General features: G+C 40.3%; 1 protein-coding gene and 1 long non-coding RNA gene across 2 annotated transcripts; one reads left to right on the plus strand and one right to left on the minus strand.

Annotated features, from left to right (window-relative positions):
- Window positions 1-28,979: 28,979 nt before the first annotated feature.
- Window positions 28,980-36,057, minus strand: DYNLRB2 (dynein light chain roadblock-type 2). The gene is made up of 4 exons (XM_088135990.1): window positions 35,914-36,057; window positions 32,211-32,286; window positions 29,852-30,019; window positions 28,980-29,254 (listed from the first exon to the last, which is right to left on the minus strand). The coding sequence occupies exons 1-4, from the start codon at window positions 35,914-35,916 to the stop codon at window positions 29,211-29,213; spliced, it is 291 nt and encodes a 96-aa protein (XP_087992116.1). The 5' UTR covers window positions 35,917-36,057; the 3' UTR covers window positions 28,980-29,210.
- A 58-nt stretch (window positions 36,058-36,115) lies between these two features.
- LOC148216477 (uncharacterized) lies at window positions 36,116-52,611 on the plus strand. The gene is made up of 3 exons (XR_015795322.1): window positions 36,116-36,466; window positions 38,415-38,583; window positions 52,372-52,611. It is a non-coding gene; the product is annotated as an uncharacterized LOC148216477 (long non-coding RNA).
- The last annotated feature ends 19,478 nt before the right edge of the window (window positions 52,612-72,089 follow it).

A 72,089-nucleotide genomic window follows, 5' to 3' on the forward strand; every position in this document is an offset into this window, starting at 1 on the left:
ATCAGGCATGGTTTCCAGACTCCATGTCACCACCAACCCATTCACCTTTATGTAGACACGCTGCATTTTGTTAATATTATTCTTAAAATGTATCATCCAGAACTGGGCATGGCACTGTTGTTTTAACTTCTTTCTTCACACAGTTTGTCCTTCTGTCTTCAGCTTTGAGTTTTGTATTGCTTCTCGATGTTACTTTGCAGTCTACGTCCATATCTGGCCAGCTCCTTAATCCTGGTTTCTGTTTGTTTGTTTGTTCACTTTAATATGAGATTGGCCTCCCAGCTTTGTTTTGGCTTCAAACTTCTGGCTTCTAATTTTCTGTCTTATCTTTTAAAGCTATCTACTTATCCCTAATAAATGCTGGGGCTAAGTGGGACAATTATGTTCATTACAAATAAAGAAAGGTGACTCCTCATGATTTTCAAGCATAGCAACTGAAATTATAGATGCATATTAGAGAAGAATTTGTCTCATTCCTTAGTAATTGGGGTTCATACCAAATTGCTGAAAGATAAGTGGGCTTAATATAGTCAGGTAGGATACACATCGTACAGTACTACATCATCCCGAGGTCCTGAGGACAAAGCCAGGATATTAATAAGTAGAAGAATACTATGCATTTGGAATGGATACACTGAGTTAGATGCAAATATAAGTTTTCAATGGATGGGTGAATGTGTTTTTTTCTGGGGGACAGATCTGATTAGATTATTCTGTTTGGTAGCATTCCTCAGCCTGGTGATCTCCAGTTGAATTACTACACTCATATTCTCACTGATTATGACCATTGGGCATATTGTATGGAGATGACAGGTTCCCTAGTCCAAGTCATGTGGAGAACACCAGATTTGGAAGACTACTATATAGCAGGCTCAACCATTATATTGTCATGTAGATATCTGTCATGTTTAGCCCAAAGAACTCCAAGAGACAATGCAAATTCAGTTCTACTGTGTTTATTAGCTACAACCTCTAGATAGAAAATCTCCCCAGACTGAAACCTAGTTCCCAAGCCAGCCAGCCACAACAATGCGAATTCCTCAGGGAGGTGCCAGCCTCATCCTCTTGTACTTCCCATGCTCCTCCGGTGAACTAAGAACACGCTTGTCTCCCTGAGCCTGGCCTTCATAATTCCATTCCATCACAATATCTGTTGTTTCTTGAGAAAAGAAGACTCTTGAGGCTATTTGGCTTTTGACTTAGGATAAGCCTTGAAATACATGCATATACTGACATACACTGTAGCCCTAATGTGGCTTATTCAACAAACCATGTCTCAACAAACCAAGGTTAGTATGACATGAATCCAATATTGATGTGGGTTGTTGTGGGTTTTTCTGTGTTTTAATCCTTGTAAGCCACCTACAGTCACTTGTGTGAGATGGGTGGCTATACATATACATATTGTCAGAATCCGCACAAGATTTAATAGTAGATTGTTACGATGGCTGTTTTAGAAATTGCTTTTTACATGCTGCGGTTCTGCCATTGTAAAAGCGGGGGGGGGGGAGAAGGAATGAGAAACTGTTAAAAGCAGATGGCTCCTTATCACAGGCGCTGGAATGCTCAAGGCCATACCAGCAAGGGAATCAGAAGACCAGGAACTAAGGGGGGTGCAGGGGGGGTAAGGTAAGAAAAACAACTTTTGGCACGCTTAGGCTCAGTCTTAGCAATGCTTTGGAACTGTACACTTATTCTCAATAAATGAACTTTCTTTTGAATCAATATTGGTTGCAAGGAAAGTTACTGGATTTGGGATCAGCAGGTGGCAGCTCGTTACACATATATACACGAAAAAAAAATATTCTCCACCAATATAAATCACATACATCAGTAATAAATATTCTCCACCAAATCCATGTATCAAACAAGGAAATATCCTATATATTGCTTGGGGCTACTTGTCCACATCAGGGACATAGAGCTTTACAGCTTTGTCCCACCACATGTCTGAACTGGATCACTCTCATTTCTCCCCATTGGCAAGAGCCTAGAGATGTATCACTTCTTTTTGTTTTCATCTTAAATCTTGCATTTTTTAAAAAAAAGAATATGTTGTCTCTACATGAAAGAGATGAACATTTGAATCAGTTGACAGGAGACAAGACAACTCAGCAGCTCTCACTCTACAAAATAACAAATGTTTTCACTAATATGCAAAATGAAATGGTTCCCTCTTTGTCAATATGTTCCCTTAAAGTCTTGGGGTCGATTCATAATTTTGAAGAACAGTTTGTTGGAAAAAAGAAAGGGAAGAATGACAGGTACTAAGCCAACTTTAGATTAACCATGGTGTACTACAAACCACAATTGGCTAGGTCCATGCATCATCCATAAGCTAGCCTTCCCAAGCTAGACATTCTCCAGAGATGTAGACTTCAGCTTCAGAATTCTCAGCAATGTCCACATTAGTGGGGAATTCTTGGAGTTGCAACCCCCAATTCATCTGGAAGGCACCCAATATCAGAAAGGCCACCATAAACCATGACTTACAAAATACAATGGCTGGATTCATATAACCTGATCAGTGAAAATCAGGCAGATCACATTATGGTAGCGCATGGTGTGAGTTTTCAAATGTGTTGGCCTAACTCTGTGCAGGTTTTCCACTTTAAACTCAGGCACTTAAGGAGCCAGATTTAGGTACGAGTTCTGGGGCGTGGAGGCAAGCAAACAAAAAATCTGTGCACTCCATCCACTGATTTTATTAGATCCAAAATCATAATTCATAAAATCATAACGATAGCATGTGATAGCTTTCTCCTGTTCAAGCAAGAAGATTGCAGCCGGATACAACTTTACAGATAACAAGGTGTGGTGATCAGAAGGTGATCCATTCTCTTTTTTACAGGTAGCTATGTGCTATTTGAGACAGGCAGTTATAAAATCACAGCTCCCTTGTAATAACAAATCTCACATTATTCAAGGGAGATTTATATGCTGCATGATAGATTGCATTGATGAAGTTCACATAGCATATGACAAATTTGCATTGTAACTATTGTAATAATCTGTAATGCAGAGTAGTAGTTGGCTCATTACAACAATGACAACAACAAAAATGCCTGTTTATATTATTTTCTCTTTTATCATAGCTGAAGGTTGCAGCTTATAACCGGGAACTTTATTGCATTCCCAAAGCCCTCCCGAAAATATTCCATTTCCAAAATGAATACACTTATTTTTGAAATGTATATAATTTTTCTTCACAATGTAAGGCATTTATTTTATCCCATCTACATTTAAAACTGTTTTTTAAAAATTAAATACTTATAAGCTACTTTTTTGAACAATTAGATTTACAATACATGAGATGGATCAGCCTTGAAGGAACAGCTGATTTAGATCTTGATATTTCCAAGACTGCAGAATTTACCTGATGAAATGTCAGGGATTCAGGATGAACATGGAATAACATGGACACATTTGCCTCATTTGCTGAATTAGTTGGAAGTCTCAGGACATTGGCATCTTTTAAAAGTAGACCATTCTAATCCCATGAGGTTTTGTATTATTTGAGTTTATTTGTAAATATTAAGGTTGAACATGGATGGAAATGCACAGTTTAGTCAGGCCCCAGTCACTGCTGTCTACAGTATTAGATCTCCAGTGGCAAAATACTCTCACTCTCAAACATGCTTTCACAGTTTACAGAACCCCAAGTTAATCTCTCTCCTTTTGTTTTTGGAAGGTGGGGTTGGCAATCAGATGGATACTGTAGTTAACCTTACCATGGTTTACTCAATTTTCTGGGCTGCTATGACGTGCTGAATACTCAACGAACCCCATGAAGATGAGTTTTCATCACAACACTAGGCTAAAAATGTGATAGGTTAGCTTGGGGTTCAGTGAGTCATGCGAATGCCAGCAACAAATCCCAGAGGGTATAAGCTTGCTTGCTTGTTTGGCTTGCCAGCCCTATGCGTATTTTAGGTCTTTTTAAAAAAAAAAAAAGAAAGGAAGGAAGGAAGGAAGGAAGAAGTGAGATTGATGAGCGTGAATTTTGTTTGCTAGCGTCCCTGCCTTGTTCCAGCTGCTGCAAAAAGGATTGCTGGTCTCTCAGTGTAACCCCCACCCCCACAAAGTAGGACAGAAAGATATTAAATTGGCCTTCTGGAATGTCCCCAGGCCCGTCCTATTCCAATATATGTGTATAAATCATTACTCTGCAGTGGTTGTAGTGATAATGGATATATTGAAAAAAGGTTCATAGTCAGCAAACTGAAACTATGCCAAACTATGCAATATAATATGGGTGTTTTTGGGCAGAGTGCTGGTAAGGTGCCATCTCCAATTCCCTTTTATTATTTTTACTATATTTCAGTTTGGGTTATCAATGGTGGCCATGCTGCAGAGGAAGGAGTATGCTCAGAGGAACTTGAGTATCTCGGATTCTTCTGTATTGCTTTCTTTTGTCTCATTGGTGAAGGACCAAACTGGGCCCAGGGTTAATCACACGATCACAACAAATGCATTAAGCGTCCAATACAAACCACGATGATGAAAAGGTATATATGATCCAGGTTTTGTTATTTGCCCCCCTTTTCCCATCCCACCTTATGAATGAATATGTGCTTTTTGATCAGGTAAATAGCATACATGGGCCAACAGGAAGAAAAATATGAGTAAAAGCTACATTTCAGTATACATGGTGAAATGTAGCTTTTGCTCATATCTTGTGTATGGGTGTGTACACACACACACACACACACACACACACATTCAGATCCCTCTAGCAGTAACTGGGATTGGAAGCCAAGAAGTATGTCTCTCTGAGCACTAACATTTATTTGGAAGAAAGTATCAGCACAAGAATTCTGACCAGTTTTACTTTTAAATGTTAATCCTATTTATATATGTAATTCAATGCACTTTCTTTCTTCTGCGCTTATGATGGGGTGGGGAGGAAGCTTGTCTGTTTTAAGAGGAAGGCCTAGCTTGAACCTGCTGATACTGTTTATACAACAGCTATTAGCCTCTTTCGATTGTTCATTGGAAGGACTGATAATGAAGCTCAAGCTCAGATACTTTGGTCACCTAATGCGAAGAGAGGACTCTTTGGAAAAGACCCTGATGCTGGGAAAGATTGAAGGCAAAAGGAGAACAGGACGGCAGAGGATGAGATGGTTAGATAGCATCACTGAAGCAATGAGCATGAAACTGAGCAAACTCAGGGAGGCAGTAAAGGACAGGAAGGCCTGGCGCAATATGGTTCATGGGGTCACGAAGAGTCGGACACGACTTAACGACTGAACAACAACAACAACAACAACAAAATTAGCCTCTTTATCAGTGTGAGAATCCATACCTACCTGCCTACCCACCCACCCACCCACCCATCCTTCCTTCCTTATCATCCATCCATCCATCCATCCATCCATCCATCCATCCATCCATCCATCCATCATATGTGTAGGCATATTTATAAAGCTATATGGATTTAAAACACATAGTCAGATTGGCTGGGTTTCTACAGCATACCCTAGACTGAGGTTAAGAAGACACAAGGTGTTAACCTTCTACACCTAAGTGAACAAACCATATTATGGCTTCCTATTTTGTCTTGGCTCATGCCAAGACAATGGCTGCATTCCAGCAATATCTGCAGCAAACCACGGTCATGCCAAAATGACCACACGTATGGGGCGATCTTCCTTGCATTCTTTTGTCCTGACAGAAGTATATTAGATGTGTCATTTGTGTGATGATATCATAATGCATGTTTAATCACCTGCCCCTGCTTGCCCCCCAACCCCTCCTCATCCTGAGTTTCTACATGATAAACCCTAACATTAATATTTTGGATTACTAGCCCTGATTATTACACAGATTTTTCTGAAATGTATTGCCTCTGAAATTCATTGAGATTAGGCTTCTTCTTGATTGCTAATTTCATAATAAGCAACATGAATATTAATTCACACAATTAATGGCACTTCAAGTGAGAGGAGGAAGCGTGAAAGTCTGTGTATAGCCCCACTGCAGGTATCTTTGCTAGACTGAGTTATACAACAAAGCCTGGCAGATGCAATTAAATTTATTTATTAATGTTACTCCATCAGTTACCACAAACATAAAAGGAATACATGGTAGAGTCTGAAATAAATAAATAAATAAATAAATAAATACTTGACTTATATAGTTATAAATTCATCTGCGTGTATGGAAAAAATGCTGATATGAGTGCATATAAATATTGTTTCTGTTTCTCCAAATTTTGGCATAAGGTTTCTGTTCCATCATGAAACTGTTTTTCATTAAAGAACAAAACAGCAGCGAGAGCATTGGCAGATTGTTCACAATCTAGTAAGGCTTTTTACTCTGATTTTTGTCAGAGCTAGTTTGGGCATGTGCAAATGCTTCCCTAGGCTGTATCGCAAACAGGTTTTAAAATTGTGGGATGCCACGGAACTGGGCCCGGGGTCCTGCTCAAGAAGCACATGGCATTTTTTCCCTACCAGTTCTCATTCTGTTATACAAAAAAAGAATTTGCTTTCAACACTTCTGTCAAAGGAGAAGAGAATTTCAGTAAGATTGCCCTGTGTTGTTCTTGCATTGATTTAATGATGAGATGATCAAGGTGTGTGTATAAATGTGGTTTTTTGTAATGGAATCTTCTCTGCATGGTTCTGTAGCCTCCCTGGCTTTCCATGTTTCATTAATTCCCAAGGGAAGATGTCATGAGGAAACTCCTTGCATGGAGGTTCTTCAGAGGGGTCAGTGTGAACAACCAGAAGGCCTCCAGAGGGATGGACAGAGATGGAAGACAATCAGCACCAGTGGAAGCTCTTCTGCCAGTTCCAACATTGAAGCTCAGAAATACCACCAGGAGAAATAGGAGGTCATCCCAAGAACAACATACAAAACCAGGTAATTGGAATTGGGGGGGGGGGAGCAATTGGCAGGGAAATACAATTTTATGAGATATAGCACTGGAATGCACTGATTCCAGTGATGTGCTTCCTAAACTGACTCACAGGATGCCAATGCACATAAGCAGAGTTGTATCATCAGCCAGCTGGAGGAATCCTTCTCTGACAATAAAACAGATTTGGACTGCAAAAAGTTTTTTTGGTATTTCTTTGCTGCCATCTAATGACCTTCTGGATTTCTGCAGTCCACCTATGGTTAGTCTTGGGAGTCCACCTAGTCCTAGTCTTGGGAGCCCAATGGTCTAGATTCATCACTTGGATCACCAAGGAGAGTGACACCTAATTATGATACTGAAGATAGAAGATCAGGGTCCACTAAACTCAAGTAATGCAGATGCTTGAATGCAGTGCAAACTTAGCAAGCTGCTGTAGCTAGCTCCTTGAGAAGTACTAGGATCCAAGGATCAAGAACTCCTTGAGAGTAACTGGGTTACTTGCGAGGATGGCGGTGTTTGTGAGTAGCCTTTAGGCCTGTCAATCACCAAAGACTAGCAGCTGGATTTGGGTGGGGCTGTAGAGCCTGAAGCATAAGAACCTTCAGTCTAGTACAAGCCATTTTCAGAATACTGTGAATTTGATTCTGAATTATACCAATGCTTCTGATGAATTTGGTTCTCCATCCCTGATACTTGGTTCTTCTTCTAAGCTTTGCATTTATCTATGATTTGGTAGGTATATTTAGGTTATTTTGTTGGGGTTATTATGCTTGACTGTGGGCTGTTTCTTACCTTGCTATATTAGATGATCCTTTGGCTCCTATATCGTGCCACACTATTGGCTGTGCTTGTATGACAGGCTTACCCATAGTTTGTTTAATGAACCTAACTTTTTGGGTTTGGAAGTCATGTTGAACTATCAAACAACCACGTGAGGAAGAGCTACAGAACTCGTTAGGCTAATGTGTGATTATCTATCTGGTCATTCAGTGTGTTCAAAGAATTATTTTGTTTAGTTCAGCATTATGTGACCCTAGCTAGCAAAGGTTATAGGCTCTGGGTTAGGATAGTATATTCTACAAACCTAGCCAACAATTAAAATCATAATTAAACAAATCATGGTTTAGTATGAGGAACTAGCTTAGTCTAAAAGTTTCCCCCATGCTGGCTGGGGAATTCTGGGAGTTGAAGTCCACACATCTTAAAGTTGCCAAGGTTGAGAAACACTGCTCTAGAAGCAGAGTAGCTAGGAGTTTCCATTGTAACTTAACACTACTTTCTATTGAATCAATGGCATCTTTATCTTTTACAATTAGCCCTAGGCATTGTGGTTTATTTAAGCATAGATTGGCATGTGTGAATCCAGCTACAGTTTCATGGCTAGAGGCTTGAACCTGGTTCTCACAGGTCTTGATCTGATACTCATTCATATTGCAAGATGAGAACATTCTCTGTAGCTCTTTTAGTTCTGCAGCCACTCCTAAATGAAGCTTCAGGCCTCAGTTTACTAATTTATAGGATTTATGTCCTGACTTCCTGCTTTGTGCAGCCCTCAAGGCAGCTAACAAAACTTAAAACAGAATCTAAGAATTTAAAAATGCATAATAACGAATGAACACTACAATATTTTTTACAATTATAACTTCTAAAACAAGCTGTAATCCAGCACATTTTTGGAGCCCAGACCTCAATGTGCTGTGCAAAATCCTACTTGGCATCAAGCCAGTGAGAAGTGGTACCCCCTTATTTTATGAAGACTCAGCTTATCGAGGTAGCTAAGTCTTCCTGAGTGAGTGTTTGGGGTGGGGGTGCAAGTTGGTGGTACATCATTATTGTATATATAGTAGGTGATTAATCATCAATTACTATGTTGCAGCTGTGCTCACAATTCACCCGAGACAAATTGGCAGGCTTGCTGTTCCCAGGATATGATGGTAAACAAGTGCCAAGTGTATTCTTGGATGGCTGTTCTCTGACTTTATTTTGAAAACATGGTTTGATCCTGAAAAACCAATTCTTGGTATTCTGACATGCATAGGCTTGTGGAATTCCTTTTTTTCCTTGTGCACCACATAAGTGGTGCCCACCTAAGAACTGAGATACCCCAACTGCAATTCCAGAGGACTTTCTTAGATGTGTTTCTTAATTACTTTTTCTTGGCTGACCAATAATGAACTCAAAGGCTGTAGCTGATTAGTCCCCCTGGCCACAATGCAAGAACAGGGTTTAAAATCCAATAAGACGTTGAAGTGTGATATGCTAGCAGGAAATCACTGGTGCACTTTTGCAGCTTCAGGTTGTGTACTTTCTTTGACATTTTTGGGTGTGGCTACAAAATCATAATTTATATGTGATGGAAGAAAAGCATTACATAGGAAGGGAATAATTGAATTAACTGTAGCTTAATCTCAGTTCAATCAAATTTAGTTTGTTCTTGGTTTCACAAAGCTCGTCCTGGTGCTGCCTAGTTTTTAGGGATGAGAATGCTTTGAAAATGGTTTAGAAAAAGTACTTTGGACCTTGCCCAAAATTAGCACCATTCTGCTCTTTATCAAAGCAGTTTTGAGACTTTGGGATAACCCTGAAAAAAAGATGCCAGTGTTATAAGTGATTTGCTCACTAGGTAAAATGAAGCTTTAAAAAACTGACATCTTTTTTTCATGGTCAGAGAGAAGGCTGAAAACGTGTTCATGTTTTCATGAGTAGCAAAAAAGTGCTATGCTTATTCAAGGTCTGAAGCATTAATTCTGAACTACTTTAGTACTACACAGCCCTACACTTTTTTAATGTAACCTGGGAGAAGACCCCATAAATTTGACAGTTATACCTTTGAATATTGGTTACTTTTCTCCAGATTAGCAGGATCATGGTGGCCTGATCCATTCTGAGACCCAAGCATGGGAGTAGAGGGATTAAAACCTTTGTCTTGATATAATCCTGATGGAGGCTGCCTGTGAATGCATTTATTTATTTAACTGAAAGTTTGGACAGCTTCCTCCTTGTGGTTACCCAGGTACAATAAAGAGGGTTAGGTTAAAAAAGGGATGGGTTGGTCAAAGAATGGTCTGAAGGCTACGTCAAATTCACATATACAGTAGTCACTTTCTCAAACCGGAAAGAACATTTCACCTTGTTTAACTTTTATTTTCCTTCACCATTATCTTTAGTACTGAATGTAGACTTTCTGCTTGCTAAGTAAATATTCTATGTGCATGGTAAATCAGACTCTGGTTTATAGAAGCTCTGCTAAAATTTTTGTTTAGTCCTTAAGATACTAGAAGGTTCTTTGCATTAATACATTTGGCATATTTTTCTGGCCTAGATCCAGAGTTTTTCAAACTTGCTGGCTGAGGAATTCTGGGAATTGAAGTCCACACCTCTTAAAGTTGCCAAGTTTGAAAAACACTGCATAGATAAAGAAATCTCTAACTTTCAAGAAGTGGATATCCTGAAAAACTGAGGCCATAACTGGGAAGAATTGCCAAGATTTCTGAAAATGATCTTGTTTCTTGGTCTGGCTTGGTGTTTGTAAGGATGTTGTAACACGTAATTTACATGACATGCTAGGTGAAAATTCAGATGGCTAATTTGTGATTTGGGGTATTGTGTGAACACAGCCAATGAACTGGGTTAGGTGAAAATGTCAGCATTAAGTTAAAACAGATGTGTGAACCATGATATAAATATAAAATTATCACAAATTCCGTATCTCAAATAAAAAGCATGTGTAAGCTTTTTTTCTAATATGGTAAAAAGCATTTTACCTTACTGATCCAAACTTCTTCACCAAACTGTAATTCTTAATTCTTCCCTTCCATATTATCTGCTAGATGGGAAAGAACTGATAGAACAAGGGGCAATTGGAATTCTAACTTGTACTGGACCAGGAGCCAAGAACCCATTAGTGATAGATTTTCCACTGATGGTATAGCAGGACTTAAAGCAATACATTTCTTTCAGTCTCTCAGACTTAAATCTAGAAAGCAAATAAGAAATGTTAACATTTGTTGTGTACATTGTTCAATGGCATATCCAAAGGGCAATATTGCAAGCCAAGAAGAAGCCTTCTAAAATATATAAAAAGCCTGCTGAATTAGGGTCCTTTTAATTATTTTAATTGCTTATTATATTTAACTTCTGTTCCCCCCCCTTTTTTAAAAAAGTGTTCTCCTTTGTGGTTAATTATCCACAACTCACTTGGCTGCGAAAGAATTGAATAAGTAATCAAAACACAGAGGGTTTTTAAGTGGGGTACAGCCTGTGGACCTTATTATGTAAGTTGCATACTTGAAGAGCATTCTTAGGGCATTTAGCAATCAAAATGCATGAATATTGTCTTTGTCTCCTGCCAAAATCCAACAAAGTTCTGAAAACCTTGGTTGAAAACATGTGGTGACATCACCACCATCCCTGTCCCTGTGGTCCTTAAAAGATTTTAACAAGATAAGCCTGTGAATGTAGAAAAGATGCTCATCTTGGATTTAAAAAATTGAAATGAGTAAACTTAATGGATAAGATGTTTATAGGAATGAATAGTTCCTTAAATACCTGTCCCAGATCGTTTAAGGCTTTAAACCTGAAGTCCTAAATATAATTACTCTGAAGTAAAGTCCACTGAATGCAGTAGGGCTGACTTCTAAGTCAATGTAAGATCAGCCTTCTCCAACTCAATACCATCTGGGTGAATGGGGTTGTAATGCTCAGAACTGTAGCTATTATGTCTGAAAGGATACATCTGGGTGGCAAGAGGGTCCATAATATTAGGCTGTACAAGTAAAAACTTCAGACCTCAATTCCACTGAGGAAATTTTCATTAATAATTTGGCAAATGGATGACAAAGGATTTTAGCTTCTCCAGTTTAGCTTTTCATAGTGGGAGAGGTGACAAGTAAAAGGCTAAAAGCATTGATGTTCTACTTCATTTTAATATGATATACTGTTAGAAGATTTTCAGAAGCACAGGGTGGGTTTTAACCTTAGAGATTTCTTAGATGGGAATTCCACTGACCAAGGTTACAATTTGTTGCTCAAATAAATTTAAATTATGATTAACAGGGTTTGAATAGCAAAGCTCTGATTATAATATTGTGGTTGATTAACACTTGATTGAACTGGTCATGCTTGTCAAGCACAAGAAGTAAGAATGGATGATGGGAGAAGGTGGCTGAGGATTTTTTGAGGAAGCTTCATCCTCTGAAATATCTCTGGGAAACATGTTGGTTTTCCTCAAGGGGGACAAACTGCAGGAAAACTATCTCAGACACAAGCAAGGCATTCTGAAATTCTCAGGCAAAATTGTTTTTCATATTTCAAATTGAGAGATGTTATATTTTTATTTATCTGATTTTGGTACCACTGCAATCATCAGTGGTGTTGGAAGTGCAGTGCCCATATTTCTGATTGCAGAATCCTGGACATTCTCAGCACCTCCCTAGGCTGGAGACGGCTGCTTTATTATCCAATTATTATCCAATTATTATCCAATAATAATGATCCTAATATGCATTTTTAATTAATTGGGATGAGAAAGCTAGTTGATACAAGAAGTGGACTTCCTCACAATTTGAAGATCAGTGCAGGGAGTGATTGCTCAGCTTAGGAATAGTGAAGAAATGCATTTAATTTGCATTGCAACACAAACTTTTATATATTCAGTCCAGAACAAGACCTGAATGAACTTTCTTTGGAATTCAATTTTTTTGGTCATGCAGTTCTGCAGTTGAAATGTGCACCCACAAAAAAGTGTATATTGTAAACATAATGCCTAGAAATATACTGCATTGTGGAAGAAAAATGCATACGTTAGGAGAATGACCTGTTAATGCATAAACATTATGGCAAGATTAATAAAGTAATTGCAAGCTAAGGCAGAAAGAGGATATATTAAAGTAAAGCTGGAAAAATGGGGAAAAACTGAACCTGTTTTGTCTATTCCTGATCCCAGGGAGAAATGAGAACATTTCTCTTGTTCTTTTCTGTTATTGAAAGTTCACCCCTTCCAATCTTTTATATGGATTGTCTCTGCTTGGTGTGACTAAGAGGAAATTTTGCCCAAGGAAAGGATTGAAGGGGAACACAGAATGCAAGACTGGCTTACTGAACTCAGCAAGTAATATTTTTGCTGTGCATTTGCCCATGGATTTTTTCTTTCTTTGATAAAATCCCCATCCCATTTTTTCAACCCAGTTCCAAAACTTCATAATAGTGTCCTCTGACATGAAATCCTCCAGTTCCATCTAGGCAGTGGCTAGGAATTCTGAGAAGTGCTGTCCCAATGTATTTGGAATGTGCCAAGTTATAGAAGACTGATTTTTAGAGTACTGTTCCTCTTTGCTAATATAGGTATCAGCCTGAACAGAGTATTATCTTGTGTTCATTCTGGCAAACTGGAATTGCCAGATATCTCTAACATTTTGCAGATACAGTCTTCCCAAAGCACCCATGAGACCTTCCAGGTCTTCGAGCTATTATTTGATCAAGCAGATTCAAAGTTCTATCTCTGGACATTTCCATGTTGCTGCTTCTGAATCAACTCTACATCCTTGAGATCCCACACTGGCAGCTGAACTGATTTACTTTTGCTTCACCTTCCACAGTGCCGGAGGAACCATTTTGAAACCAGTTTTGGCCTTAAACGCTTGAGCTCTGCAAAGTTTGAAGGTCAACTGTTGGATGGAATGCCTGTCTCACCCTTCCTCCTGCTTCTGGAGCTTCAGTTGCTCTATGAATGTTGAAAAAGGAACGGTGACTCGCTTTGTGACTCAGTATTAGCCCAGGCAATCCAAATGGGACTGAAATTGACAAAAATCTTCTCTTTAGCAAGAGAAACAGCAGTATACAAGCCATGGGGTTGCTTGGATCTCTTCTTTCTTTCCTTTTACGTGGATTGAAGGGTCAGTGGATTTTTGTTGCCACAAGAAGTGATGCAATTTGGGATGGAGCAGTGATTGTCCCTCCTTGATCCCAGAGCTGGCAGTAGTGAAGTCAATGCAGGTTACTTGTGAAACATTGAGGACTGGACACAGAAGTAGTGCAGAAGTTCACCTGCTTCTCTTTGTCATTATAGACTATGGTGCCAATCCATGGGACTGACCCAATTGCCAGGGTGCATGTGATACAGAGAACCATAAAGTACCCACACTTCATGATTCCATGCAACACACTTGAGCCCAAAACTAGCCAATCATATTGTACTTTAGAGTGCTGATTAAACTCAACTTATATGTGAAACATTTTTCAAAGCTTATTCTGTTCTACTGATTTTCTTAGTCTTAAACTGGGGAAATTCAGTGGGATTGAACCTAGAAGTGGACTGTCTTGAAAGAGTCACTGGAAAACACTGAATTCTTCTGTGGCTTGGATTAAAATCTGAACCATGAAGAACTGACATGTTTTCATCTCTAGTCCCTAGATTGCTTTCTCCTCTCTTCTCAGCCTCTGACCCTTGAAATCTCTTCCTCCTCCACATGTACAAAGCATAACCATCTTGGGCAGTAGAACAAATAGAAGGGAAAGTTTAATTCTCTCATCTTTCTGCATTTTCCTCTCCAGCTCAGTATTATCCCAAAGATGGTAATCTCTGCATACTATACTACTCTTCTCAATAGATGCTATCATGGGGGAGGTCTCCTTTTCAAATATGTGCTAGAATAGGCCAAAAAAGGTGGATTTCTTCATGAGGACAATAGACTTAAAATGACATAATTATCTGAAAAACAAAACAAAAGAGTTGGATTATCCAAATCATGAGAAACTGGCTCACCACCTTTGGGATAAAACTTTTTTACATGTAAATATAATAATTAGAACAAAAGCTGAAAATCCTCTCCTGAAATTAGAAACTCTTTAACTGATCAGCTAAATATACTCTGGCTGGTTTTCCTTTGCCTCTGGTGGTTTCATTAATATGGCTGAGGTAATTGTTTTTGTCTTGAGTACAAAGAGCAATTGTGAAATTTGCCCTTATGGCCAAAGAACAAGGATCTGAGTGACCTTGTGGAACATATTAACTGCTGTTTTGTGGTGACTGAATTTAAATTGTGTCCAAATGTGCTATCAGCTATATGGTATTACTATTCAGGGAGTCGCCCAGACTTAACAAGAAAGAAACTAGGTTAAGTTGTCACCAGCTGTACAGAATTCCTTTTGGTTTTGTTAAATGCAATGCTGAAATTTGTCTTTCAAGAAGCTTCTGTTTTTCAGCTCATTTTTAGCGTGCTCTAGAGCGTCTTTAGGATTTCTTTGGGGGTTGTTTTTGAACTTATTTATTGGTACAAAGCGCTGGTGCTGGTATTCAGTTATATCGACGTCAGCAGGGCAGAATGAAATGTCATCCAAGGCCTCAAGAGGAGCAACACCACCATAATCAAGCTGACAGAGAGGGACAGTTGTCATTATGAATATGGCTTATGTCAAGGAAGCTGAGAAGCAACACTTCATTCCAACTTCTATCCTCCAATGCTACAGAAATTTATCAGAAAAAACCTACACAGACTGATGAAATAATTTCCTAAAGACATATAAGACTGTAACTATGTGGAAACATTGCAGAAGTCAAGCAGGCATTTTTTACCTACTTCCCCAAATACACAAAGCAGGCAACCTGGGCTATCTGATTGTCTCAAGCATTGGAGCCATCAGAGTTGGATTATCAGGTTTCATGGACTCTGCACTCAGACTATATGCCACCAGCACTCCCACCTGCATTAAAAAAAAAAAAAGAAACCCACCGATTCCCTAAGACTGAAATCCATGGTCAATCTCCCTAACCACACCATTTTAGCCACCATGGACGCTGAGATATGATACACTAACAGCTCCCCCTGCCAATGTGAACTTCAAGCCATCAAGAACATCACTGATCTCAACATAGTACATCTTGCCACCAAGGTGTGGATGGATTGGTGGGTACATGCATAGCTTCACGATATGCTAAATCTTCATGGCTGACCTGGAACAATGTTTTCTCAATATTTACCTCCTGATGCCCCTCTTTTGCTTGAGATGGACATTAATTAACAGGACCATCACAGGTTCCAAAAATGCCACACGCAAATTGAAAGCACCTTCACATGCTTTCCCTCTAATGTGATATATGCCACCATCTGCCATCAATGCTCCACTGGACTCTACATAGGACAAACAGACTAAACTTTGCACTGAAGAGTTAATGGACACACCTCTGACATCAGGACTCAAAACAAGGACAAAATAAAATCAGAGCATTTCAACTTTCCAGCACACACCACTGCAGATCTTGAAGTAGCTATCTTGGAAAACAACTTTGCCAGCACAACTGAGCAAGAAATTGCTGAACTCACATCAAAAGATTTCAGGTGGAAGGAAAGAGGAGAAGAGGACGACCAGCAGTAAGGCAGATGAACTCAGTGGCAGTGGGTGCACCATTGGAAGATCTGAAGGATCAGATTCGGGATAGATTGTCCTGGAGGAAATCTTTGTTGTTGTTAAGAATCAACACCAATTTCTTTTATTTTGCCGTCAAAATAAATGAACTCTGGAAAAATGCAGAATAAATATTTGGTACAGATTTTTTTCTTTCATCAGCTGTCTTCTTTCCAAAAGAACAGGGGCAAGATTTATAAAAGATTGATATATGTGAATGAAATAGTTGACAGTATGAAGCTAAAATGAATCGGCATGTTAAAATGATTTCCTAAATATGAGAAGTGATCATAAGCAGTTGTCAGGCAAAAGCCAGATTTGAGAATTAGGAATCAGCTCTTCAATTAATAATACTATTTAATAATTCTGGAGTGCATGGGATCTTATTGGTTAGACACGTTCATATCTGCGTCTGTGTGGATTTGTTCAGGCAAGATATGTTTATGAGTCTCATGAGAACAAAAAAAAAATCACCCCCTCCCCCAAAGAAATGAGGAAATCTCTCTTAACTGAATCAACAAATTTGGAATGTTGAAAACATGTTATGAATGCTGTCACGAAATAGCTGCCAGGGTGGGAACAGTTGGAAACAAAATGCCCATTTATTGGAAATAAAGATGGTGGAAGCTGGTGTTTGCTTTCACGGGAAAATATGGCAACATGTTGGGCATGAAGAAAAATATCTCCCCCTGCAAAGGTATCATAATTTTAGGAAGTCAGACCAATATATTAGCCCTGTGCAAGCACGCAAAGCTGTTGGTGTGAGAAGGGGACACAGAGGTATACAAGCTGATCTCTTCCCTCCCTTTAATGGAGAAGGAGGATCATAAGCCTGTGATCTTAAGCATTCTGATGATCATGAATGCTGTGCCATCTGAGGAAGTGGCATGCATGATTGTAATGCTGGTGGTTTTACCAAAAGATTAGCGAGGAGGAATTAGGTAGTGATACATACCTCTTTCCCTTAGGTGCATGGAACATAGAACTGTATATTCCCAAGTAATGATTGACTATGTAATACAAAATTAAGCAAGTGTTTCTTTTGGTCATTAAAGAGTTATACTTGTTTTGCCTTGTCTTTGGTGAGATACCTATACAGAGAGGGATTAAAATCTTGAGATGGGGTCATCACCACCTGGTATAAAGAAATACTCCTTAACTTTGGGATGGTGTCATCACCATCTGATATAAACAAAAGTTCTTTAACCTTGAAAATCTTATCCTTGGAAGGATTCTGCGACCTTGGACCTCCATGGTCTCATTCCTGGCAGGAGCAGACAAAGCATTCCAAGATAAACTCATCCTCCTTATGCTTGGTAAAATCTAGAGAGATGAGAATATTAAAAACAGGTGTGAGTAACTGTGGTTCAGAGCCTATCTCAACAGTTCAGAAACCCCCATGAGATGGAACGTCAATGCAGAAGGGCCCTGTGTATTTGCTGGCTTTGAAGGAGTCTGCCCACCATCATCTCATTGGGGTTTCCTAGTTGGCTGTATGGACTTTCTGATTATATTCTTAAATATGCTTTGATTGCTCTTTTGGGCTAGGTTATATTCACTGTTCTGAATATTCTTTAATTTCTGTCTCATGTTATTATGCTGTTCTACTGCTTAGAATAAAGCCTTAAGCATTTGTGTTGGTGGGGCTATGGCTTCTGAACCCAAAAGAACCTGTGACCCAAACCCGCTGGGCTGGGTCAGAGCAATACAATGATTTTCCTCAGTGCAGCTTCGGATTCATCAGATCTTGATGGAACACCCAGGAAGTGATGGGGTGTCAGAACCTGCATCAACCAACAATTATTAATTTACAAAGCATAGCAGTCAATGGGAGTTTGACTGATTTGCTTCTGCCAATTGTGACTAGGGAGGGGGGCTAGTAGTTAAGGGTTGTAATTGGAGTAGTACTGGGAGATGGTGAGGAGATTAACCTTATACGGGCAATGAGGCCGGACCTGATCGCAGGCAAGGCCAGTGGGGGCCTGATGGCCAGGAAGGAGCTATGGATCCGTGGGAGGAAGGAAAGAGGTCACCACCAGGTGAAGAGGAATTGAGGTGCCAGGGCAACAAGGGGAGGGGGGATAAATAGAGGGAAGTTTTCCAAGGCTTTAGTCTTAGCAATGCTTTGTTTCAAGCTGCATGTACCACACAATAAAGGAGCATTTATTTGAACCGGGCCTGGTTTCATGAGAATTCTTCTGAATCGGGGTTTGGACTTTGTGGACTTGACATGGGGTATATGTGCCACGTGGAGCTTTCCAGACTGCTGTACATATATAAATGGGAAGGTCTCTGCTTGCTATACAACATCTAGAGGCTCATAAAGGGGGGAAAGTGATTTTATTTATGTATTTGTTTAATGGATTTATAGGGCTGCCCAATTTTGCAAGAAAAACAAAAAAAATAACCATCCATTAAAAAAAAAAACACCACCCAGTTAACAAATCTAAAATGGCAACCAAGTGTGATAATTAAACCACCAATGGGGAACCCACTCAACTGGACCTAAACATCTGGGGAAAAAAAGCTTTTCTAAAGGCAAGCAGAGTTGGAGCACATCATATACCCAGAGGGAGAAACCGGGGCAGACACATTGCAATGAATGGATGTGTCTGAGTAGATAAAGAGTATACTTGATAGAGTGTTGCTTTTACAGTTTGAACAACTCTTGATTCATACGATTTCCTTCCATTGTTGCCTGCCTTGAATCTTCCCCTCTGAGAAAGACAAAGTCAAGCTGGGCTGAAACAGTGCCATGTGGAACACCAAACAGTCCTGCATTCTTCTCATGTTTCCTACTCCAATCCTTTCAACTCCACCTGTTTCCTGTCCCCTCTAACAATAGTCAGCTGGCATTCTGTGCATGTTCATTGGGCATGTCTTGCTCTTTTCTCTGTGCTTTTAGAGCATTTTTAAAATCTTAAACACTGTTTGGGGCTTGGATGTTTCCTTCTTGTGGGTAGATCTTGTTAGGGGATATAAAGGCCTGCATACTGAAAATCAATATATAGGGAGATGTGTGTTTATATACATACACGCCTATGGACACAGACATGTCTAAACATCTCTACTTGTGTGATACTGTATAGGTATATAATTGTGCCTTCTCTAGAAACGTATTTGCATGCGTGTTTATACACACAGAGAGAAAGATGATTTAGTGTACTATATTACATTTGTTTTCTTTATTTTATTTTGTTGCCAAAAGTAAATGGATTATGTTGCTAAATGATAAATTATATAGAAATTTTCACATCCAGGTAGAACAAAGTCCGTTTCAAAAGAATTGTTGAACAGGCCAAGATTTGCTATTTTTCCTCCAACCAAATTGTGCTGACTTTGCTTAATGCTGCCTATTTTTGCTCTAACAATATACCACAAGAACATAACATCAGATTAGGGTCAATTTACACTGTCTGCTTTCAAACTCTTATGTGAGTCAGAGGTAGGTGACTATACTGTTCTGCATGGGGAAAATTTGCTGAATAGAAAAAGAATAAGAATAAGGAGCACAGAAGAAGCTGTCCAAGTAGCTGCTTTTCAAATCAAGATCAGGATTAAAACCTTGGCATTAATAGGATCAGGCATTAAGAGTTCAAAAGATTTATAATAATGAATTTAACTTATACAGAAAACTGTCTTCCCCAGTCTCGCATCCTCCAGATGTGGTAGGTGATAGGTTCCAAACTTCGCATAAGATTGTGTTGGCTAAGTGGTGTTGGTGTTGCAACCCAAGACTTCTAGATGCCAAATTGGGAGAAAGTAGATATGGTAAAGTAGATAAGGTAACTTTCTAAAACTTCAAAGAAGATAGTTCTCTAAGTCATCCTGGCAATATAGCTGTCTGCTAGTTTTGAAAGTGGAGTCCAGTTTTTAGATATCACTTTGTTGAATAGCAGGAAGGGACTCCCAAGACTTCATGTTTCTCTAGAACCACAACTGAAGATCACACAGGATGGGCTCACATAGCATGCTAAGTCTTAATGTGGTTTATTTATGGTTTAGCATGTATGAATGCATACTTTGTGACTTGCTACTATTGTTTGTGGTTTGTCACTTTGTGTGAACTCATCCAGTTGAAGTTTAGTCAACACTGGCTAACCAAAATGTGCCTTAACATGGTATGTCAATTGGTTGCTCCCTCCCTAATCTCTCTGTAGAAAAGTAAAAGCCAGAGAATGGTTAAAATATTCCATTGAGAAATTTGCATTTTTAAAATTTAGAGATATGATTTTTATTCAGTAGAGCATTTGGTCTGTCAGCTCTCTTCTGCATATGATTTGTTGGTTCCTTTATTGCTTAAAATAAAAGTTAAAAAAAAACATGCAGAATAAAATTTGGAAGCATGTGCTTCTATGGGGTTTTCACTGTTCTATTCATTTTCTTTTTTCGAGTCTCCTGTTCTTGATTCAGGCTGTAAACATGAAATGGCTTTGGGACCAGATTATCAGGAGGATCGTTACCTCTCTGTCTGCCATGACTCAAAGGTCATTTTTGGTGGTCTTGTCAGACTGATAACCTAGTTAGAATAAGAACAATAACATGTAGGATCAAGTCCAGATATTTCAAACCATTGAATAAAAAAAAAATGGTGCAGCATCTTTGCCTACACACGCACACACACACAGACATACAACTCAGAATTTAAAATCATCTTCTGACATTCTTCTTAATCAAATAAGGTGAGATGGTGGCTAATAAGAAAGCCCTTTCAGGGGCAGCACATTGTTCCCTAGATAAGAACATTTTCAAATTGTGGATCATTTCTTTATAATCTTTCAAGATATTATTAGCCACAGGAGTAGGTATGGTCCTCCTTTGTATGAAAAATATGGTCCGTGATTTGAACTTTCCTGTTATTGTATTATAGAGGTGGTGATCTGAAGACCTGATGTTGCTTACACCCTCCAAATCCTTAGAATGGCCTCAAGAGAAATTAAATTGCCACAATTTTTTTTTAAATGTGGTAGAAATGGAAAATGATTACATCGGCTGGAGAGCAGTTGCATTCACTCAATGTGATTTTTAAGTAGATTTAACAGCAAATCAAATCAAACTGATTTATCCCACATGGTATTTTTGGGAATGCTTGGCATGGCTTTGAAGCCAACAATGACCTTAAAGACCAAAAAAGTTGTGCACCTCTGTGGTATTGCATCATCACAATCTTTCTTTGCAATATATAAATGAAGCTTGCAGGTGAATAATTGCTTGCCTGCTTGAACTTCAGTACTTTGTAGTATCTTGAGCAGGACTTGGGGAGATAACACACCTTGGGTAGCAAAATGGGGCCCTAAAGTTGAGCCATTTGCCCCACTGGCACTTGTTTTACACCCTGTAATCACATCCTTGCGCTGTTCTCCTGTTATGAGAGGGCTTCAAAGAGCTCAGAGGGAGCTCTTGGCGATGTTCTCAGACTCCAGGCATTAGTTAGCATTATATTGTAGTCATGGGAACTCTGAATCACTGTTCAAGGATTTTATCTCATGCATAATGCATCCCCAGCTATTCACTTGGATTTCCTGCATGCTAGAATATTAACAGTTTCCTCCACTTGGGATTCATATTTGTCCTTTTCCCCCTATATTTAACAGCAACACAAGTCTTTTATTTATTAGATGGCATTCGCTTTGTGCCACTGAGAGGCACTTGCTGATTCAGCCTCTTTTGGTCATTTAGCATATTCCAAGCTTGCCTCTGAGATGTCTTACAAAAATGTCCCCCATCTATTAATGTTATTAATGAAGTGAAACGCATTAATATGCATTTCCTGAAAGGGGGTTGGGGGAAGGAAGAAATACCCCCCAAGCAGCCCAAATAATTGTCGAGAAAGGCAATATGTAAACATCTCTGTTCAGGAGCGGGTAGGGGAGTTCATTGCAAGTTTGCTGTAGACTTTGCAATGCTGTGTTGCATCTAAGGATGTGTTCTATTCAAAATTGGACTTTGGATTTATTCTTGTGACTGTAGCATTCGTGAATCATTGGTTTGGCTATAGCAATAGCTAGATTCTGTCCAGGCAACTGGTTTAACATAGTTGAGAGACTAGGCTATGATTTGAGTTTCCAAATTACAACAGGCAAGCCATGATTTAAGTTGAGGTGCCCTCCGCTTTTCATCATTTTGGTGGATGATTAGGGGAAAGGAGTCATGCATTTTTAACAAAGAATCAGGGATTTGGGGGCTTAATTCTTTTTTAAGGTGCACTAAGCCTATCTTAAGGCATAGCACATCAGTTAAAATATTAACCTGATGATTGAATTAACTCATACTCTGGGTTAACAAGATACATTGAATTAACCAAACAGGTTGGGTTCACATAAAAATTAAGCCACAAAGGAAAAAAAAACCTACCAAAGTTTAACACAAACTTAGTTCAGCAAGTTGTGCAAATGCATTTGCTAGATCTTGAACACATCTGGTGTGAAGCATGCTGTGTGACGACTGCTCGAATGTATTACATTGACTGGTGAAATCTGATGGAATTAAACCACTATTTTTTTCAGACTGTCTGCCAAATTGCAGGAGGGTAATCCAAAGGATGTTTGTAGCTAAAAGCTCTTAGATTTGAATGTGCTACTTGGCTATTTTTCTTTTTCAGCTTTCCAGAACTCAGCTTTACCAGATTTTGCATGACTAAGTAATGCAACAGAGTCTGGAGAAAGGAAGATGGTGGTTTCCATGAATCATCGAAGCAGATCACGTTAAACCATATTGAGCTTCTGCTAGCTGGTGGCATTGTTTTTACATCTGCATTCAGGGCTGGCAGGCTGTTGAGCAAGGCAGAGATCTCAGGCTTTCTAAGTAAATTGAGAATTAGTTTTTTACCATCAGCGTCATTTTAGTATATATTGGGTGGAATCTTCTTAAAGTTGCTCTCTTTTTCATAACCTCCATGGCCACTCTGACAATGCAATTTTCAGGTCAGAATTGGAGAAAACAGCTGTAGAGTAAGTCTCCCAAACTGTTTAAAAATTAAATAATAAATAATACAAATAATAAAACCAAAGGTCTGTCTGCAACGTGGACATCCTAATCCATTTTATAAGTGTGTTGTGACTTCTACTTCAATCTTTGAACATCCATTTTAAATAGTAAACAAATCGCAGTGAAGCTGCAAGAAACATACTGTACATTGTAGTTGCTGGGGAACAGCATATTATCTAAACCTAGATTTAAGGTTTAATACATATGAACTCAACTTCTTGGCTTTAATATTAATAACCATTTTTGCAATTTTCCTTCATCATATATAAAGTACATAATGGATACCTGCACTCCATCACATCATATCATATGAGAAGATGAACTTGAGTGATTCCTAGTTGTAGTACGGTGTGGAGAGAAGGTTTCATCCTCCGACATCTTCACATGTGCATTGGTGCTTAATTAGTGATTTGGAAAGCGCCACTGTGTTGGGCTGAAATCCTGGTGACTGCATGGCAAAAACTTGCTGCTTTGACCTGGCTCCAACACCAATTCATAGCTCTTTTGAGGACAGTTCAGTAATTTATTTGATTCCACCCATCTAACTCATCTGTTGTCTGCTTCTATTTCTCTGAACCTTGCTATGTATCATTGCTTAAGAAGGCTCCTTTATTTATTAACACTAGATGAAGTGGTGTCCTTAAAATGCAAGGAAAATGCGCCTATCACTGGCTAATGTTATTGGAAGAAATAGATTTCTGTTTTACCAGTTGCTGGGGAACATGGATGGTAAGTTCTATGATGGTATTCTGTGATTCATGGGCTTCCTTCAGTAGTTTTCTGGATTAGGTATATCTTTGGTTGAATCCCACCAATCTATTATGTTCAAAATACATCATTTTACAACTTCATTCATGCTGATCACTCTGATCATTGCTCTAGAATAGGGGTCCCCAATCTCTTTAGCTTATGGATCCCTTCATGAAGTCTAATTGTTCATCAACCCCCATTTATTATGTGAAAATAATTTAATAAACACTACTTTAACTAATAGTACTATGAATAATAATAATATCGATCCTTTGGATAGTGTCAGGCCTAGCCCAAGGAATTCCAAGAGACAATGCCAATTCAGTCCAGCTATGTTTATTAGCTACAACCTCTAGCAAGAATCTTCCCAGACTAAAACCCCAGCTCCCAAAGTTATCCAGCCACAACAGTATGAATTCCTCAGGTGCCAGTCTCATCCTCTTGTTCCTCCTGTCAGGTTCAGCTGGCGCGGCACTGCTAGGAAGCCGGCCAGCTGCATGGAGCCAATTCTACCGCCCGCTCGCAAGCCGGGGAAAAAGAGGAAATGAGAGCTGCGGCTGATTAATGGCCACCTGCGGACCATTGGGGGGATTATTGGGGCACTGACAAGCTGCAACATATAACTCGACCATGGGGCGAAACGTGGGGAGAGCTATAAATTGTAACACGAAATGTGCCAAGCCAGTCCTGGCTTTGTTTGTAAGTGTTGCGTTATGCTTGAGTAAACCTCTTTTATGAACCACATGTGTCACAGGAGTTTCTCTTGACGAACAGGGCATTCCTTACATAAAGCCAGGACTCCTAACTAACGCTACCTGGTACATGCCGAGGAGCGCTTATTTCTTTTCCAAATACAGGCGATGGCCAGCGACGGGGAATCCGCTAGCCAACAGGGCCATGAGGAGCCCGGAATCGAGGAGGTGATGGAGCCAACCGGGAGCGAAGGGGCCACAGCCATGACTGGGAGAGTACCCCAGGAACGATGGTCGTTCAGCGTAAACCAGGGGCCCAACGTGTCGGGGGTCACGATGACCTGGAGCTCGGGGTCATGGACCCGCGAGTTGGAGGAGAGGCGAAGGTTGAGCAATGCCTTGATGCCATCCAGGCGATGTTACAGGCCCTACTACTGGGTGCTGGCCTGTCGATGACGGAAGAATGGGTGAGCGATGGAGGCAGCAGCTCGGCGCCCCAGCCAGCTCCAGTACCAGCCCCCCGGACAGTGGATTGACGGGCAGTGTACGCATTGAGGCTCCGGGGCATCACAGGGAAGTTTTCGGGGGATCTTGAGCAGCTGCCCCACTTCCTGACTCACGCCCGCAATTTCATGTAGCAGAGTGGTCACCTGTTTGCCGGTGACGAGGACAGGGTTGCCTACGTGGCGGAGCTACTCGAAGGCCAAGCGGCCAGCTAGGTGGTCCGATTATACGATGCTGACGCAGCGGAGCTGAGGAGGTTCCCAGAGTTCATGCAGGTGCTCCGGGACCAGTTCGAAGATACCTTAAGTGCCAGGCGGGCCGAGGACGATATCCTGCGGTTGAGGCAGCGGGAAAAGTCGGTGGCCGAATACACGCTGGAGTTTTGGAGGCTAGCGGAGAAGCTCACGGACTGGCCGGAGTCTCTGAGAATGACATACTTTAAGAGGGGCCTCAACCTGGAAATCCTTGAACGGGCACTGGGTCGGGATGAGCCCACCACCGTGAAGGACTGGATCTGGCTAGCCGGAACGGCGGAGTCAGCGTGGCGGCAGATCCAGCAGGGTTCAAGGAAACGGGAGCCGATGAGAGATGGACCACGGGAGAAAGCCGCAGAGGAGGGATGGAGCAGCCGGCGACAGCCCACGGGGGGGCGAGAGGCAGCGAGAAATTCCACCCTTTGTTTCCAGTGCGGAGGGTGAGGCCACCAGGTGGCGCAGTGCCCAACGGAGTGGGATGGGCCCCCACCCCCCTCGGAGGCCAAGCCAATGCGGACGACCGGGAAGGAAGCGAGTGATCAGCTGTGGAAAGGTGTCGTGGCGGCGGTGGCAGAGCGAGGCAAGGCTGGATGGTCGACTCCCGAGATGGCGTCCTCTGGGGAGGAGTTGGAGCCGGTGGGAAATGAGGCGTGCTCGCACTGAATGGCGTCCCAGTGCAGGCAGAGGAGCCGAGACGCGTGGACCCAATACGAGGACTGCCCTCCCACGTGGGTGAGGGTGCACATCCTCGGGGCAAGATCCGGGGTGGAAGCGCAACTGCAGGCGCTGCTGGACTCTGGGTGTACGCATTGCCTGATGCACCCAGCCCTAGTCTCGGGGCTCAGACTACAAGTGCGGTGCCTCAGAGAGCCCATTGCCTTCAGCCAGCTGGATGGCTCACTAGCGGTGGGGGGCCAGCTCAGTACTATACCGAGCCGGTCCGAATGAGGATCGGGAATCACCAAGAAGAGCTGAGATTCATGGTGGTCCCGATCGCCGACTACACGGTGGTGCTCGGCCTGGTGTGGCTGTGACGGCGGAACCTGCACACCGACTGGGCGTCGGAAGTGCTAAGGTTCAAGGATGGAGAGCCGGGGAAGTGCGAGCACAGGGGACACTGGCAGGCGGCGACGAGAGGAGGCGCAGCCACGATGGGGCAGTTGGAGAGGCCGGGACACCCAGAGACCGAGGAAGAGCAGACTGGGACGGGGGTCCAGATAGTGGCAACGGTGGGCCTGGAACTCAGAGGGGAGTGGCTGGCACGGCTGTTCGTGCAGCACATCTACCAGCTGCACGGCGTGCCCCAACGGATTGTCAGCGATCGAGGCGGGATCTTCATTGCGCGATTTTGGCGGGAGTTCCTGAGACGGGTGGGAACGCAGCAAACCCTTTCCTCTGCGGTGCACCCGCAGACGGACGGAGCCACAGAATGCCTTAACGGGGGGTTAGAGCAATACCTGCGGTCGTACGTGGGGCACCAGCAGGACTGGGCGGAGCTACTGCCATTCGCGGAAGTAGCCTACAACAACGCCAACCACAAAAGCACCGGCTTCTCCCTGTTCAAGGTGGTGACTGGGCGAGACTTCATCCCCATGCCGGAATTGCCCCAACCAGCATCCTGAATAGACTCCCTGAACACTTGGTTCGCCCAGATAGACGCCACGAGGCAAGCAGCGCACGCGGCACTGCAAGGAGCCAAAGCGGACTATAAAAAGCACGCCGACCACAAGAGGCTCCCTGAATGGCAGTGAAAGGTGGGGGACCAAGTGTATCTATCAACGAAGAACTTGAAAACGCACCAGGCTTCAAGGAAGCTCAGCCCGAGGTTCGTGGGGCCATTCCCCATCACGGAAATAATCAACCTGGTGACTGTCAGGTTAACGCTCCCCAAAGCCCTCGGAAAGATTCACCCGGTATTTCACTTCAGCTTATTGAAGCCACACCAACCGGGCAACAGCTGGCACAAGGCAGAGCCACCCCCGGCACCCATCATGATCGGCAGGGAGCAGCACTTTGAAGTAAAGCAGATATTGGACGGGATTCTACTGTCCGCTCGCAAGCCGGGGAAAAAGAGGAAGTGAATGCTGAGGCTGATTAATGGGCCACTTGCGGCCGCGAGCGGATGTTTTGTATCCACCCTGATGAGCGGCGTGCGCCAAGACAAAGAACAAAGCCACGAGCCATGGAAAGGAGATCACCGCATGATCAAACAAACCCCGGTCTTGCGTGCAACTGAAAGGACCCCAAGGAAACAAGCCCACGCCAGAGGGGCAGGCAATCAAGGGACAATGGGATACTGGGAAGGTGCTTCAAAGCATGAATTAGCACCTGCCTAGAACTCTTTAAAACAGTGGTGTCTTTCCTGGGATTGTACAGCAGCTGCAGAGGGCAGTCACGTGATATTGGAAGATGCAGCTATTTTTAAAGAGTTCCAGGCAGGTGTGAAGTTCCTGTGTTCTCCAAAGCATCTTCTTACAATCTAATCCAAAATTCTGGGTAGCAATATTTATATTATTCAAACTGAAGAATATGCTAGAAACTGAACACTTTGGGCAATGTTAAGAACTTGGGTTTACGATAGAAGTCATCAAGGACTGAAGCAGTGATTTCATTCACCCAGGTAAACAGAAGGCCTCTATGTAAACACTTAGCTTGATTTATTCAACTTCAGAATTACCCCATACAAAGAACTCTTGATAGCACAAGCTAATCAGCTGTTACTTTGTTGCATCATTGCTATTATGAGAATACCTGATAAGGTCACATTCTGTCACTCAAGCAAATTTTACTATGCCCAAATTGTTTCATAGTTTTTCCTGTTTCAATAATATTTCAAATTAACATTCTGCATTCTCATCAGCTTCAGAGGTTATGCAGCCTGAATCATTGTGGGAATACAACTCCCTAATACAACGCCCATCTCCCTAAATTCAGTGTAATGCGATTATGGTCAGGCTTGATAATTCTTATGAGATTTCATTATGCAATATCAATTTTAAGTTTATATTTCAGTATTCTTTAAGCGTTTAACATTGACACATGAATAAAAGTTCAGTGAATAAAAAATAACTGAAGATACTTTCAGCTGAATTTCTCCCCACTCCTTCACAATTCCTTTTCCTTGTCTGTGTTTAAAAATTGTAGGGTGGGTATATTACAGACTTATGATTACAGCCACATAATATACTTTAAGCAAATTGAATAAGAAAAATGGCAACATTAATTTTAGGGGCTGCCATATGTAGCTTTTAACGAGTTCTATCAGAAAAAGCTACAATGTATTTTTTTCCCTCACGGGAGCCTAATATGCTGTTGAAGTCACTAATTCTAGATACATTTTACTTGAACCTGAACATTTAACTGAAATGAAAGACGCTTAAATGTGTTTTATCTTCAGCGGAATTGCAACCATTACTTAATTCTGCATTCTGTACTTATTATTTACATTTGGTTTTTTTGAGTGGTTAATTCTCGTTTTAGATGTATGTTAGAGTATTTCAAATAGACACATTCAGATTAACACATGCTTTAAACATTTGGGTTTATTACTTTTTAAGGAGTTAGGAACACATTTTCATAATCAAAAGGCAAATACAATGAGATTGCACATAACAAAGACTTTTTTAGATTCCACAGTTTTACATTCCTGACAAGTTTCTTAGAGGAATGTTATGACATTAATTTAGTACAGACTAGACTGGACATTTTAAAAATTGTAGCACTGTTTCCTTACATTGGTGTGGTGTGGTGGATTTATTCACACGGATTCTGGATAACAATAAGAAGATACTCCTTATCTGCAGGATGAGGAGAAATAAAGAACAATGAGATACAGCAATGTTTTATAACATGTTTGATTTCTAATATTCCTTTTCACAATTTATTATGGTTGATACTGGGAAGACAAAACCATTGCTTTACCAGCTTCCTCAAAAAGGGAAAGTAAAACTTCAACTTTCAAAACAGTAATATAATTGTAACAGTTCAATACCATTTGGATGTATAAACATAAAAAGCCCAAGAGAAAATATGTTTAATGTGTTAAACTATCTTCCCAATGTAAACTGTCGCAATAATGGTTAATTATTGCAACTTTCTGTATTAATCGGGCAAATCCATCTTGGAACAATTACCATTCACATTACATAAGAAGTTGCCTTGTATCAGGTCTTCACGTTGTTCAGTATAGCCATCAGATTCATGGCAGATAAAATAAGACGCTGCTGTTTTGATATGTCAACACTTTAAAGCCCTGACATCAGGCAGCTTATCCTTAAAATGATTCCCCCTTAAATAACATATGATTAAGCAGACATTTTGTGGCAGGTTTGGAGAAATGTAAAGAACATCACAAGCCATCAATGCAACAGGAGGGAAAAGACAAAAGTTATTACCTGGGGCAACCATAATTTCATGTTTCTTTGATCTAATCCTGAGAAAGGTGAGATCATTTTGGGGATCAATGTCTCTGACTGTGCTCTTTGCTTTCATGGTGAGCTGATGAAGAAGGCCAGCATATTGCACTGTGGTGGAGTTATCAAGAGTTGTTCTGATTGGGATCCCTGAGAAAAGAAATGGCTTTAAAATGATTCAGATCCATGTAGCCAACATTTTCAATGCTAGCAGTACCCCAAGGGGGGGAAAATCCAGCTGTATTTGGAGATGCCAGGGATTGAACTGGGAATAATAAGACTAGCCCACCCTCTGGTATGCAGAGAGGATTCCAACAGATAATTTATTAAATCAGAGGTTGGCAACACAAATGTCTTGGGCCTGAAACATTTGCCAGCCTCTGAACACTGGACACTCGCTATATACCCAGTAGTGTACATAGACACTGGGGTCATACAAAAGAGGCAGAGATGGCTTTTCAGTAGACAAGATTCCGTAAGGTAGGTTGGCAATCGTTGCATCCCAAGAAAAATTCAGGAACTAGTATTTGAAGTCACTTATTTAAATTCCACATCATATTAATGAAAATGAGGGTGCAATCCTATTTCTACATCCTTAAAGATTAAGCAACACTGGCATCCATCAGTTACTTTTATACATTTGCTCTGTTAAGCAGGTCATGAGTATGAGTTTATCTTTTTGATATGTTGCAAGAACAGATGAAGCTATGTGCTGTGGTAGGAAAGACGAACCTTTCTCACAGGCTCTGCCTTATGCCATTTCAGTAAGGTAGTCCTAAAAAGGATGGAAGTTTTGGATCCTTTACTGGGATATTAATCAGACTGAAAGCCCAGCTTTGCAAAATGAATGGGAGTTCTGACAATTCTGTTGGAAAGAGGGAATTTTATCTAGGGCATTAAAACGGCAAAGCCTTTTTTATAATCATCTTGAATCTGATGCAAGAGGCCTCACATTATTGGCACCAAATTACCGTCAGCCAATTATGTTTAAAGGAAAGAAGCTCATGAACTTCTGTGGCCTTGAAGAAAACAGTCCTCAGGTTTGCTCTTGTTTAATATCAGAAGCAAGGCCCTCCTTAGATTTAAGGCAATGTGAATGGCAGTATCAGTCTGGGCAAGGCATCAGCTTAAACATACATGTCTGCCAGATGCAACAGACCACATCCAGTTAACTTAAGATATATTCAGCCCAAGACCCCACTTGTTAATTGATTGCCTTGGGGATTTGTTTTACCTTTCAAAATATTTTTTTAAGGGACTAGCATTAAATGTTTGCAGAAAGAGTGAGTGAATACAGTAACCGCAATCCAAGAAATCCTGGCTGAAGAGTAAAGTCACTGGTTACTGGAGCCTTCATATTACGGGGTCTATGTATTCTCCATTTCCTGTTCTCTGACTCTTCAAAGTTTTGAGCCAGCCTATGCTAAGGATGGACTCTCTAGCTAAATATTTCAGGGTTTCAGAACTTTGGAAGACATAAAAGATATTTACATCATTTGGAGGCAGGCAAATTTGTAGTGATGGGCTACATTAAACAAAACCTGGCCTTGTGATGATCTTATTGGAGAGGCATAGGCTTCTTGTACATTTTTAAAAGAAAAATATAACACAAATGTTAAGCCAATTTGATTTCTGCCCACAAGAAAGCTTATGGGAAAGTCTAGTCATATTTTCATCTAACAATTTTTGAATTGGGATTGAACAGAACTGGCAAATCAAACAGAAAAAAATTGTAAAATGTTTTGCAATTGTTAAAAGCAACACAATGAAATTCAAGATGTGTTTCTACTGCAAATTCAAGGCATTCCTCCATCTCCTAGCTATAAGATGTTCTATATAAATGTTCTAGCAATATATCATGCATTTTTTTTTAGCTTAAAATAATAGACGCTTTTGATCTGCCTTACTGGTTACCGCTTAACCTATGGAGAAATCTAAATTCATTAGGTAGGATCTTAAGTTAATTAGTTCAATAACTGCTATCGGTGATGCAAAGAAAATCATTGTGGGGTAAAGTCAATTGTTTACCTGTTGTGCTGATTAATTTTAATAGAGGATGTACTGCCTAGTTTTCAGAAAGCAACCTCTGGTAGATTTTGCAAGACTAAACTTCAGTTTAAAAACAGTTGCCCACTCTTGATCTATGTTGCTTAGATGCAGGCTATTTACTAAAAGCATTAACCCATGGTTAACTGAATCCACCTGAGCCACAACCAGCACATGACATTTTAGTCTAATGTGTTGTGCAACTCCACAAAAAGTTTCCTTTTTTCTTTTTAGGGAAAATGACAGAGTGTGTGTATATGTATATGTAGATAAATAAGACATGGGAGATATTTACCTTCTGCATTTACAACAATAGTTCCAATAACTCCTTTATGGGACTGAATCCTTTTCAATGTTTCCTCTACCTCTGCCTATAAAAGAAACAAAATTACTGAAGTATGAAACCTGAAAACTAGCCTTACAGGCAACAGCTAATGTATTTTGAACATACTATCTCTTGCCTAACTTTGAGCTCTATTTCTAGAATATAGACAGCCTCTGAGCACTAGCAAAAGAGCACTTGCAGAGAGCAGGCAAGCAAATCTACAGCCTTATCTAATGGTTTTGATTTTGGTTCTGTTATGGAGAAGCATCTGTGCTAGTTGTGCAATCACAGTACTTTGAAGAAGAGGTGCTCTACATGAATGAGCCAACTTAGAAACAACAGGGAGAGCTGTGTCATGTTTAAGGCTACACACTGAGCACTCATAGTGGGATGGAGTTTGTCGGTGACTTCTCTCCATGCCTTAAAAACAGAAATGAATTGCCTACTGCATTTTCCTCTTTCCCTTCCACAGATATGTGGTTTTCCTGCTGGCAACCCCCTCTCCCTTTTGGCAGCCTTTCCCCCAAAGCGAAGCGGTAGTCACAGTTAAGAAGCCAGTGAGCCAGTTCCTTAAAATCCAATTTATGTGCAAACTGTTGCTTTGTTTTATGAGCAAGAACCAGCTTTCTTCATATACAGACTGTTTCATTTACACCTAGCTGTAAAAATCTATATTGCACACCAACACAAGTTATAAGAGACTGCAAACAAATAATTCAACTTATCATTTCAAGCTATTCAACATACTGAGGCAGACCCTTCGGTGGCCCTGAATTAATTTATAATTTTATATATAAATGAATGCCAAATGATACTATTAAATCCAGGGCTACTAACTATAAAAAAACTAAATGTTACATGGCTAAAGCTGAAGGGTTTCCCCTCCCCTTCTTTTTAAAAACGTTTATTTTCATTTTATTCTCCTAGTAACCTCCAAAATCAAAGAGAACAAAAATATTAAAATCAGAAAATCATTAAAAAAATGAGTGCAGATTCAAAAAACGTAATCCAGTGCAATGAAATTGACCACAGAGAGTGTTATGTGATAGAAAAGACTTCTGGAACTCATTTAAAGATGGGCAGAGAAGAAACTTGGCAGTTGCCTCCAGAGAGAGAATTCCTTAATGGCAGTGCAAACTTCCTGGTTTCCCATTTGGCCCATTATATTATGGTACTATATAAAAAACCAGCAAAATACTTTGTTAAAGCCCTCAACCGCTTTGGATCCATACAGTCCTACAGACAAGTCCAGGATCTGCATCTTAAAGTCTGCACATTCTATCATAATGTCACTTAGCAGCTTATCTGTTTACCTATATCTCAACAGATTTTATCTGCATTCCTTCATTCTGGAGTATGCAAAGCATCATAACTGGGCAAGTAACTACTCAATCTAATTTTTTTTTTTAATTTAAAGTTAATTCAGCTGAAATCAATGGGACTTACAAGGACAGAGAATCTCTAGCTTTAGTTGTTAGATAATATCTCTCCTGCTCTTGGGTTGCATGATAGTTGCATTCCATAGTTCCTCTTGTATTTAATTAAGATAAAGGTATAGGTGGCTTGGAATCAATAGTGTTGCCACTGTTATCTCCCACAATATTTTCTTGGTTTTCCAATCTTGCCTACCACTTTGAGATTTCCTGGGAGTCTGCCATCCAAGTTCTAACTAGGTCTGACCCTGATGAGCTTTTTTGGGGGGGTCATATTACACCCAAATAGTCTGGGAACTGTTAAAAACTAGGACCTTTTGTGTAACTATCAAGAGACCAGGTGACACACCTGGGGGGGGTAAAGGGGGGGCTGGGCAGATTTGGTTTGGGCACCAACTGTACCTGTTTCAGGACCGCAAGGCCTTGCTCATGGTTGCTCATGCCTCTGTCACCTCCCATTTGGATTACTATAACATAATCTACATGGGGCTGCCCTTGAAGAGCATTCAGAAGCTGCAGCTGGTCCAGAATGCAGTGGTACAGGCAGTTTTTGGAGCCTCTCGCTATACCCATGTAACACTGCTACTCTGCAAGCTGCACTGGCTCCCAGGAGGCTTCTGGGTGTGATTCAAGGTGCTGGTTGTCACTTAGAAAGGCCTGCATTACCAAAGGCAGGCTGCTTGCGGGACCGCCTTTCTCCCGTTTCTGCTCAACCCACCAGATCTAGCAGAGAGGGCAAGCTCAGATCCTCTCTATTAAACAATGTCAATGTAATTTTGTTGGACCAGGAGCTTGCCTTCTTTGTGGCAGTGCCTGTTGGCCCTTTGAGGAAGTCTAGACAAGAAGCACCAACCATGAGTAGTATCACTATCTTTATTGTAAGGTTACAGCAACAGAATCTTGCAAGTCTGAAAGTATCTCTCCCCTCTCTTACTTTTTTGTTGTTCAGTCGTTAAGTCGTGTCCGACTCTTCGTGACCCCATGGACCATATCGCGCCATTTACTCTCCTGAAAACTAGGGAGGGTCCTTTCTGAGACACTTTCTCTACCTCCACCCCTCCTTTAGACCCAAATTTCTTTTATCAGACCATTATCTAGGCTGCCTCTTCCTCTTGTCTCCCAAGGTCACTCCCACAATCCATTACAGCCCCTGCCTTACAGAAAAGAACCCCCTAGATGGGGTTGGATGGCCCCAATCCTATTGGCCTTTTGTAAGGCTCTAAAGACCTGGCTGTTTACTTAGGTGTTTGGCCAGCCCTTTGTTCATGTATGTGTTTATGACTGGAAGGTGGCACTTGCCCAGGGCGCCCTGGGCTATCATTTTAATTGTTCAGCTTTAATCTTTAATTTTTTGCAGGCTGCTCAGAGTCACTGTTGTGAGATGGGTGGCCACGTAAAGTACTTAAATAAATGTAAATAAGTTAGGAACTCCAAAGTTTGCAAGGAGATAAATACTTTACCACAAAGCATTTATGAAGGAACCCTCTCGGCCACTTCAATGATCTTGCAAGCCACTATGGCCCCATTGGTCAGAAGCACCTGCAGGCTCAGCCCAATGGCAGCAAGGTTGCAAAACAAGCCCCGCCTCTTTGGTCCACACCAAGGGGCGGTGCTTGTGTCACCATGGTGTGAGGCTGCTTTGGTCATCTGAGGGATGCCCTATGAGGGGGAGGGGTTTGAAAAGTCAAGATGGCGCCCACAATTGCGCAATCTATGCCCCGCCCCTTTAATGGTTTTAAATGGTTTAATGGCCATCTCGAGGTTTTTAGTGCCTCCTCCCTCCGTGGATACATCTGACTTATAATGGGGAGCTTGGTTTAGGTTAATCTTGGTTAATTTGGGGGGGGACTGCGACGTGTCAATCCAGCCAGTTGGGATCGTGGAGGGGGTGACTGCCGTCTGTGCCTTCAGCCGAGCTCCAGCTGGGCAAAATCATCTCCGGGCAGGCTGCCGTGAGGCCTGAACGCCCCCAAGGCAGACCCACCCCAGCCGTTACCCTCGAGTAAACTCACCTAGCCCAAAGGGGAGCCCCCGAGATCATCGCGGTCTGCCCCACCCTGAATCCCCAGCCAGTCCAAGCGGGGCAGGATAGCTCTCCCGGCCTGCCATTGCTCTGCTCCGACTTTCCCATCCATCCCAAGCCGACGCCGGCTCCTCTCGGGCTCCACTTCCCCAGGACAGCCCGCAGCTTCCAGCCGGAGTCCCTCAGAGCCGCCCCCCGCCACGTCCCTCCGTTTTACCATGGCTCCGCCGACGAGGCTCCAATCGCGCGGCGTCCACCCGGTAGGCCCCGGTTGCTATGGAGCTCCGCCCGGAAGCGCGAGGGCGGGAGAGCGGCGGAGGGCGGGAGAGCGGCGGAGGCCGGAAGTGTGTTTGCGAGAGGGGGCGGGGCTTAGGGACTGCGCCTTTTTTTGCTCGGTCACGTGGTCCGCTGGCTGGCAGGCGGGCTGACAGGCAGTCAGTCAGTCTTTGGGGTCTGGTGGGGAAAGGGAGAGAAGAGCAGGTGGGAGAGATTTTTATCCCGAGCCAGGGTAGGCAGTTGGTTTAAATGCTGAATGAGGGCTGGGGAGTCCCCACCTGTAGCCCCTGCTCCCTCAGGGTGGTTATTTGGGGACTAAAATGAGAGGATACCCCCCCTGTGATCAAATTAGAGCAGCGTTTTTCAAACTTGGCCACTTTAAGATGGGTGGGCTTATTTTTGGAAGAGATGGTATCTATAAATGGTCAGATAATGCTCAAGTTGTATAACTGATGCTCAGTATAACATTGGTAAGAGATACCAAGCAGAGCATGGTGAGTTGTCTTCATGATATCGAAAAGAAGTGTACATTTCTGAGCTTAAGGCCAACATCTCCACTATGTTGCTATTTGTAATGCTTCAAAAAAGAAAAGAAAAAGAAAGGGAAATCTTTAGCACCCCTAAAAATAAGATAACCATATTCTAAGTGTTGGCATTTACCTTGCAGTGCAAAATATAGCATGTATTGGAAGCCATTCTTGCTTAAATTTAGTTAAACTTCTAATATGTATATATGCTGTTTGTTTCACTGTTGCTGCATGTGAGTTTGTCCATGGCTTTAGTACCAAAATTGCCTTGGGTCAGCTCTGGCATTAGCCATCTCGGCTTTCCCTACCTACACGGTGAGAGAATTCTGTATTTTGACTTTTCCGCTCAGCTATTGGCAGGTGTCCCAAGCGGTCAGTTGCTGGATCTATATCTGTCAGTTTCTAGGACATTGCGGACGTTGACATCTCCGGTCAATGTCTCATTCCTTTAGATGTCCTCAGCTTAATCTTGTCCTTCTACACCCAAACTCTTCCAGATCCCACTGCTGGAAACATCAAGACGAGGAGACCTAAGCTTTGAAAGGAAAGCCAAATGCCTACATTTTCTTATGGAATGTTACTAAATTTTCTTTGGGCTGTATTTTCTAAATTTACAAAGATGAACCTGGGCTTAGGCTATTTACATTAGAAGGCAGGAGCAGATTTCCCTCTTGGTGAACAATCAGATCAAACAAACGGGACAGGAATCTATATCAAAGGTGGTCAGGTCCAAATTGAGGTCCCCCCCCCCCCAAATGGCAAGATTTCTCTGAGCTTCTAGCTTCTTTTGCGAGAATACTATCTTGTTAGTAATAATAATAGCAATAATATTTATTTACTTGCTATGTCATGTATGTTGCTCAATTCCAAATGGCCCAAGAATGTAACATCAAACAACAAAAACATTGAAACAAAATTGTAATTCTCAAAATAAGAACGTCTCCTGAAGGTGCCATCCAATCTTCATTGTCTCTAAATGCTGAGACAATGTCTTCAAGGTACTTCAGAAGCCCAACCAAGAAGGGGTGGTCTGGATATCGGGGCAAACTGTTATAACTTGCCTGTCTTCCTGCGCCTGAAGGAATTTTATATGAGAATCTCACACTACAGGATGCTTCATTGACTGACTGCATTCCTCATTTGCTTTTTATTTGAAACCAGTTTGGTCTAGCGGTGAAGGCCCCAGGCTAGAAACCAGGAGACTGTGACTTCTAGCCCCGCCTTAGGCATGAAAGCCAGATGGGTGACTTTGGGCCAGTCGCACTCAGCCCAGCCTACCTCACAGGGTTGTTGTTGGGAAAATAGGAGAAGGAAGGCGTATTAGGAGTATTAATTCACTGCCTTGAGTTATTTCGAAAAATAAGAAAGGTGGGATAAAAGAAATCTAAAAAAACCCCCCACCAAACCCTACAGATTGGGTTATTCTGACTTTTATCCCCAGCTTCAAACATTTTGTGTGGGAGGGAGGGTCTTCTCTCATTTTATCCTACAACAGCAACTGTAAGAGGTAGGTTAGTCTGAGTGGCCAAAAGGCACCCAGTTAGCTCCTATGATTGAAAGTGGGTGGAACTTAAATCTTCCCATCCTAGTTCAGCACCTTCCTTACTAGAGATGTGTGTTCATGCCAGGTCTGAATTCTGACAAAATGTGATTTGGGTCATTTTGGCCTAATGTATAGTGTGAATTCAGCTGCTATCTGTACAATGTTGGTTGATGGGCCATCCACTGTGTTTAAGACAAACTATAGACCTAAATGATGCATGAACTGGACTATCAGGGCTCAGTATTATGTGTGAATCAGACCACTGCAACTGATTCAAGGTGGTGTGTGTTTGTTTTTTTTAAATCTACCCTGTGCAATATGCCCAATGTGTAACTGGATGTTGCACCCATTTTTCCTATGCTTTTCTTCCAGTAAAAGAGCTGGAGAACTTTGAAAAGAAGTCAGAACTCGAAAACTCAGAAAGGGTGCCTGTAATATCCTGGACGAGAGCTGCATCTGTTTGGGACACTTTGTCATTTTAACCTACGCCACAGATGGAAATCTGAGGCCCTGGAGCTGCATGTAATCCCAGAATCGAGGGGTAAAATCTCCAAGCTTTCCAATGTGTATGTAATTGTAATTTTTAATGTGCAGATCTTGTACAGGGTAGGAGTTTGAGCTCAATGACCTCTCTGAGGTCATTTCCAGTTCTCGATTGTATGAAATAAATGACTGGAAAATAACTTACATTTAAAAACCTTCATTGTATTTAATGAAGATATTGAATTGATTAAAACATCTATCTGTATGGGAGTAATGACCACATTATCTTAGAACAAGAAGCAGAAAATTCAGCAGGACCTTTCCTGATTCTTGATGGTAAATATATAAAAATATACTTAAGAACTTCCAATCTGCTCCCTCTTTCTGATATGGAAAAACAATTGCTTCTGGCAGTTGTGCTCATTCTACCTATTACGTGGCCGGTATAAAGGTCAACATTCAGATGCAATGTTTTCTGCCCTGCCATAATTCCTTATCTGAAGCAGTTGCTCACACCACGGTGTGATTTTGTTTTCTTTCCTCCCCGACTTATTAAGCCCAGCGAAAGAGATGACTCTGAATTGCTGAATTACACTCATCCTCTAGATGGTGCTACCATTATGTTATAAGGAGAGAAGCATATTCCTGCTCGAAAGAGTGACTTGATTCCATGCTTCACTTGGTGGAAGAAAACCCACATGCCTCCAAATGTACCTTTCAGTCAGGATGGCAGTTGACCAGTATGAATCGTGCTTCTAGAGTTCATTAGTAATAAACCTTTTAAAGAATAATTTCACTCGCACGAGAATGGATCCACTTTGAAAATAAGTGTTTGATCGGTCCAATTCTTTGCGTGTTCCTGGATGTCTTCCTCAAGCACAGTTCTGCAGGTCATGCAGTCCAGCTAAGACGATTCAAGCCGTAGCTGGTGTTTTTGATTAAATACAGGCAGCGAGTACCTCCAGAGTGCCAGCAATTGCTTCTGCTTTTGAATGCTAATGGAATTTTATCATTTTCTTCTTCTACAGAGAGCAGATGTAAGTCTCTAGAAATCACTCCTTTATATCAAGAGCAAATTGATAATAACTTCAGCTTGCTTGGAAATGGCACAGCCTTCCTTTTATTCCATCACAGCAATAAGCTTACGGAGCAGTTTGAAGGAAATAAATATTTCATATTCTGCTAACTTTTCAGTCCCAGTTAAGGAAACTTTGAACGAGACAGTTTCTCATCTAGGAATCCCCCCCCCCAAAAAAAATTACGATGGCTTTGGTTTTAGAGGAAAACTATTTGCCTCAATTATACGTGGGGACTTGTAGCTTAGTAGAAGAATACACATTTTAAAGGCAGAAGATCCTGGGTTTGTCCCCTGGCATCTCCCCCAAATGGGTCCATATAATGGAAAAAGTAGGATATGACTTTCATTTGTCTAGAGAGGTGTTGTCCAAACTTGGCCACTTTAAGATGAGTGGACTTCAACTCCCAGAATTCCCCAGCCAGCATGGCTGGCTGGGGAATTCTGGGAGTTGAAGTCACTCATCTTAAAGTGGCCAAGTTTGGACAACACTGCTCTAGAGATTGGCCACTAAGCATGCCTTAAAAACTGAGCTAGGAAGCTTCTCCACACCTTTCCTGCAGCAGACAAGCCTCCATGTTTGGGGATACTAAGTTGCCTGAAAATAAGATACCAAGCTGCCTTCAGTCACCTCCCCTTGGGCATAACTTTATAAATATTTCTGTGCTATCTAGGTAGTTTTGTCAGTAGCCTCTTAGTGCTCTGAAGATGCTATAACTAGAGGGGAAATGGCCAAAGAGATGTAGAAGGACACGATCTCTTAAAAATGCAAAGAAATCCACATCCATTGTTCAATAAGCAAGGATTGATTGAAGGGAAGATAAAAAAGAAGACGGGTACTGGGTGCACTCTGATAAAAGTAAATAAAATTTACTTTTAAATTTTAAAATAATTTTAAAATAAAATTCCTGAATCAGAAAGTTGGTTAAGCTGGTCTAATCCAGTTGGCTTCTTCAGGGCTCCTGATTCAGTGGCATCTGATGTACAGCTAGGATAGGCCAGAAACTTTAGGAATAGAAGGAGGGACCAGGAACAAAATCAAAGAGCATTTGTGCTGTTCAAGTGGAGACATTAGGCATTTTTTCTGGTTTTGTTTTGTTTTTTGACTAAGAGGCGATAGGATAATTAGCAGGGCACGTTTTCTTGGCACTTCTTGATATAGGTGAGAGTTTTGCCAAGAGAGGCTGCAGAGATATAGAGAACAGTTCAGCTTTCAGCGAAGATTTTAAGTACGTTATGCATGCTAGAACCAAAGTTTATGACAAAGATTTTCTGCTTAAGCCGTGGTTTATTGAATAAATCACATTCATCCGTAATCTGTGGTTTGCTCATCAGCCTAAGCTCAAACTGAGCCCCCCATATTATGGTTTATTAAAGTGGGCAAAATAAACATTACTGAGTCAAATGAAGTAATTGTCTAATTCTGGACTCTGATGGTCTGGTTGCAAAAGGGACATTGCGTCTTCATGTAATTCAGATAAACCCTAGGCTTCTTTGGAACAGGAGTCCAGGTAGTCTGCATAGGAAGGACAATGAGGTAGAAGAATGTTGAGGAAATAGGTTGACTTATTTCAGATTGCAGGTGAGGTTTTATTACTTCTTCAAAAGTCTGCAACCATAATAAAGCTGGTCTGGATTGCACTGGACTCACAAGTTGGATTTTTTCTCCTCCTCCCTCCCTCCCTCCCTCCACCCTTCACCCCATTCCTCCCTCCTCATGGTACTGTAATAATGACTATTGTCAGCCCCTTTTCAACGGAGACTGGAATTAGAAGCCCCTCAGACAGTGATTCAAGGACTTGATCTTCTGCTAAGTGTGGCTATTGCAAGAAATAGGAACTGCGCAGAAGTCCAGCAACTGTTAAGTGTAAAATGCAAGTCCTGTTTAGAATAGCAGCAAGGTTCAATTCAACGTTCAATTTAGAATAGAAGCAACATTCAGTTCAACAGCTGGAAGGCCTCACATTTTGTTGGTTGAGTGTTTGCCTTCTTGTTGTGACAGATTAGTCTGGTCTCAGGCTGTTTGCTTCCTACCTTGACAGATCTAGTAGTTTTGAAGTTCCCTACTCTAAAATAGGCATAAAGATAACAGATGTCATTACTAATTGAGCAATGTGATCCATATCTAGTCAAAAATAAGTCCCATTGAGTTAAGTGGAGTTTATTGCCAAAAACTGAGCCATACAATTGCAGTTGAAACCCATTGAACTGGGGTCTTCATTTCATAAAGCCACTTGTCACTGTAAAATAGTTCTGTGTTGAAATCTATCTTGCAGGTTCTCAGGTTTTGTTCCTCTGCAAAAAAAAAAGAAAAAAAGATTGCACTGACTGGAGCTGTGCTTTAACAACCCAGCACAGCCTCACCAGTTGAATTTCTCCTTCATGTGGCATTGTAACTTAGTGAACCTCTAAATGCTTTGGTTACCTTCTCTGCCTCTCTGACAGCTTGCTAACCAAATGCATTATTCAGTTCAATCTCTCAGCAGCCCAGAGGCTGCAAAGGACAGACGGTGCTAAATCTACACAGAAATCTCTGGACACAATGTCAGAATAACATTCCTTTGATGGATCTGCCACTCCAAGAGTGCTGTGCAGGAAAAGCAAGTTAATAAATAACTTACTAGTTTTGACATCTGGGAACTGGGAGCCCTACTGCTCTGCTGCCTTTTGGTGGGAGGAACAGGGGAGGGAAGAAAATGTCCCTGCTAGTTCCAGAGCTGGTGAAATGCTTTCATTAGGTTTGGGTATAAATAAAAGTCAACAAAATGGTCATTGGCTGTGAGGAGCCTAAGTAACGGAAATGTAAATAAGGGTGTCTGTCTTTCCAAACACTCTTCTGAGCATGATTCATGAGTTTTCTTGTGGAATTTCAAATGGATTCCCAGGTGAAATTGTCAATAGCTTGATGATCCATAATGCACAGACAGCAGTTGCCCTCTCTGAGCCCTGAAAGTTAAAGGTGATGGAACTCCTAGAAGATTTCGTGTAGGTATCACCCAGCAACAGCTTTTCATACTTCTTTGCTTACATCACCCAATTTAACTCTAACCAGAATTATAGATGGACACTTGCTTCTTTCCTTTTACATGTGTGGACATCACTTTGACGTAACTCTGTGAGGAGCCTGCCCCATAAGTTCCTGCCAATCTTTCTACTTCTCACATTTTCCTCGATCTGGTACCTTTCAGAAGTCTTGGACTAGAAAGCACAAGGGAATTTCTGGGAGTCTTACTCCCAAAATATCAGGGAATCACCAAGTTGGGAAAAGAACTCATCCTGTGTGTGTAGGTTGTCCAGCTTTCATCCTTTCAACCATCTTGTGGGGTAAGTTAGGAAGAGAAAAGTGTAAACCCAGTTTTCTTATCTGTAGTCTGTTGAACAAATCACAGTTGATTGGGTCATGCCATGTGCTAAATCATAAATCATGATGAACGAACCACTGTGGCTGGGTTCAAAGCATGCACTAAACTGCAAACCAGAAAACCACATCAACTGTGTTTGCATATCACACTGAGCCACAAACTAGCCACTCATGTTTTAGTATAGCATGTTGTTGGAATCTGACCCTGTATAGCTAGTTTATGGTTTAATGTCTTGTTCGGAGAGAGAAAATTAGATTAATTGAAGAGGCCATCATTTTGATAATAAAGCATAGTTCAGCTTAGTGTGCTCTGATGTATACTGTGGTCCTACTGCAAAGGAAGGGCTGGAATTGCTGTGGCAAAGCAGCTAACAAGATGGTTTGTTGTGAACTAGTCAATTACAGGTAGTCCTTGCTTAGCAACTGCTCTGTTTAGTGACTGTTTGAAGTTACAGTGGGCCTGAAAAAGTAACTTTACGACCCATCCTCACACTTATGACCATCGCAGCATCCCTAGGTCATGTGATCAAGATTCAGGTGCTTCGCAACTGGCAGGCGTTTATGACCATTGCAGCATCCTGCAGTCATGTGATCACCATTTTCACCCTTCACAGCTGGCTTCCAACAAGCAAAGTCAATGGGGTAGCTGGCAGGAAGTTGCAAGTTGCACTCAGGTGATGTTGCACTTAACGACCATGGGTGATTTGTTTAAGAACTGCGGCAGAAGGGAGGTTGTAAATCTGTTGTGGTCATGTGCTGTCTCACTTAATGACCACATCACTTAGCAATGAAGTTGCTGGTCCCAATTGTGGAAGTTAAGCAAGGACTACTTGTATTTGGATTGTGAAAAGGATTGTTGTGGTGGTGGAAAGACTCAAAGCCTGGATCTGCATAAAGTGCTTGATCATCTCAGTTAAACTCCCAGTGGCTGCATTTGTGCAACATATAAATCTTAGTTTTAACCATGGTTGATTTTTTCTCACTTGATAAACTCTGCAAATCCAGCCTGTTTGGTTGTACAGACTTGGAAAATGGGTTTATTCAGTCACCAAGTTAAGTGTTGTTGTCTGAACTTTGCCCAGGAGATGCACGTAATGTTATAAAGAACCTTGGGAAACTGGGGAGATTCAGAGGATGAAAAACTAGAGAAATCTGGAATGTTTAAAGAACCTTAAATTAAGAACTTAAATAGCATGTGTCTGAAAAGTGATAGTTTTATAGAAAGTTTAGGTTCAGGGATGGAAACAAATTTTGGGAATGAAGGACCATAATTTTTCTTATACTAATCATTATTATTGACAAAATCTCTTTTACAGTTTTGGAAAAGATGATAACTCATTGTTATCTGCCTCTCATTAAGTGAATAGGTAGGAAAATGACACAGTAAGTACACAGAATTGAAAGAAGCATTTTATCTCCCAACCAAGCAGTTCATTCCTCTCGGATAGTAGCCATTGCTTTAAAAGTATGTTGATGTAGACATGTGTTACTACTATACTTATATGACTGCTATGATATATTGAACTATGGATCTAATCTTTGCAATTTTTGATACATACTGCATGATGTACAGTGGTGTGATCTATGAAATCATATACTGATATGATACCATTGTGATATCTGAGTCTGACATGCTATGATATGTCGGTGTAAAAAGAGTGAAAGATATCCTTGGCATAATTAAAAGGTAATTATTTGGTGTGTATGATCCTGAGAGAAGGTGACCCAGGAAAGTTTGAGGGTGAACTTGTGTGTCCACTAAAGGGTCAGCTAATGGCGTAGGTAGCAAGAGATGGTTTTAATATTGAATAATAGCTCACAATGGTGTATGAACCCAATCCATGACTGATCCTGCTTTTTGCAGGAAGTTCCATAGATGAGCAGAGGTTTGTACCCATCTTTTCCCATCCCAATTAGGTTGCTTCTGCTCTAATGTTGGACTTTTATTTATGTAAGTATTTATTTACTGGATTTCTAAGGCTGCCTAATTGTCAAACAGTTCAAAACACTTGGTAATATTCAATCTAAGATGCTGCCCCTAGTGGCTCCACTATTTTCTTTTCTAATGTAGTTGACGGTTCTTCCTCCATTTATAAAATCACACTCATATTCTTCCAATCCAGCATCCCTCAGTATATGTTCAGCATATAGGTGGAGGAAATAAGAGAGTATACAGTCTTATTTAATTTCTTGACTGATCTAGAGCCAATCTGTTTTGTCACATTTTGTCCAGAGTGTGGCTTCCTGGTCTACGTTGTAGGTTTCACACAAGGACAATGAGATTTTCTGGGATCCCCATTTTCTTAAGAAGATTCCTCAACTTGACATGGTCAGCTCAGTCAAACAAATTTTTGTAGTCCATGATACTATTCCAGAGGAGGGAGGTGATGTCAGACGGCATATTTCCATAGTTCTGAAAATGGTGATCTCTACTCAAGGGGACACATAGAGACCCCAACCTGCTAGTTCTTATTGGGTACATGTTGTTGAAAGTCAGTAGTTCTGCAAATATCCAGGTCCTGAATTGTGAATGCCTTTAAAAGTAACACCCAGTACTTTGAATTATACCTGGAAGCCAGGGCAGATTTTGAAATTGAGGTGTTACATTGGTATCTCAATGCACTCCTAACTACTTAGTCTGGTGTCTTCTGGACCAGCTGTAGCTTCCAAATGTTCTTCAAGCGCAGCCCCCTGTAGAGTGTGTTATGAGGTGGCTGAGGATTGTGTATGGTGTATTCATATGTACTGTCCTTCACTACACAACCACCTCTCCAGCAGACTACAGTCTCACCAAGTCTCTCCATTTCATTTATATTCCATGGGAAAAATCTCATGAGGGAACATTTCTCAGGTGCTTTTTTTAGGTCAGAAAGTTGAGGCTACAGAAAGATGTGTAAAAGATGTATGGGGGGGGGGGAGATTAGCACCAGCTCCGTTGCCAGAGCACAATAATAAAGAAAGCTCATAACGAGCTTTATAGGGCTTTATAAGTTTTATGATGAAAGTGTCAGCCTTGCAAGGTTCCCCAGGGTAGGAAGCATGCCCAGATGAACTAATTCTACTTTATTGCAAGGATACATTAACAGAATCTTGCAAATCTGAAAGTTCATTTCTCCGCCATCACCTTTACAGCCCAAGAAACTAGGGAGGGTCCTTTCTGAGATATTTGCCACCCCCCCCATTCCTTCTGTGGGCTCAGTTGTCTCTTATCTAACTGTCCCCTGGTTGTAGCTCTTTTCCCTGTCTGGCAAGATCATCCCCACATACCATCACAGAAAGTCATTGTAAAGCATTCTTAGAAGAATAAGATGAAAAATAAGGTTCTCATCTGCAGAGGAGGAGGAAACCTATTTGGAAATTGGAGGACATTACACACACACACACACACACACAGAGATATATTAAAGAGACTTTAACGTAGGTAAAAAATAAACATGAAAATATATAAAGAAAAATTAAGAAATAGAAAAAAGATAAAAGAAAAAGTGCAGGAAACAGTACAGATAGAAAAAGATATATAAAGAAGTGACTCAGTTGACAACACCCAGCTGACAAATGTAAACAGCTTCAAATACTTGGGAAGTATATCTCAAGCGATGGGTCTTCGGACAAAAACAGTTCACTCCAGGATCAGCAAGACCAGCCAGGAACTGGGGTGGCTGTGTACTACAGTGCTCAATTAATGCAACATCTGTATCTCCACAAAGCTGAACCTGTGGAGCTATGGTTATCCCTTCCCTCCTATATGGATGTGAGTCCTGGACTCCGTACTGAAGGCACGTCAAACAACTGGAGATATTTCACTTGTGCACTCTCCGCTCCATCCTCATCGTTCATTGACAAGACTGTGTCTTCAACCTGGAGGTCTTGGATCGTGCGGAGTCCCCAAGCATTGAGTCTCTGATTATCAGAACCCAGATGTGGTGGGTGGGACGTCATCAGAATAGATGACAATCATATGCTCTCCAGTTGCTCTATAGTGTACTGGAGTCTGGGAGGAGGCCTCAAGGTTGACCATGCGAGTGCTACAAAGACACTGTGAAAGAAACTCTACACCAGTGTGACATCCAGCCAGGGGAACTAGAAGCTGCAGCTGCTGACAGAACCGCTGGCAAGCCCTGGGCTATGAAGCTTCCACAGGCTTTGAAGGCAGACACCACCAAAAACTGATAGAAAACCGCGAACAGTGTCACAGAATAACACCCACAGTTACTACAGCAATGGACTTCCAGTGCCTTCATTGTGCTAGACCCTATGCTTCCAGACTGGGACTGCAGAGCCACCTCTGTGTCCACAGATGAACTGCACAACAGCATGTCTTCTTCAAACCTGAAGGACTACCATATGTTATCTATCCCTCTTCCCTCTTTAAGATTACATTACATGGTTCCCTTCTTCCATATTCAATCCCTTTTAATCAAAGGATCAAAATCCATAAATCACCGATTCCTTTTTTCCCCTTTTCAGCAAAAAGTCCGTAAGAGATTTCCAATCTTTTATGAAAGTATTTATTATTTTATTCCTGACCAAAAAGGTCAATTGTGCCATTTCTGTGAATTATGCCATCTTCACAATCCACTCCTCCATTGTGGGTATTTCAGTGTTTTTCCATCTGTGTGCATATAGTAGTCTTGCTAAACATATCTATTCCTGAGAAAGTCCCCTGTCTTTCAGAGAAATATATATATATTTTTAGAGTCACTATTTTTATGTCACCATATATCTATAAGCTCAAAGTTGTCCATCAATTCAAAACTATTTTTGGTAATTTGCCTTATATTGTTTTAATTAAAAAAGGTTTTATCTTTTTGTGGACAAACCACGCCATTCCAGTCTCTGAACAGGCACCACTCTCCACCGAAAATTGGAGGACATATTTTAGTACAGTTTTAGTATCTTGTCCAGGAGCCTTCTAAAACCTAGAATTGTCATGGTCATACTGCAAGCTATGTTTGCGACTCCTAACAGGCACAGTATAACGAAGTTTCAAATCCAGCAACCTTCTCCAAGTTCTCGTATCCTTTAGAAGTCCTTAACTGAGGTAGTCCATAAAACCTGATCTTGTATAAAACATGGTGATTGAAGTAAAGCACATTCTTCCTTGTTTTTTTCCCCAAGGTAACAGGAAAGTGCTAGCTTTATTTTTATTTTGTTCCAAATGCTTTTGATTCTGTTCATCTTTGTTTTATTATCTGTTTCCAGCCAGCTGCACTGTTATCTTTATTATGCCAAGATGAATTATTTTGATTATTGCCAACAGGCTCTCTTCTTATAATTTTAAGCCCTTCATTTAGGAATCATCTGTTCTCTCACCTCATCTACATGAACGCAAAAGCAAAACACTTCTTTCTTTTTCTTTTTACAGTCATCTTCCTACCAGCAGCTGTTGTGAGAGGAAAAATAGCAACATAAAAATTGAAGACAAGTTGACATTAAAACTGTTATCCCATTTGGTTAACTAACAACAGAGAGTGCTTCTATTTGTGACTATCGTTTTGTATGTGTATATATCCATGCGCACGTGCAAAAATAGCTTTGCTACAAGTTTTACTTGGCAATATTCTGTTCTTTCTGGTGCAAGCAGCAAATGGATCAAGCGAAGAAGCTAAGATACGAGCTTTGGACTGTCAGTGCCATGTGAACCATCCTAGCCAACTTGGAAACCCTCTTATATCTATTTATTCAGGCTTGTCTGCCCAGCACCCTAGGGAGCCTTTTCTGTGGCTCACTTCTGCAGTATTAGATGAGAGGTAGAACAGAACAGAACAGAACAGAACAGAACAGAACACAATAGAACAGAACAGAACACAATACAATGCAATTTATTATGGTCATAGAACAGCATAAACAGAATTAGAAGTACAATGCCCTTGTGGTCAGAATGAACCTGACCCATGCCCTTTTTTTTGTTACCTTTTCTAAGATAATATACATGAAGGTATGCTTTTACCTTCTGACAAAAGCTAAATCTGTTATGAAGGGGAAGCGATTTGTTTCCTACTGTCAGATTGGAGTCCTACCATCACGATCAATCAGTGAATCAAAATGTATTGACGGTCCTAGGCCAAACACCCGCCATCACTAATAGAGTTGCTAAATTTTTATCTGCAGAGATTTCCGTAAGAAGACATGCGGCATAAGCTGTCCTAATCTTGAAGGGGAGACTTTTTTTCTTGCCGAAGTCACCATTTCTTGGGTTTTAAATGACTGTGGAGTCCTTGGTGCTCTCTGAGCTTCGTTGTTTGCTTGCAGATGTTGCATTACCTGACTAAGTCACGTCACCAGGGCCTGATAATGTATTGATCATGAGCATGCCTGATGATGCACAGATGATGTGACCTAGTCGGGTACCGAAACGTCTTCAAGCAAACAGCACCAAGGATTCCACAGTTCAACCCTGAGCTACAGATATTCTCTTCTATTTTATATGACTGTTTAATGGTTTGCTTTTATGTTGTTGTTGTTGTTGTTGTGTTTTATATTGCTGGTCATTGACCATAATTATATTTAATAAACAACCAGTTTCCATTATAGGCAGTCCATTGGTTCTTCCTCTGGATTCTTGGAGCAGGGCTTGTTCAAGGTGTTTTATTGTTGGAAGCAAAGAATAACATGATGACTGATGACTTGGAGTACAAATAATGAAGGCAGGAGAGAGAGTTGGCTGGGGCCCAACAGGCCCAGTTGCCCCACATCTTCCCCTACATCTTCACGATTTTCTTTTGGAAAAAAAAAAAAGAGCCCGATAGGAGCCAGAGTGGAGTTGCAGCAGAGAGGGAAAGAAGGGGCAAAGAGGGAAGAGACAACTCCTCCCTCTGCTGCTGCTCCTGAGTCAGCCATCACCTCAGTTACTTTGCTGTGACAGAGGAAGAGAGGGAGATCTTTGTGGGGTTAGGCCTGCTGCTGCAGCAGTGATGAGAAAGATGTAGTTGTGGGTCCCTTTTTCTCCTGCCTGCCTTTATCTGTTATAGAATGTTATAGAATTGCCAGCTGACTCACCCAAAGTATCCCTTCCAACCAGGTTTCCTGCAGAGTCATCTTTAACAGGATTTATTGAGATGAAAGGAACAGAGTTACAAGAATTTCAGCAACTGAATGATTTCTGGTTTAGAACCAATTTATGGTAGGACAGAGGACTTTTTTAGTCCCTTTCTAACCATTTTCTTGTAAATTGGCAAAGAGATATCTCTCTTCATTAACGACAAAGGTGCTTGCTAGCGGCTGTTTATGAAAATGTCTCCTGAATCTTTCTCAGTCTGTGAACTGACCATTACAGTGCCTGAGCTCTTTCACCATTGGCAACCCAGTCTGAGAGGTTTGCCTTAAGGTCTGCAGAGGTCTCTTTATGCCACTGTAGGGTGCCCCCTTCTCCACTTTATATACAGAAGCTGTCTAGAAGGATAATTGAGTTGCATTCTAGTATTGGTGATGAAATACCATCTTTCATCACATCTCAGGGCAGCAGGCCAGTTTCAAGGATCAGGACAATCCATGTGATGCAGACAATTTGTTTTCTCTAAGAGACAGTTGCCTCAAGAAGTTTAATGACAGGCCAGTTTTGATTATGAGTTGGACTCTGTTCTTCTCTCTAATGTAAGAGAGAACATTTGTGTTCCTTTTGTGACTCTCTTGATTTGGTTCTAGATGCTATTTTGGTTTGGTTTGTCAGTCTTCCTGGACTTCTTTTTCCTTCTCTGCCTATTTCACTTTCTAGGCTGCTCAGCTGCTGATTGCGCTTGTCCACTCACATGCCTTACTGCTCACTTGTTGAACTGATACAGCTCCTTTTGGCCCACTCCAGTCCTGGGCCTGCCAGATGAAGCTAAATTAGTCTTCCTATTGATCTTCCAACGTCTCTGGTTCTAGTCCCCAATAGGACCGAGACTTTCACATCAGCTGTGATGCCAGTATCCAAATGCTGACAGCTGCTTCTTAGAGGACGTCTTGGACTGATATTCTTCAAGGTTTATTTGGTTCCCTTCTTAGTGTCCTGAGTCCTAGATAATCTCTGGGATTCTGGAAATGGGCTTTGCCCTGACTTGTCCTTGCTTCTTAGATGGGAATTCTGGCCCCAGTAGTAGCAGTTCTTTCTGAAAAAATTACATCTGATTATTGTATTCCTAGCCCAAACTGATTTCCTGAAGCTGTTACTCTGTGTTGTGTTTGGCAGCTGCCTTGACTTCTAGGAGCTCAAAATGATGAATGGGATTTCTCCCCTTCCCGCTTTTTAAAAATTCTTACAACAACTCTGGGAGACATTTTAGGCTGAGAATGAAAGAGAGAGGGGCCACCTCAAACACTCAGTGAGTTTAATGGTTCAAAGAACTCTTTTCATGGAGAACAGAACCTGAAACTCCACAATCCTAGCCCTATCTGGGGATTTGGGCTGCTGTTTCCAGGACTGTCAGCACACTTGATAGTAATTCTTCCCAGAGTTTAACTATCAAGTATGCTGTCATAAGATACAGAGACTTACAAAAGACATTCATAGAACATAACATTATCAGAGCTGCTACTTAATGTGGCCATATCATTGTGGTTAATTAAAGGGCATCAAAAGGTATTGATCATTATAGTTATAGCTGTTTTAGCTAGCTTTTATGGTTATATCTCGCTTTTAAGATCAGAGGTAGCTTAGCTGTTGTTGCTGGCTTTACCATTTTGGGGCTGGATACTGAAAAGGATGTACACCTGGGAAGATGCCAGGATGGTTACAATTGCTAAAAGTTTATTAATAAAGTCCCAATACTTTCAGTGTTGGATTGTACCCCAATTGGCCACGGTGAGCCCAGGTAGCAGTGAGGAAGGAATTCCATGGAATCAGCTCACAAAGGGGTTGCTTTTGTTGGGCATGTTTTATAGCCTTTCAACCCTCTCTATCTCCCCACCCTCACCCCCAGAGTTGCTTAGTTTAGGCATCAGCAAGAAATTACATATTAGTGAAGATTAACTTCATAGTTAAGTGTCTAGCAAGCATGGAGTGCCTAGTTAAGAAAAAAGGGGGAAATTGCCTTTAAGTGCTGATGGCTTCCTAGAGGTGTCTGGTTGGCCTCACTGGGGGGAAAAAAGATGTTGAAGTGATGAACTCTTTGGTTAATCCAATTAAGCTCCTTGTTAGTGCTTTGGATCTGAGCTGTTGATTTAGGAATATAAATCCATTTTGCTGATATGTCTGGTAAAAGTGTTCCAAGATCTGCCTGGAAATGTTGGAGATGGAACTTGAGGTCTTTTGCATGCAAAGCAGATGTTCTTCCATTTTCTTTTCCTCCGTTCAAGGGCTTGGATCCTAGTGGCTACACTCCAAAAGATTTGCAAGCCCTGATGCAAACAATATTATTTTATTTTATATAAATTAATTTAGTAGAGTTAGTATGATGGCTCCCCATCTGTCATTTTCCTTTCTGTTGCAGTCAACATTACAATTAGTGGTCATTTTTGGAGAAGCTCTGGGACCTCAGAAGTTGCATCTTTGTTCTACTACAGAGCGAGAGCAGAAGACAGCCAATGTCTCAAAATTCTCCTTGAAAGCTTTGCATCTAGTTGGTCCTGTGGGAAAAAGGATACAGCTTTAAGAGGAGTTTTCTTCTGCTCCAGCAGGCATCTCTTTAGGGTGACATGTAACACAATCCATTTGCCAAGAACAAAATGTTTTAACGCTGTCATCATAATAAACGATTTGAACCAGAGTTAGCGGAGTGTTACTGTGTTTTTGTCCCCCTGCTTTGGTGGTAAACTTAAACTAAATTACATGGATAGTTTTAATTAAATTTGAATTGGCTGGGGTTTTATACCATTTTAAAGGCCGCTTGAGACCCTAGAGTTGCATTTAAAATGGAGTGTTGTAATTAGTGAGTTCTACATTTATTATAGTAGTAACTGCACTTTAATGAATTTATTTAGTACTAAACAAAGCTGCTCTAAACAGTTCTGATTACAGAAGGCTGTTAACTTCAGCGGTGTATTTATTCCTTCTCTTAATTCTGTATATCTTTGAATTTTTGGTTACTTAAACTGGGACTGGATAATTAGAAAAGAAGCAAGGAGGGAGCTCTTATTAATTCATTTTATATTCAAAGCAGTAGAATTTTTCTTTGTGTGTGCTCACCCTTGCTATGGCTGTGGTGATGATGATGATGATGATGATGATGATGAAGAAGAAGAAGAAGAAGAAGAAGAAGAAGAAGAAGAAGAAGAAGAAGAAGAAGAAGAAGAAGAAGACACTGCATCCGACTGAAAGGGATAAAAGTGTTTCAGAGCATGTAGGAGTATACATGTAGTGCCTGTTGACAACTCCTTAAAGAAGCCATATATTTTTACATGATGGCACATTGCCCTCCACAGCTGCAACACATTTGGTCAAAGGAGTTGACAATAGGTACTATGTCCATGTGCTCTCCTTAGCACCCTTTTTCCTTTGAATAAAACACAGACCTAGAAAGAAATCACCAGATGTGTGCTTAAAATGGACTCTGGTATGTAATGTGATTGGACTCTGAAGAAATGGGATGGAAAGAATATTAACGCTGTTGAACTTTGCTGTTGGAGAAGACTCCTGAGACTACAAAGGATTGCCATGAAGACAAACAAATGAATCATAGAACAAATCAATCCAGAGTTCTCACTTGAGGCCCAGATGACCAGGTTCAAATTATAATCTTTTGGAGAAAATATGCATAGGCCCATCTCCCTTGAGAGGTCCATAATGCTGGGAAAGATGAAAGGAAAGAGAAGAAGAGGAGGATGGCCAGCAAGGTGGGTGGATTCTATTACAGAGGCAATGGGTGTACTGTTGAAAGACCTGAAGGACCAGGTTTGGAACAGCTCATTCTGGAGAAGGAGTGTCTATGTGGCCATTAAGGACTGATTTGATGTCATATAATCAATCAATGTAATGTCATCTTCACTATATCTAAGAATGGACTTTTAATATTTGCTGGTAAATTTCTTCCCTTTCCCTTTTGAACATTTGGACTGGCACCCTTCTTTTATTACTATTTATTAAGTATATCTCATATTACTCTTCAGCTGGACCCCGAAGGTGACTAGAAACCACAATGCAAATGCAGGAATACCAGATTTAAAAACACACAGAGACATAGACATGAAAATGGAATTTGTTAAAATTTCAAAACCTGGCTAAAGAGATTTGTCTGAAATGTTCCTCTCAAGGAAGAAAGAGTTGGGGACAAACATTATTTACAAGGGATTGCATTCCATAGTCTTGGAGTAATGCCGGAAAAATTCCTTCTTCTGGATGCTTGCTAAACAGAGTCAGGGGCTTCAAAAGGTCTTCTGAAGATGTTAATGCCTGGACATTGTGTTTTCACCAAAAATTAAGTCGATTGTAGGATTATAAGCATAATTCTATTTTCAGTATACCACCTCTAAACTAAAATGACGTTGTAAACTCTTAAGAGAGGTTATTGTATTAGCAATACAAAAAGGCTTTAAAAACAACCTAAGGGGAAGTGTTCAAAAGTGTCCAGTGAATTGTACAATGACTGGCCTAAAGTCACCAAATGAACTTTCTTGGCTGCAACTGGGTCTCCTCGGTCTTAGTACAACATCTTAACTATTATACCACACTGGTTTCTTCAATTGTTCAAAACGTTTCATGTTTAATACCTGTTTGAAACAGTATGAAGCTATTTTCTTGTGGTTTTTTTTAATCTATTCAAATGGCCTAACAATGTGTGCCTGAGAAATGTTGACATGAACATGTAAATGTACCTTTCTTTGCAACAATATGAAAGTGATTTGCTGCTGCCTTTTCAGTTTTTCATTTGGACTTCTCAGTATAGTCTACGGTTCTGAGATTCCCTCCAAACACTAACCAGTCTGATCCTGTTTAGGTTTTTGAGATGAGCTAAGGTTGGTTAGATGCTTCCATCTAGCTGTGCCAACCGATTAGGAGAATACCAAAATGGGTGCATTGCATGATTTAAAAAAAAAAAAGGTTTCTCTCTTTCAGAAGTAATCACATCCTTCCAGTTTTGAGGAGGGAGAAGACCTTCATGTATGGTTGGTATCCATGACTTTAGGCACATGATCCTACCATCTAAGAAAGAAGCTGATTCTTGTGATAATCCTACATAGCTGCCCTAAATCAAAGGTATCTATTCCCTCTTCCAGCTGCTCACTGATGAAGTTTGCTTGCTGAATGGAAAACACTAAGAATCCCCCATTCCTATAGGTTATTTATTTCATGGAAACCTCTATCTTCACACTTCAACATCTTTCATCCTGAGCTCTCTCCTCTTGTTGCCTTACAGCTTCTAATAATTTCATTGCCAGTTGCCTTTGATTTATGCTGGCCAGAGTGTGAAGAGGAACTAGTCCAGCCTGTCAGTTTGCTTTCCTTGGAGGGATTTATGCAACTTGCATCTATTGCTGAATATGGCTTTCTTTGCTGTATGTTTTTGCCACGTTTTCTGAAATGTAAATTTGGATTGTTTGCACACCCTGGATCTCACAGGGGCTCGCTTGATTGCCCCTTGGTTTTGAAGTAGCAACTGTGAAGCAACTCATTTGCATCCATGTCTATAGCTTGTTTTTCCACAGGCCTAAGAGAAATCAAACATACCTTCATGCCTTCCATCCCATTTGCCTCCTCTCTCACACCAGTTTTTCCTTCCATCTTTGAGCTCTACAGGCCAAGATATTCCTCTTTTTTTTCCATAGTTCATATTAACTGAGTTTGCCTCCTTTGTCCTGTCATTAAAGAGGCCCTTCTTTAATGGGAGAAGCATTCTGTCATAAAGCTGTCAATATAGACTGAGTTAGCTCTTCTAATGTCGCTTGAAAAAAAAGCCTGATGTATTCATTAGAATGGTGTCTTTGTATCTCAAAGATTTAAAAATTATTATTCTTTGCTGGAGGTGGGTTGGGGGAGAATAATCTAATCATTCTAATCGATTAAGGGATTCTTTTTCAAGGATCCTTGTTCTTGGAGGAAACAATAATTGTGAACAGGGAAATCTGTCAGTTTGGGCTTCTTTGCATTTCTCATTTTTCCAGGAAGAAAAAAATCATTTTTACCTTGTATCCATTTGCTTTTTTAAAAATACTTGCTTGCAAATTTGTGCATACTTTTGTGGGCATTTCTCTTAATATATTCCTAATATGTTTTTATCTGCATTTTGTTTGTGCTTCTGTTTTACAGACAGCTCATTCTCATTATCTGTAGCCATGTTAGCCACATAATAACAGGATTTGCATATCTGTGATGATAATTAGAGACCAGATCTTGGTATATGTATAAAACCTTTTGCGTATCTGTAGTTTTGCACATTCTACACATGTGCAAAATGGCAGACAGGCTGTGGTTCATTGATAACATTTTTTTAAAGGGTTAGCATTAGATCGTCTGCACGATGCACCTGTATAAGCTGTTCCTTCTTGCTCAGTTGTAGCAGATCTTGCAATGCCAGCCTGGTTCCTCATGGTAGCTGGGCTTCTTCAGAGCTATTGTTTGGCTGGTGATGGAAGTAGTTGCCCTGGTTGCTCCATGTGGCTGATACTGGCTTCTCTGTCCCATGTGGTTCTTTCACTGTAGTGACATTGGATGTTTGTGGTGCCCACAGATTGCTCACTATGGAAGGAAGAGAGAGGAAGATGATAATAGACTTGGGAACCTAACCTCCCAGTTCCCATCAACTGAAGTTCTTGTTACTCATTGATTTCCTTACACTAGAATGGAACCCATGCACAAGGGTCACTCTTTTGTCAAACAGTTTCTCTAATGTAACTTTTCTCCATTGGGGGTACACATGTCCCTGCAAGGATTCTGGATGGGATGCAGTTCAACTCCTCAGATTCGAGGATGGCAGTGAGCAAGGGGAGAGCAGAAGAGGGAGTCTTCAGTTGAGTGTGCTGAAACAAAATATCTTGTTAATTGAGTCTAGCATTTCCCCACTATGATAACAGAGAAATGCCCATCCTTATGGTGCCTTTTTGGTGGATACTGAAGATATGGCCCACAAGCACATTTATGTAGAGGTTCTACTGGCTATAATACTCAATCCACTATTTTGGTTATTTTCATTTTCTAATAGATTTTCTTTATTTTTATATCACCATATTTTGCAAGGAATATGGTAAGTTAGGTCAGGGCAGGACAGTGACTTTTTTTCTTGGCTGAGATGAGCAAATCTTTCATTGTACTGTGTTATTCCAGAATAAAGCGATATTTGATTTTTCTTTTGACTGAAATGCTGATCAGGGAAATGCAGTCATGGGCTTCTTACTAATAAATATGAATTCTGATCACATTTTTCTTGCTGACAAAATTATTTCTTTTCATTGTACAGTTATAGCTGTAAAAATATTGTCAACGATATCATTACAATGTTTAAGTACTTAAAATGTAGGGTAACCCATAAATATAATAACAGAATGCATGCAAACATATAAATACCCTTGGCAAAGGTTTGTTTGTATCTTGGACTAAATCCTTTCACCAAGAGATTGATCGGACATGGGGAAGGTTGAGATCTACTATTCTAAAGTGTGTATTTTTTGCTTGCGTCTCCTGTATTACCTCTTTATGCATCTTCTCCCCAAATATACATATTCTTTTGAATGAAGAATGGGATGACAAAATTCATAGGTACTGTATGTGAATTTGCAATTTGGTTTCATCTGTGAATTCAGGAAATGCAAATAATCAGGTGTGCATTAAAATGTGAAATGAATGCTCCCCCCACCCAGTTCCACTGATGATTAACCCTTCTCATTCTAACTGGTGCACAATCTTTTTTGGGTTAAGGACCATAGGTGGCTCTTAGGGAAAGCCTTTTCCTGAATCCCATCCTGTTCATAACCCTTCAAAATTAGGCTAACTACAATGAAAAATAATGGTATCTATGTCATAAATCTGCATCCTTGCATTTATCCATATGTGTGAGGCTCAGCTGCAGCTACTCTTTGAAGTAGTTAATTGTGGAAGACCGGAGAGGGAAATTCCTCTGGGTTATTGCAGTGGTTATGGGTATCTTCTTCTTGATGTAGACATGATGGCGCAAGCAAAATGAGGCAATAAAATGGATAGATATTGCAGACAATATTGATAAAACAATCATGGAAAAAGAAAACTAATACATCAGAACTAAGCTGTAGACACAAGAGAGGAATTAGCGCAGAGAAAAAACTGAATCCTTTCCCTTGTATTATTGGAGCCAAAGCAGTAATGCATGTGAACTCTGACATGGAAAATATCCTCCCTTTAGCCATGAATTTGCTCGGTAGATTTACACAAACTGGTGAATGCCACATTACTGGGCCAAGGCAGAAACTAGGGCTATCTTAAGATCATCATCCATTTATTGGTGTTAAGCCCCACATAGTGGGGCAAGACCAAGGAAGCAAGGCCATACAGATTTCAGTAAGATCTCTTTAATGCTAGTCTGGGGTAAGTAAATACCAAATCTTGGAATTTGTAATAGGAATTTGGCAGCCTCATTTATAGTGAATTAACAATAGTGTCTCTTTGAAGGCTTGGAAAAGCTTTTTCCTAGATTTCTTTTCCACTGGGCTAAGTTGCCATTTATGCCAACTGACTCATCCGCTGTCTCTCAATGGTTTGTTTATGTTCTCTTCCCTTCATTTCCCAGCTTCTCCAGAATCTCTTGTTTGATTTAGGGAAATCAATGGGCTGTTGGGATGAGGCCATGGTAGATCCAGACAGGGCCAGGACTGTCTTTTTGATCTTCCCATCCTTAGCCTTGAATAACTCAATGAAAGGATTTCTTAATCTCACACCTTTCTTCCTGAATAATAATAGCCAGTGGTGTTGGGAATTGCATTTCAGCACCATCTGGAGTGTCACAGGTTATCTACCCCTGCTCTAGATGTTTGAGAACTCAATTATCCATCAGCCTTGGCCAGCTGTTGGGAGTTGGTCCAACCATAGGTTTTCCTTTCATTTTGAGGCCTATTGAAATAACTGCTGCAAAGTATACATTCCATTTATATGATTATATTGTCAATGAAATTTAAACCTACATTTATACTTGCTTCCAGGTCTCAGTTCAAAGACTGCTCCTTTCCACATTAACTGCAAAGAGTGACCTTATTCCTTTCTCCAAGACTAAGAATAAATTGTGAATTTGGAGGTTCTCAGAACCCAGTTCAACTTTGACTTTACTGTGGTCTTAAACAAGACTGTCTTTCAAACCTCAATTCTCAGATCTGAAATATGAGGGATAAAAAAACTGACATAGTTACTAGTTGTGGTAAGGATTGCAATATGAAATCTATTTTTTAAAAAAGAACAATCTATATCATAATAACCATTATTTTATTATTCCAAGCTGCAGCGGTCTCAGTGATTTGAAGCTATAATGTTGTTTGCTATACTTTGTGTGTCCCCCCCCTCCCATGGGAAGGACTTTGAATCTGTGTCCTGGTTATTGATTGTTGACCTTCTGAGTGTCATTGGTATTGCACAACGTTCATTGGATATTGATTGATGATATTTAACACATTGGAAAGGCTCAATGACCTTATGTCATGGGTTTTCAAGTGAAAACTAGTGGTCCTTTTCTGGTGTGTATGACATTTCATTAGTACGACCCAATGAAAACTCTAATTTCAAAGGTAGAACAAACATTTTCTTTAAATGTTTCACTCGTCCTCCCTGTCATACTGCATGACATAGTTTAACTGGATAATCCAGAAATGGAATTTAAATTCTACATGACAGCAATTTGTTTTATAAATGAACCATTATTCTTGGGGTCAAACTGGAATTAATATTCAATGTATAAGAGTAAGGTTTGTACAATGAATGAATGAATGAATGAATGAATGAATGAATGAATGAATGAATGAATGATTCAAAAAGTAATTGCCTATACAGCTGCTTAAAGGTTGCCAAATGGTCCTTGTGGGATCAAATGACATACAATGTAGAATATGTAATTTTGTGCGTGCATTTATAAAAACTGGTTAGCATTTAGGACTGAAGGAGAAGTCTGAAGTGCAGAAGAAGGAGTTCAGCATTTTTCTTCTCTGGTGAAAATCATCCTTTCTGAAGCTGCTATTTGTCCTGGGAAGGAAACTCCCATTGGCAACCACAGAAATTGTATTGCAAAAGCAAAAGATAGCTTTCAATAGATTCTCGATGGGCTCAAATTCTCCCCCTTCACCCACCATGCTACAAATACAAAGGAAACTACAGTGGCTACAGAACTATCAGAAGGCATAACAAGGGCAGTATTGTTGATCACTGGATATTGATCCCATTGGGCACTCCTGAAAATAAATGTATAGAGTCCATTATGTAATGGCAGGGCCAACCAGTTTATGTGTTCATATGTATGCATGGTCTGTGCATTATTTTAAAAAAAATGATTAGGAAGAAGTGTTTTGGATCTCCTGCAAATGCAGCCTCTCTCTGCTATTTATTAAAGCCATCTGTCATTTTTCATGAGCTGAAAAAAAATGTGCTTTAATGAATGAAATCAAACGCTGCCTTAATGAATGAAATCATCAGCACACCTCAGATGCTTAAGATAGTCACCTCTCTCTTCCAGACTGCCATCAAGCCTGCAGAAAGATGAGATGCTTTAATGAATAGCAGAAAGGGACAGTCCATGTGATGTCTGAAACATTTCTTCCAAAGAACTTTAGAAGTGCACGCCCCCTTAATCTCTCTCTATATTTACAGTGATAGGGTTTTAAACACTTTTTCTAATCTAGTTTTCCTTGAGACTTTTCAGAAATCCATTCTCTGTTCAACCATTTAGAGCTAGAGAGATCCAAAACTATTTTTTCCCCACTGCAAAGGAAATTCCATATGAACAAGTACGAGCAGTTTCATTTCTAAATCCATATTCTTGGGGTCAAATCATATTTAATGTCACATACAGTATGAGTTGGTGTTTAAATGTTGTCTTCCTTTTCTCTTAGTTAGCCAACTCCCTCAGACCCTGATATTAACTGTGGAAGGGGAAAGAAGAGCAGACATGGCACTTATTTTTTGTCCACTAAATGAGTAAGCCCAATGCAAATTGAATTACAGCAAGGGAGAATAGGTAAATCTCATTGAGCAGAGGCACAAATGTTGTTTCTCATCATCTTCCTACTAGCACTGATGCAGAAAATGACAAGATGTCATAGAAAGAGGAGAGGATTCTGTTGTGCATGAGTTAAGGGAGCTAAAGGATTCTAGTAGTAGGGACACATGAATCAGGCAAAATCAGATTCAAATCAGCAATTTGCATTTGCAGTCTGATTCAATTTAGGCTTCTAGTTCAATTTGGAAAATTGATTTGGCTAGCTGAGTAGATTGGATTACATTGTTCTGGTTTAAACTTCATAATTCAAATGAAATGTTTCTGCACATAGATAGATGTCTGAATTAAAGATATCCAATTTATTGATTCAAACCAACTTGCCAATTGGAGATTCAATCAAATTGCCTTCAGATCAAATCTGCACATCAAATATCTGCACATTTTGCTAACAGCCCTCTCTAGACAACACAGAGAGATGCCTCGTATTGGAAGGATCACCGTTTTTCACTGATTTCATTCTCCCCTCTCCTCATTCCAAGACACCAGATTTACCTCTAGGCTCCAGTATGTCTGGATGTAGATCCAAAGTAAAAAAGTGAAGTGTGCGTCGGCAACAGGTAAAATATCCTTGAGTGTCCTACTCATGAACAGCCAATATTTTTTTAATCACAACTTTATGGGTAAAGCCAAGAGAAAAAGGAGAAGAATATTTTTTATAAGTCTGCTCACTTGGAATCAAGCCATTCCTAACCAACATCATTCTTGTTCTTTATCTTAAACAACTCCCAGTGAATGTGAACTCATAATCTTTGATCCCACACTATTCTTGGAAAGACATAGTTGACCTACAGAGCTGGGCTGAAAAAAAACGGCACTTAATCATAACCCAATTGTATATCATCAATTTTACCTTTAAACCACAGTGTGATTCAGCCCTGCTCTGAATGTGTTTGTTCTGTGTGATTATATCTAAGAAGAGACATCATCCTTATCAATCTTTATTTTGGCCATCAACCAGTATAAAATATGTAAAATTGAAACTATCCTAAGTTTAAGAATGCAAGAATAACAGATTTAATAGACATTACTAGCAGAAAATGGTGATTTATAATAGTAAGTTGTAACTATAAGAATTGTAAGAATTATAATACCTTATTGATATTAAAGCTATAAAGACTATGTAGGGGCAATACAATACAGAAAATAAAACAGAGTAGCCTAAAATAAAATAGACTAAAATAGTTAGCAGATTAAGCAATCTAGACTCTAAGGTGTAATAAACTAAAGAATTAATTTCATTTCATTATCCAGCAAATTTATATGGCCACCCATCTACCAATGGAACACTTGGGAACTCTTTTATATTACTGGCATTAAGGTATAGATTGGATTTATTTAGATCCGTCCAAGATCAAAGATATAGAAGAGGAAAAGAATGCATAACCAACACAAAAAGCAGGAACTGAAATGTAAGGTTAAAAATGCAGAGTTGGAATATAGATGACAATGGCTAAGGTAAATCTAAGCATACAAGCCACATTTATACCACTTGTAATACTATCTGTTTCCTAAGATGTAGTTCCAGAGACAAATTTTGCCACTTCATTGGTAGTGTCTTGGTTCAAATCTGATAAAAGGAAGTTGATATAAAAGGTAGCTGGTCCATGTTGATACTTCCTAATAAGAGATGTTATGAGTAAATATTGGAAGTCCTTTAAAAGAACAATACAATAATAGATGCACAATTGACTCAGCAGGTCCAGAAGGCCATGGACATACATGCCCATTATATGGGCATCAGTGAACTTGCCTTGAATAATTGCAGAGGGTAATGTATTTAAACAGGTCAAAGAAGATGTTCCAATGCCTTAAGGAAAGGTCACTAAAAAGATAAAGCACAGCAAAAAATTTAGTTGGGTTTCCAACTGCATAGCTAAGATGGTTCTGCTAAGGTCATTTTGTTTCTCAGCATCAATATCCCACAGGCTGTTTCAATGGAGAGGCAAAGTAGAGGCAAAATGTAGGGGAGATTGCTTCTAATTCTAAAATGATGAGCATCTAGCAACTTTGCCAATGGTGACAACATGAATTGTGGGTGGATATACGCTTGTGAATATCTTCTAAGTCAACCAGAGTGTGAACTTTACCAGAGTAGAGGGCAAGAAAGCTGCTTGGAATTCCTATCAAATTAAATATATTGTTGAGGATTTCTGATGTGAAAACGCTTGTGAAAGAACACTTTGTGTGTTCTCCTTGGCTAGCCAAATTTCTCTCAATGCCCTGAAAAAGGATAATGAGCACTGAAAATGTTACAGCTAGCTTCATAAATTCTGGCATAAATCAGAGGGGATTTCAAAAGTACAGTTTGAATGGATTTATATGGACTGATTGATTGATTGATGAAACTTGTTTTAATTATACTCATACATATCAAGCAGTTTCATTAAGTAGTAGAATGAGCATTTATTATAGCCAAATACCTACTCAGAATGTTTTATAATTTCAGAACAAGCATTTCAAATTTAACGGGAAAATGAAATGGGTAGCAGATTTTTTTAAAAACAGAGCTGGTATAGAATGACAATAAATACATATATCACTTTGAAATAGACACATCCTCTAGAGAATCATATTTCAAGACATATATTTTGTACAGGAACATATACAGGGTGTGTGACTCAAGGAGCTTAATTTGAGAGGAAAAAAGAAAAAGAAAAATCACATTTTGGGAGTCAAATTTTGAGAAACAAGCTGTGTGCATAAAAATCCACCAGAGGAATATATTTAATGGATACCGACAGACAATACAGACAATCTGGAATACCTCTGTTTCATTTGTCCCTTAGAGCCATTGCAGGTGGCAAGAAAAATCCATGCTCAGATCAGAGTTTGAAAAAAAGGCCTTCGAACTTCATAAATCTCTTCCGGTAGTGAAGATAGCAGGTTAGCAAGTAAATGTCTTGCTTAAAATCTTACTGACCAGTTGCCTGTGAGTATATAGACAATAGTAAGATAGATGGACCAATATAGCATACAGGTCAGTTTATTCTAAAATGCTAATTTTTCATATGTTGAGTTATTAGTTCATTCTGTGCTATCTCCACTGGTGATCAGATTCTTTTTCCCACTAAAATTAAGTGTATGCATTTTAAAATGTATTTTTTTTCTTAAATACTTTCTTAAAAAGTTTCTCTCATAATAAAAAAAAATGCAAAACAAACTAGAGTATGTAAATCAAGCAAAATTGTAGTTGAATTGTTAATTGTGTATCCTATTTACTTTCGTCTCTCAGTCTGATCATGGTTAATCCTACTGTACTCCATTAGGAATCACATAGTGCATGGAATGTTGTTATAATTCCTCGTCTGATGTGGGGATCTTATTAAATGGCAGTTTTCTCTAACATAAATGCTCCTTTTCTTCAACCCAAGCTTTCCAGTAACAAACAGAACCCAGTAGAACTCACTCCTAGATAAACTTGTAAAGGAAAGCTGCTGTAAATCTTATTGCTGTTTGATTTATTATTTTATTGTTTATCAATTCTTCTCAAGATGTCCTCATCAAAGGAAAGGGTTGAACCTCCTCAGCAGACTCTGCTATCTTCTCAATTTAAGTCTAGGCATTTTGAAATGCTCTGAAAACACAGTACTGAATCTTTTTGTGGGCAGAGATCAGAATTGCCAGAATCAGGAGAAGGTGAAGATTTTTGTAACCCCAGGAAAATAATGAACTTGAGGCCCAAAGTATTCAACTGAGAACAGGTCTGCTCATAAATAAATCATGAGGAGGCATTCATTATCTCTTAGTTCACTGCACTAAGTATAGTTTGTATACTGACTTCTAAGTCTATTTTCTGGACCGGTTTCAACATGATGGGACCTTTGCATCTTAACCTCTGGTCAACCCCAGAATTCTGCCTTGAACTTTAGCTTACTTGATGTCTCATCTCTATTGTTAGAAACTTTTGTATGACTTTTGGCCTGTCTGCTGATTTTGCTTACAATTGTGAGTACTTAGTTACTCTGCAGCCTTTTTAACTCTCTTGTTCTTGACCGAGAGTTTATACTGCCTTCTTGACACAGGGTCCTTCTTGACCTTATTTATGGAAGCTGTTTTTGAGGTCAAAAAGCACCAGGAAAATGTTAATATTCAAGAATTAGGAGATGTTGAGGAAAGCCATCATAAATCTGAGTAATGTGGCTGGAGAGAAGACAATGAGACTTTTGATAGAATTTACTGTCTTACTTGATCCTTGCTTTTCAGTATGTTGATGAATCTGGAGTCAGCAAGGAGCTGTAAAATGTCTGAAAGTCAACAAAGGTTAAAAGAATTTCCAGGTCTCCTCTTATTGAGCTGTCATCAATTTTATTACTAGAATGACTCCAGATTCTATGTGAAGAGGCTGGAAAGGGAGAACATGACTTCTTCTCTAATTAAATTCCCATCTTTTGCCCAAATGGCTGAAAGGGCAACTGTCTTAAACCTTTGAACTTTATTTGTAATACAAAGGTTCAATTAGATAAAAGACAATAATTAGCAAATCTTTTATCTTTGGACATAATTAAATCTTTAAGGGAAGACATTTTAATCAATGGCTTGTAATGACAAGTTCATAAATTAATTAATCCCACCAATGAGAGTCTGGCAAAGATCAATGGATGTTAAAAGAGATTCAGGATGAGGGGACACTGCTATAGTTACACTGTAACTCGATTCAGTTTGGTTTAAAGATTCCTTTCTGCAAAGTATTAGCTAGTTGAAAAGCTGATGCATTCTATAAAGAGAACTCACTAAATATTCAGCTCCATCTGAACAGTAAACATTGATGTTTTCCCTCATCTGGAATTCTAAAACATGTCAATAGATGTGCTTTGTATTGCATGCCAGAGTAGAACCTGTTTCTGTGGGTGGAATATTACAGTTTGGCTGAAGAGAATATGGGTTACAACTGCCTAGTTTCCTCCCCTTCCCTGATGCTTCTTTGGAGGTGGTTCTAGAGGTGTCAAAGTAATCTTGGAGACATGGGAAAAACTCTGCTAGATTTAGCCAAAGGCTCATATAATCATTCATTTGGCCTGTTGACCCCTGGAGATGGAGAATGTCAAGAAATGGGCACAACAGGGAATTTAGGAATGCTCATTATTGTAGTAAAGTTAGAATAACAGAACCTTGAAAGCCTGTTTCTATTGGTTCCATCTTACACCAAACAAAATCAAGATGGGGATAGCTTGAATTTCTTTCTCACACTTTCCTCTTTTCCAGGACTGGGAATATTTTTTGGAAATCTCCTTTTCAGTTTGCTCATTCCTTCTTCATTCCCAAGGTCAGATCTACATTTATTCATACCATCTTCCCAGTACCCAACTGAATGCACCTTGCAGGCATATATCTTCCACTAGTTTTCTCCAAAACTGAGGCCACAAAAATGAAAATTGAACCCTGTGTTCTGCCAAGTAATGACTCCCAGCCTGATATTTATTATGGCGATGATGATGATTACATGCTATGAAGTTGTTGTCGACTCTTAGCAACCACATAGATAGATTTTCTCCATGATGATCTGACCCCCAACCTGGTCCTTCAGCTCTTCCAATTCTGTACTCATTGCTGCTGTAACTGATCCACCCACCTTACTGCTGGTTATCCTCTTCTTCTCTTTCCTTCCACCATTCCCAGCATTTGAGCCTTCTCCAGAGAGCTAGGTCTTTGCATAATGTGTCCGAAGTAGGATACTTTGAGTCTGGACATTTGTGCCTGTAGTGAGAACTTTTGGTTGATTTGTTTGATGATCTGTCCTTGGTATTCTCAGGAGTCTTCTCCAACACCAAAGTTCAAAAGCATCACTACTCTTATAATCTTGTTCATACATCTTCAGTGGCTTGGAAACGTGGAGGCCTCTTGAGTTTAATAGCCAACAAGATTTAAAAACTAAGAAGCCAGTTATTTGCAGATAAAGCTAGAACCATTTTTTATGAAGGCAGCCTAGTTCTATCCATTCTGCTGATGTGACACACAAGATCACAAGTACTGTGTGTATGAAAAGCTTGACAGAAAAAAAAAAGAAAACATATAAAGATTCCTTCAAAGTCAGCCAAGCAAACTGTCACCATACATTTCTGAGACGTCCTAACAGGAAGAATCCTTTGTTGAGAGAAATATACTTAAAGCCAAAACTTGTTAATATAAGCACTTGTCAGGCCTAGCCCAAGGAACTCCAGGAGGCCATGCAGAATCAATCCAGCGAGGTTTATTAGCTACAACCCCTTAACAAGAATCTTCCCAGAATGAAACCAGTTCCCAGGCTCAGCCAGTTCGCACCGATGGAATTTCTTAGGGAGGTGCCAGTCTCCTCCGCTTATCTCTTCCTCGCTCCTCTGGAGATGAGAGCACATTCTTTACTCCCCTCCCACCATTCCAGTCCATCACAGCACTGACTATGTAGGTGTCATATCTGGAAGGAGAATGTATTCAAAGGTCTGTATCATAATGTTTCAGAACATACATACATACATACATATATATATTTACACACACACACACACACATATACTAAGGTTGAGACCAAAACTGCCTTGGGAATTTTTAGGCCATTTTTTCCCCTTTACCATTAAAAACAAAAACAGAACACATGGCCGGCATTTGCAAAGTTTGAGATATTAACTGTTAGAACAGAGTCCTGCAGGATTGACAGAAAGGTGAATCTCTCCAACTAGTTGACACAAAATATTCATAAGCAACTTCCAGTAGAAGTAACTTTAAGTTCTTGGGAGGTGACCGGCATCTTCCATTGACATCTTTCCCCCCAGTCAGAGGCCCTAGACAGTTGCTGAAGGAACCCACCACATGGCACGGGAAACCCACCACATGGCACTGCTGTTCAAAGTAGAGTCAATATCAAAGTGATGTTCAAAGAAGTGTCAATTTCAAATTCTCATTTTCTTCATCTTCAGTTTACTTTATAATATTTTTGCATTAGCTTATGTTTTTTCTTGTATTCTTAGAAAAGCCCCTCAAAAAGAAAATTTTGAGAAAATGCCCATGTATGGAACGGGCAGTGAAGGTTGTCATGCATTTTTTATGCATATTATACAATATACGGTTTTGTACAGTTTTGCCTTTTCTCCAAGTATTTTTTCTTTATGTAAGGTTTTGTTGCCTTTTGCTTTTACTAATATGTTTCTCATTACTCTATTTCGAGCCAATTATTACCCAATGCATCTTTAGTGTTGGGCAGATAAATTCTGCATTTTTCCTACCACTTCTGATTTACATTGAGGAAAGAAAATTTGCTTTAAAAATTAATTCAGGAGGAAGACATTTTTGAGAAAATTCCCATGTATGGAATGAGGTAATCTTGGACATTTACCAATGAGGAATGCATTTTTACCACTGGTTTTTCTCAGAGTAGAAAGAGTGCAGTAAGATTAAAAAAGCAAAACAAGACAAATTAAGATAAAGCAAAGCTGATAAAAATGGAAAATTTATAAATTGGACTGAAGAGACTATGAAAGGAGGTGCTGTCAGGGTACTATCTCCACTTCTTGATCAAGTAGAAAGAGTGGACAACCAGAAGGGATGGAAATATTTGTATCAGAAAGCAAAACCCTGACAGGAGCATCTTCCATCACTTCTGACAATAAAGTAAGCTAAAACACACCACTGAGAGAAATTTGAAAGAAATTTTCAAGCATCCTGAGAATAAAGTACAGACACAAAGTCTTCTTCATGGGAGATGGGGGAACCTTCTGAGAAACTGAATGCCAACTTACACACAATGTTAGTACAGATATCTTTCTTCAACTTGGCCTTTTGAACTGATTGAATAATATGCGTCTTTAATGTTGAGATCCAGGGGATGGCTCCACAAGAATATGTCTTCTCAGTAATGGACCTCCCAGACTTGGAATACCTTCCCTATAAGATACACCTAAGTCCTATTTTACTATTTTCCAGCATCAGGCAGATACGCTTTTACTTTTCTAAGCTTTTTATCCTGTTACTACTGTTGAGCTTCACGTCTGAAGACCCCATGTAATTTGCTTAGCAATAATTTAGAAATGGTTTAGCATTTTAGGTTTGTTTGTTTTTTTTTACTCCCCATCTAACCTACAGCTTTGGGATTCCCTAGTGATCTTCTGGTGAAGTATTAGCCAGGTCTGACCCTGCTTAGCATTTTGTGAGATCAACCAATATCATGTAAGTGGTGGTACTTCCCACGTTATATCTTAAACACCATCAGTGTATTTTTCCCCCCCCCCCGCCCCAAACAAATGCTGCAGGGTTTCCTCCCCATTCAGGAAGAGATGGGAGAAGCAGCAGCTTCTGGCTGTTCCCCAAATAGAATAGAATAAAATAAAATAAAGGATGTAGTGTTTTTCTTTCATTAGCAGGAGAAACTACGAAACAGAGTCTCAGCGTTAGAGTGCCGTCTTCTGATGAAGATCAGAATGGCAGCTTCCTTTTTTTTAAAAAAAACATCTTGCTGTTGTAATTCCCCCCAAAGAATAACGTTTTAAGATAAAGTAAGAAAATTAAATATGATGAAAGGTTATAAAATAAAATAAATAAAATAATAATATCGTACAATTGATTATATGGTTGAGAGTCAGCAAGGTCAAAAGTAAAATAAATTAAAAGTTGCCCCATTCCAAATGTTGCATAGCCCTGGCTGGCCCATGGAAACAATACCCCCTCCCCCAGTTTTATAGTCTCTGTTTAGCCTTATGGAAGCTGTTAGAGTTCCTTTTTTGAATGACCTTTCCTGCTCCCTGAGTTCTCGTCCTTAATTCTTATGCATGGCGATGTTGTTTGATTATGAAAGGACTTGGAGCTGGGCTTTTTTTCTCAACAGCAGCAAACTGGAACCCTCCAGATGTTTGGGATAGTTCCCCAGTCTCTGTCCTCTGCCAGCTGATGCAAAACAGAAAGCCAGTCAAATGCCAGTTGCCACGTCATCAACTTCCTAAGAGTAGCTGGGGGTCATTAGCTAGACAGCATTTAGGACTGTCCCTTATTTGTTTGTTAATGTCTTTGCACCCTGTTTTGGATGCTTTGCAGAAAGAAACCAGATATTAAAATGTCAGACCTAGAGTCAGACCCCATCAACCTCCCACAAAGAGGGAGAGAGCATTCAAGGGTCCAAGTGTGGGGCAAGGAGCAAGAATGACAAGCATACAAACTTGGAGCCAGAGAGACATTCCAATGGAAGAGCAAAAGCCTGGAGATTGTTGTTATTAAGCTCCAGATACTGATGTGGCTTTATTATAGGTGTGGAGTCCTCCTCCTCTTGAGAAGACGTGCTGCTAGTCTTCATTCTCTCCTTTGTAGTTGCTGATGTGTTCTTAGGATAGGCACCCTGGCAGAGACAGTCCCCGTCATTATCAGAGTCAGCCCTTCCTGCTGAAGCAATTTCCTGGAACTGCTGTAGATATCTGATCATCTGCTGGCTCTTCAGTCTGACAGTCCACCTGGTCTGCCTCTTCAGCCTCTGATTTAAAGGAGATCATAATGATTCCAGTTTGATGTAGCATTTAAAGCTACTGGATTAGAAAATGTGAGGCTGTGAGTTCTAATCCTGACCTAGACATGAAAACCAGGTGGGTGATTTGGAGCCAGTCACCTTCTCTCAGCCCTAAGAAGATGACAATGGTGAACCACGTCGAAAAATGTTGTCAAGAAAACCGCAGGGATTAGTTGTTCCTATAGGCACCAGGAGTCAAGGGTTGTTCAGCCCAAGAACAACAGCGAGACAGTCCAGGATCAGTTCAGCTCCTTTATTAGCTTACACCTAATAGACAGGATCTCGCCAGACTAATTCTAATCCCCATCAACAGCAACTATAACCATGATGCCCTTAGGGAGGGGCCAGTCTCCTTCTCTTGACTTTCCCACACTCCGGCTGGGGGCTGAGGAGGTGCTTTCCAGGGAACCTCTCTTCCCCCTTCCGGCAACCTTGAAGCTCCCTTCCAGAATCTTCTCCGCTCATGTCTTCCATCACACAAGGTTGACTCAAAATACCATAACAATATAATTTTTGACCATTTTGACCTTTGGCCCAACCCTGTCAATAATGGATGCCTCCCTTAGGTATGGAAGGTGTAAAAATAGAAACGCAAAATATAGTTCAGTTCACTTACTCCGAAGTATAACAGTATAGTTCATAACCACTCCATAAATCAGTACCATATGTGGTCAAGTCAGCAATTGATGTCAAAAGCTAAACATTTTCCATTGTTTTGGGTCTGGGAAAGACATAGAAGGACACTAATCAACTGTAGAAAAAAGTTAGATCATTTATTTATCTATTATTTTATTTTATTTAGGCCATGGCTGGTTAAACTTTCAGTACAAGGTTGCTAACCCTACTACCTATAACTTGAACCTCTCCACCATCAGCTACATTTTGTGAAAAAAATGTAGCTGACGCTGGATGGATTCAAGCCATAGCTATCTTATAACAAGGATATCTAGTTGAGTTGTGAGATTCAGCATTCATGGAAGAATCACTGCAATTTATTTATTTTTAAAGGAAACTATTGCAACAGTACTATTGCAAGCATTTTTTGAGCCCTAAGCCCTATGATAATTTGGGCAAACCAATAACTGAAGTTTCATAAGATTGCCAAAAGTTCAGGTGACATTGCTTAAAATCTGAGGTTCTTGTGTAAGGTCACTTCTACAAGAAACAGAAGACCTCTCTCTCTACTGACTTTGACTACATCCTCCTTGTCTCCATACACCCCTGACACGCTTCCCCATTCACCTTTCCTCTAAGCTAGAGTCTACCCTGCATATAGGAGTTGCTCAAGTGAAATGATGATTTTAGATGTCCTCTGCAAGACTCTTTCTAGCTGCTGACCATAAAATAGCTCTTTCTAGCTACTGAGGCCAAATCCATACACAGGATTGCAAATTTGATTGCAGTCTTATTTTTGGTGTCCCCCCCCCAATACTCAACATGGACTTTGCCTTGGTTACAACAATTGCACACAGTGTCTACTACTTCATCAAGCTCTCTTTCCCACTCCCAACTATTGTTCAATTTGGGCCCCAGATGTTGAAATGATTTGCCCAGCGTGCATCATTTTTACTCTCACATTTAATGCTATGTT

The sequence above is a fragment of the Python bivittatus genome, unplaced genomic scaffold (genome assembly GCF_059951505.1).
Source record: "Python bivittatus isolate LINGU-HERP-01145 unplaced genomic scaffold, Pbiv_v1 ctg000190_np1212, whole genome shotgun sequence".
In the NCBI taxonomy this organism is placed as follows: domain Eukaryota; kingdom Metazoa; phylum Chordata; class Lepidosauria; order Squamata; family Pythonidae; genus Python; species Python bivittatus.

Excerpts from the sequence above, each read along its gene's own strand:
- DYNLRB2 (XM_088135990.1), bottom strand. Across the intron at positions 30,020-32,210 it reads TATTGTTGTAAATGCAGAAG|GGATCCCAATCAGAACAACT; the intron begins GTAAATATCTCC and ends TTCTTTTCTCAG. Across the intron at positions 29,255-29,851 it reads TGAAATTATGGTTGCCCCAG|ATAAGGAGTATCTTCTTATT; the intron begins GTAATAACTTTT and ends CTCATCCTGCAG.